Here is a 57,545-nt window from a genome sequence, read left to right on the forward strand (position 1 = left end):
AAGAGGAGTGGGTTAGCCCCTCTGTTGAGTTGTAACTCAGGTTGTACTCGAACTTGTGTTGAGTGAAAAAGGGCATTGTCATCTCTGTTGACAGTTGCCAGTTCAGGGGTGTGTTCTTGTGTGTTCTTGCTCGTTTGCGTGCGCGGTCCTGATTTAGGCATAGCCACCGTGTAAATTTGTGTGTGATTGATTGATCCTGGCCATCAGTCGTGGCCCCATGGCCGGCTTTGGCTATGACCTAGCGAGATGGCGGCTGGTGTGTGAGCAGCGTAGCCGCGTGGAGTGCTGGGCCGTGACATGCATGGGTGTGCAGGTGCACGTGTGCTGGATGTGTGTCTATGTAGCATGTGGTCGTGGTTGCCGACGAGCGCAAGGAGTGTATGTAGGAACTGTGGTGACGCTCCTGCAGGTTCTCGGCAAAAGGCCTAAGGGCTTGCCTTGTGCTCATGGTGTGAAGCTGTGATAGTGCGTGAATGGGCACAAAACACCCAACGACGCTCTAGGAGGTCAGGCCCATGAGGGGATAGAGGCACAGAGCCAGCGGCGATGGCCGGGACAGCCAGGCTAAGGCAATGTACAAAGGTGGGGGCTTGAGTCAGGGGTGCTCACCGGAGGGCTCGTTGGTGGCAGAACATGTGATGTAGGGAGAGTTCGAGGCCGACAGAACACGTTCACGCCGGTGTGCTGTCCTGACGAGTGAGGATCTAAACAATGCCTAGAAGGGGTGAATAGACGTATCAAAAAATTTCTACACAAAATTTAAAGTCACTTGTCAACTGTTCGAAGTCCCAACAGTTTGGGTTGGAACTCTCGACGTCCTAAAAAGTTCTGGCGCAAATTGTTCAGATCTACATCAGAAGTTCTGATGTAGATCTTGGGACTTCTGACCTATAAAGAAAACACTGTTCACAGCAAGGTCAAAGTCACTATGAGCAGGTCAACGTCAAAACTCCCAATGTATGTTGGGACTTTCGACGAGAGCGATAAGCGTTCCAGCCAAGGTCTAGATGTCAGGACTCTCGACCTGAGTTAGGACTTTCGACCATCGGGAGTTCTGATTCACGTCGAGACTTTCGACAGCCATAGACACCGCGCAGGCAAAGTGACTGGGCGTTGGGACTTTCGACCTGAGTCGGGACTTCCGACACCAAAAGTCTCAAAAAGATATTCTACGTGCTCATGAAGTGCTAGAGTGTCTCTCTTTTGATTTTATTTTTATGCTTGAGCACTCTATCTTCCTCAGACCAACTAAGTTTGTATCCCTCTTTATAGTGTGGCGGATCCTAAACTCAAAACAAAATACAAAATCTTTGGAGAGCGCTTTGAGTTCATCCGCATTTACAACTTCAAGAATTGAGGGATACCATTTCATGTTTATCAACTCTTTGAGTCTTTCATGAGACTAATAGTTGCGACATATTTTATTAAGATCACATTAGTCCCTAATTTGGATGTCATCAATACACCAAAACCCACATAGGGGGAAAATGCACTTTCAACCTCCCCCTTTTTGGTAATTGATGACAACCAACTTAGACTTTTATAAGAATGAAAGAATTTAAAGTTTTTGAACCCCAAAATTTATGAAGAGCTCCCCCTTGATGTATGCATGAAATTAAATTTCAATGAGAATCATCTATACACGATTTGCATACATCAAAACAAAAGCTCCCCCTAAATTTTGCAATCCGTGGGGTGCAACAAGTGTATGTGAACAAATATCTGTGAAAAAGAGATACAATATGACATGTTATATTCACACAAGTAAAAGAGAATGTGATGGCCAAGAATTCAAAGTAGAAACTTGAAGCAATACATGGCCATCCAAATAAAACATTCATCATCACAAGTAGAGACAAGCACAAGCTAATAGATAGATAAACAACCATTACTTGTCCTACAATCATCCATCACAAACACATATATAGTTGTCCATCACATACTAGCCACCACACGACATAGTTCATACAAGCTAAAAGTTTTAAAGTCTCGAAACTAAGTGACCAACTAACTTATTACATGATATATCAAAGCCTAACACTCCCCCTTTGTCAACAAGTGCCAAAAGGGTAGGCCGCGTGAAAGAAACAACTACTCGTCCTCATAGTCCTCATCATCATCATGGTCACCATCATCACCACCATCATCATCGTGGTCATCGTCATCATCTTCCTCGATGTAATCCTCGTCCTCTGTAGTGGCCTTGCTCTTGCCATGAGGGCGAGAAGCAGCATCGTCCTCATACGCCGCACACGCCTCATCATAAAGAGCCAAAGGATCATAGGGAGGCACAAATGGTGGTGGAGGAGAAGACTCGATACTAGCCTACTGCTCCAAACGATAGAGCCTCTCTTGCATGTCATGCTTACATTGAGCACTAACACAACACCATCCAAACATGTAGGTCATGAGGAACTTGAACTTGTTGGGCTTCATACCAGAGGAGGAAGAAGAGAGTGGCTCGGCACTAGAAGCACGAGAAGCAGCAGGTGGTGAAGCACCATGGTGAGAGCAAGAACCCAAAGGACCTTTGCCTTTGCCTTAGGCTACGTCAGCTTTCTTCTTGAGGACCCTTGTAGTTGTGATAGAAGTCTTGTTGGAGATCTTAAGTGGGGAACCGAAGGCCTGATACTTGCTCAATCACATGCATGATGTAGGGGGCATAGGGATGGTGCCTCATAGGATCCTCACTAGCATCATGTATCTTGTTCCAAATGTATCGGCTGATGGAGAACTGCTGAAAATCATCACTAGAGCGTTGAAGGACCTTCTGAGAGTCATCACGAAGGAAAGTGGAGTCACCACGCTTCGGATACAAAACCTATCGCAGGATGTTGTTCAGAACATAGTAGTAGGGCTTCAGATACATGGTCTGTCCATTAGCTGGATATCCATCAAGGTACATGTGCTAATACTCCTCCAAAGCCACATCTTCATACTCAGTAAGCTCGGGTGCAGTGCGGTCGGTGTGACCCAAACCAAGAAGGCGAGAGAAGGTAATGAAATCCACCTTGTAGTGCTTGCCTTCTGTGGTCCAATGGATAATGTCAATGGCACCGCTAGGGTCTTTTTCATGGTGATAGGAAGCATAAAACTGACAGATGATCTCATTGTTCCAATGCTTTCGAAATGCCATCAGGTAGGATAGCCCCATTGAGCGAATATCACGAACCATCTGCTCCATCTTAGGTTCCTTGATCAGACCAAGGGAGTAAGCATCAATAACCTTCGTCTGAAGGACCGGTGGCTCCCTCTTCTTCAAAAACTTGTTGTAGAGAATGGACTCATAGTAATCAAAGTGAAAAGGATGCCAGAAATGGTACTCAAGGCGAAGATCCTTCTCTTCTTCAGCATACAATTTCTACCTCTCATGGACCTGATGTCTCGGACCCTGTGATGGTAGTCAACTGGCAAAGGAGGTGTGAAACCATTAGCGGGATCAGGAGCGAGATGGGGCTCCTAAATGATCGGCAGAGGACCATCAAAAATAATAAGCTCACTGAAAAAAACAGGGCCTCGAGACGGTGTACTCATAACCTCAGCGATGATAGTGTGGCCTGCTCGCTCGAGAGCTTCTTCTTCAACATCCACTATTGGATCATCTCTAGTAAAGGCACGCGCTGGAGGAGGTGGAGGAACGGCAGCTGAGCCTTGAGCACCATGACCACGTGCACGCTTGGCTTGGGCACGGAACCACCAGCACCATCATGGGGATAAGCCGCCTTGGTGCGGCCAGACGGCTTCGGTGCAACGGCGCGGTCTTGATTGTGCTTACACTGCTTCTCCTTGCGGCGTGAGGGACTGCTGTCGTCCTTGGCTGCGAGAGATACGAAGTGGAACTAAGAAACAAGACAACAAGAGACAAACTAATATCAAGAAATGAAGAAACATGAATGGAGTGGTGACCATGGGGTCGGGAGTCCCGACCGGAGTCGTGAGTTCCGACAGCTAGGAGTTCCGACTGTCGGGCTTATATAAGCGACGGGTCCAAATATGTCCATGTGAAGCAACTCCAATGGCCTTTTGGTAGTTACAATATTCTTGATGGGATATTTAGCTCCAACTTGTTTTTCCACTTGGCATGCGCTACAAATCCTTTCTCAAAAGAAACATTTGTTAGTCCAATGATGTGTTCGCCTTTTTAAAGTTTGGACAAGTTCCTTATCCTAACATGGGCAAGTCGGCGATGCCATAATCAACACATGCTAGATTTTGCCATTAAACAAGTCTCGGGATTTACTCTATTTGATGTAAAATAAACTAGATAGAGTTTTCCTTTTAAATGACCCATAAATGCAATAGAGGAATCCTCCCTTTTATAGACTTCCACACCCTTATCTATAAAAAAACAATTGTAGCCCATCTCACAAAGTTGTGAAACAGACAACAAATTGTATCTCAATGAATTCACAAGTAAAATATTTGAAATGGAATTATCATTTGAGATGGCAATTTTACCCAAACCGATAACTTCTCCTTTTTCATTGTCACCAAACATAATGTTTCCACTTTGGTTATGACTAGGTTGAAATGATGTGAACATGTCCTTCTTTCCGGTCATATAATTGGTGCAACCACTATCCACCACCCAACTTGTTCCACCGGAAGAATATTCCTACAAAGACAAATCAAGTTTTTGTTTTAGGTACACAAATAGATTTGGGTCCTAGGGAGTTAGTCACATAAAACTTAGACACCCAAACACTCCTCGTAATCACCTTCCTCTTTTGGACACAACATACTTCACCACGATCTCACCATCCTTTCCCCAACAACACATGTAATCACTGGCGTACCGCGCGCGTGCGAGCGGGGAGGGCAGTGACGGTGTTTCCCAGCGCCCGTGGTGTGCACGCGAGGCAGAGAGGAAGAACGGCGGCGGCTCCTTGCGCGTGCAACACACGTGAGGGCAAGGAGGCGTGGTGTCCAGCTGCTCTCGGTGGGCCGATGTCCGGTCTGGCCAGCTGGTGCGTGAGGGTCCATCATGTGCTAGCGCTAGCTGCTTGTGGTCTCCATTTCCTACACAAGGATTTTTGAAGAAGGGCTACCTCCAAGCACACACAAAATAAGATCCAAATCACTCATGCATCTATACTATATGGTGTACAAGATCATTGTAAATTCAGTTTGAATAAGGGGAAGAGGGATTAGGTTTTCATTTGAAATCAGGGTTAGAAGAGGAAACAGTTGACTTAAGTTTGACCTAATATTACATGCAATACAATGACAAGCAATGTTTTAAGAAAAAATTTAAAAAGTTGGGTTTTTCGTTACATGCAAACCATGGGTTGTTACAGGAGCGGCCCCCCGGTGGGCTTGGGTGGCGGCCTAGGCGAGTGGTGCCCCTCCGGCGGGCGCAGGCGGCGGCCTGGGCGAGCGGCCCCCCTCCAGCGGCGCGGGCCAGCGGTGGCTCTACTCTCCCTCCCTCACCGGCGGCGCGAGGACGAGGCTAGGCCGCACCCAGATCTGCGGCCGATGACGACGAGCAAGCGGATCCGCCGCCGGACCACATCCACCACCGACGACGACGATGACTGAGCGGATTCGCGCCCGTGGTGGCCGAATCCGCGGCTGGAGGCCGGATCCGCACCCATGGTGGCCGGATCTGGCGAGCAACGGGTGGATCCGGCCAGCGGGCGGCCTCCTCCAGCGAGCGAACGCGACGGCGGTGCGGATCCGGCGAGCGGCGGTGCGGCACGTGGATGGGCTCCGCGAGCCCGTGGGTGGGCTCACCAGGCTTATCCACGGGTATCCTTTTTTTGTTTTTTTTTTTGTTTTATTTACCGAGGCGGGCATTGAACCGCCTCGGAAAAGATCCTATTTACCGTGACCTTTGACCGAGGCGGTTGCGATGTCTGGCTCGATTAATCATTTATGCCCGTCTTGGTAAAGTTTAGTATAGTAGTGAACTAGGAATAGTATGCAATACGAGTGGCGTAGAAACGTTCGGGTCCAGCGCTACGGCTATGCCTGGAAGGCCAGAGACCCATCTCCGTTCGGTGATAACGACAGCAAATGAAATAACAGCTTTACGATATTTAATGAAAAAACGCGCTACCGCATCCCTGTTCATTTGAACTTATCAGCTTGGTACAATGTTTTTTTCAAAAAAAAATCAACGAACAGTATTTTTCAGTCTGCCTTTTCAGCGAAGCGAACAGGGCCAGCTGAGAAACGGAACCAGCTAAGATCAGCTAACTAGCTGGCAAACGGAACCAGCAAGATCAGCTGTAAACAATTGTTCAGACAGTGCCAAAACGGAACCAGCCAGAATTTCCCTCTAACCTTGCATATTCAAGCGGCTGATTACTCCATTTCTGACTGGTGAGAATTTGTTGTAAAGACTGTGCCAAAACAGGAAAATCAAAAATTCAATGAGATATGCATCTACAGTGTAAAACTTGTGGAAAGAGAGAAACCAACGGATTTTTTTTTAATGGATGCTCCACACCTTTAGCCATTGCGATACGAGCAAAAGAAGACGTTCAACAGCGACATTTTTCTGTGTTTAGCATCATTCATTGCACTTCGTTGAGTGAGTTCTGTAGGCCGCTACGGCATCCCTGCCATGGCGGCTACAGGTGCCTCATTCTTTTTTCCAATCCTACTTGCAGTCTGCAAGGCAGAGCTCTTACCATCTCTTTAAAAAAACAATTGTTCAGACAGTTTACTCGTTACAGTAGTAGAAAAGAGAGACGAATAGTTTCTCATTGTAACCTCCTAACAGAAACATGTAAAAACTACTGGCCACTAATCTGCGTGGCTGATACATTGGTACAGCGCATCCTTGTGGCGGTGTGGGTTGCCCTTGTAAGGCCAAGCCCGTGAAAAAAAAAATTTGTCACCTATATCTACTTACAGGACCGCATTGCTTTCGCTGAACGGCACACTGGAACGCTCATTGCCCCTGGCAAAGGCGATTGGACTATGGAATATGGGTCCCACAATTCACTGAATGGCTCAAAATTGTGACTTGACTCCAAGCTGTCTGCACTAGTCCCCTCCCAAGTCATCTTGGGCATCCAAAACACTGAAGGGCAAACTAAAAGAACCTCTAGTCAAGGATTATTCCTCATCTCCATTCTCAAAAACTCCAATGCTCTGCTTTGTCTTGTCAAAAACTGCCCTGAAGGATTCACCTTCAACACGAAGTTGTTCACTGAACCGTCTTTTGGTCTCGTTGTTTGTCTTCCCTTTTGTCCCTGTGGAATCATCTTCAGCCAAAGGGTTGGAGACCTGCAAGATACAGTTCTATGCTTACAAGTTTGCTAGAGGTGCTGCTCACTGGAAGCAGTGAGAACAATCATAGCTTGTAACATTGGATCATGGCACACAAACGAAGAATATAAATCATTGGTTGAGACCAGAGCACCAAGTCCCAACAGAATCAAACATAGAATATAGTAAGCAAAGTAAAACATAAAGTCATTCCTTAGACTAGACTACACTGCTCCTTTATAATGTCCTATTTCACCATTCCATATTCCCATGATGGCAGAATTCACCTTTTCAAGATGAAATAAAATAGGATGGACAACATAGAAGTGGCTTTTACAATAACAGATGGTAGGCCAAATGATGTATAACAGCAGAAACTTGAGGTGTTACTGACTAAATGTCAAAAAGTTGGCAGAGTCGATACTTACCAAATTGTACCCAGATCCAGGCCCTATGACTAGTGACGAAGTAAGTTTTCTTTTAGTTGCAGAAATGGAAAACCCACCCTTTTCAAACTGCAAAAGTATATAAGATGAAGGATGAGCACTTGTCAACAGAAACAGTGTAGTTATGACATAAGCTTGGCCATTGAGTTCTATCTCTGAAGTGCCATATTATGCGAGAAATAACTGAACAAATATGTCCAACTAGTAAACTATATATATGTTTTAGCTCAGCAGTTAGAAGCACATTTCAATAAAGATGATAACTACACAACTATTTTGAGAAAATAGCACAAACAAAGTACAAGAGCGCCAACATATAAAGTTCACACTGAAACATAAGCATACCCGATCACCCCAACTGACTCTTTTGCGTCCAGTGCTATATGTCTGGGCCAGGCCAGAAAGAGCATGTGTGTTTTCCTCTGTATTTTTAGACTTTTCAGTGTCATCCTCAAAATCTGTTGACCATTTACTCTGTCCTAGCTCTTTTAAGCCATCCAGGTCATCTTCTACTTCTGAGTTCCACTTCTCCTCTGGCTTTGAGAAGCCTGCAGACAATTATTATTTAACTATTTGTAAAACCTCAATGTGATGTCAATCTTAACTGAGCACATGGAATATATATATATACTAGCTGTACACAAGAATGCACTAGATGACACTACAAAAGAAGGCCTGTTTCCGTGCAGATTCAAATTCTTGACAGCACATCCACACCCCTTTTTCCAATTAAAATTCCCATAGTATATATAGCTAAATTGACAAAGTGAATATGAGCGTATCAAGAAGTACAAACTTGGTCGATCCCCTAAATCATTATCCTAGTACATCACAAACTCTGCCTTGAAAAGGTGGTATACATCTAACCAATTAATAAAGTTTTGTGCATTACAGGCCTCCTCGTAATTGAGGTGAATATTAAGCAGACAAGCTACGTCCAGTGACATCCTAGGTCAAGAATGAAAGAAATGTATAAAGGCGTACCTTCATATGGTGGATCCTGTACAGCCTTCTGCGAGTTCTCAGCAATGATGCTAGTTGTGTCATTAGCATCATCAACATCCTCAGTGTCCATATCTACCTATTTGACAGAACAAAAATTGTTAACATGTCAATCTACCTAAAAGCAACTAAAGAATATCATTACCTCTTGTATAGAATGGCCACGAAGGTTATCATCATGGAACAATGACTGAGAAATAAGGATAGTCAATGATGAGAGACATGATAAGCATGCACATGATAGTTGTTCTTAACTGCAACTATAAATAATGGCAAGAAATATACATGTATATCTAGCTGCAGATACAGTGGTGGAGCCTCCTCCCAGTCTGCTGCCATCTTTTTTATCTCATCCAATGTAAATCCGTGCACATTCCTTGCAGCACAGCCCTGTTATTCATAAGGATATCAAACACCTGCTATGATATAGTTAACAATGAGGTAACTGCAATAACGAAAGCAATCTTAAGACTCTTAGTTAATCCAGTAAATAGAAAAGTAGAGATACAAAATAGAAGGAATGGCAATTCTGAAGATGCATGCATTAGCATTACTGTCATGTGAAGAATGATATACAAGATAATCCTTCATAACAGTATCCAATTAGTAAAAGGTTTCAAAACCCAATAGCAGAAAGCTTATTGTTGGTGCCTATATACAAACTTTTGTATGGTTGCTACTGTAAACCAGTAAAATATTTTATGGACTGCCCTAAGCAAAAGTATACAATTTACTGAAGTTGGAACACATAATCTACTTGATTTCACTGAAGAACAGTAACTGAAATTATGAAGATACAACATTCTGGCAAAATTTCTGCCCGCCTCCAATTAAATCTAATTTCCAGACTTGAATGTGCATGATTGATTAGGACCAGTACACACTAGAAGATTTGGTGGATAATATCATGTAGTTATGTCAAAAAAGGGAAATGAGACATGCTAGGTTCATCCAATGCTCCAAGCATGACAAAGTAGGTGGTTACCAAACATCTAAATACATATTTAACAGTGAGCGGACTTATGATTGGCAATACTGCAGCAATTACCGTTGGATCCTTGTATGGTGCCTCCAGCAAGTACACCTCATAGCCTGATTTCTGCAAAAGAGAAAATAGGAATCAGAACACTATCAGGATGATTTCACTATGAAATGAGATGAGACATTAATTAAAAAGAAATCAAATTCTAAATAGCATGCAAGAGTAGCTCCTGAAACGTCAATATCGTCTAACAAAAACAAGATTAATCCACTGAAATATACACTTTGAATAGCTTTCACAAAATAGCACTCAACAAGTTATACTCAAAAATGCAAAAATACACTTCAGACCAACAAAACCAGCAACATTGCTTTCTTCAGCAGTGCGGTAGTTGATTCTGGCCATGTAGAACTATGGTCTACTGCACCAATAAAAGAGAACACGAACGAAAGCCAAAGGCACCTCAATAGCAAAAACAAGTACTACTCGGCACGTAAGAAAAATGCTAATGGAATGGAAAACAAGCCAGCTACCATACAAAATGATACAGTAAGGGTAACAACCAACAAGTACATGGAGGGAGAAGGATAAAATTACACAAGCATGAGGACACTTAAAAAGAAAAATAACAATTGAAGGGTTGTTCCTTGTAATGAGATAAAAGTATTCCACATGATATAATACCTTTTAGGAAAAGAAAAATATATCATCTCCTTGGAGGTGAATTTTTATTTTCAAGCAAGTGGCGCCTCTTTAATGGGTCAAACCCCAAAAAAGAAGAAATCCATAAGCAAAGTAATCTTGTAGTCAACACATCAGAGACTGAGGATTTACCTTCGCAGTTGCCCAAAATTGAGCAAAATCAGCTACCCGCAGATTGCGGTCATCCACTAAAACGGCCAGGAATACCAGCAGTAAACAAAGTCAGTTACCAGAAACACAGCATCAGCCGTTGGAATTGAAGGCATCTCTTGGTGCACAACCGTTGAATTTTGCTAGGGCAGCTAAAGTGTTACTAAAATTGAAGTTTTAAACAATACAAAATATCATGAAGTACCAACAAAAGTGGGCACTGTCCAAATTTCAAGTTATCCATCCTGTCACTTTTGGAAACAAAGCAGCACATAACTGACGACCCAACCAAAAGAGAATAAAAAAATTTCTGATTGCTGAAAAGAAAAGGAATATCTTTCACTGGTACATGAAGGTGTTGACTGCTGATATGTAGCACTGATGGTGTGAAAGAGGGGAAAATAAGCCTGGTGAAGTTTTTCGTTAACCCATGAAATTTGAAGGCAACTATATGTGGCCTCCAGAATATTGGAGAGACAACCATGAGAAGAAAATACCACATATGGGAATTGGGAAGTATGATTGAGGTATAAGCTGCTCTAAATAACTTCATACCAATCACAAATGTAAAATTTCCTTCATCAAGGGTCTTTGAAAATGCCTTCAACATGCTTGACCTGTACGTCTATGAAATACACAGAAAAAATCAGCAATGACAATATGGGTTTAGATAATAGCTGATAAACAGGCAAAAAGAACAGAAACAAAAATTAAGTAGCAAGGACTGAGTTGAAACCAAAAAACAAGTTATTTGTAACTTTATATTCAAAGCCTGCCCAGAGAAGGCCTAAAAAATGGACCTAATTCTATATGTTGATGTTCTGGAGGGGCAGCATATGATTCATTTTTAATTTTTAAAATGTTATCATTGGGCATCGTATATTGAAAGATACCTTAAAATTCCTTTTCCTAGTATCAACAAAGAAGCGTCACCATGAAAAGTTGAATTACTAGGCAATTAGCTTTGCATATTTTTAAAAATGATAGCATTTGAGTGTAATAGCTTTGCTAATGTAGCGAGCTCGAGTTTGCAGGTGCATATGACAAGATAAAAAGAATTACAGAGTTGCTGAAAGTAATATCACCTCCTCCATTTCCGGCTCATAACAATACTCAATCACTTTCTTGGTCAACTGCCTCCTCCCTTTTGATGCACTAGAAGATTTAGAGCCTTCAGTGTCTTCCACTTTCTAAGAGAACATTGGCCAGATTACCCAGATTAAGACAATCATTAAAAAAAAGGGCGTACCCAGTGCAGAGAGCTCCCGCTCTGTGCGGGGTCTGGGGAAGGGTGTCAGTGGCAAGCCTTACCCTCGCCTGTGCAATGCGAGGAGACTGCGACTCAAACCTGGGACCTTCCAGTCACAGGCGGTAAGACTCTACCGCTTGCACCAGGCCCGCCCTTATAAAAGAGAACACGAACGAAAGCCAAAGGCACCTCAATAGCAAAAACAAGTACTACTCGGCACGTAAGAAAAATGCTAATGGAATGGAAAACAAGCCAGCTACCATACAAAATGATACAGTAAGGGTAACAACCAACAAGTACATGGAGGGAGAAGGATAAAATTACACAAGCATGAGGACACTTAAAAAGAAAAATAACAATTGAAGGGTTGTTCCTTGTAATGAGATAAAAGTATTCCACATGATATAATACCTTTTAGGAAAAGAAAAATATATCATCTCCTTGGAGGTGAATTTTTATTTTCAAGCAAGTGGCGCCTCTTTAATGGGTCAAACCCCAAAAAAGAAGAAATCCATAAGCAAAGTAATCTTGTAGTCAACACATCAGAGACTGAGGATTTACCTTCGCAGTTGCCCAAAATTGAGCAAAATCAGCTACCCGCAGATTGCGGTCATCCACTAAAACGGCCAGGAATACCAGCAGTAAACAAAGTCAGTTACCAGAAACACAGCATCAGCCGTTGGAATTGAAGGCATCTCTTGGTGCACAACCGCTGAATTTTGCTAGGGCAGCTAAAGTGTTACTAAAATTGAAGTTTTAAACAATACAAAATATCATGAAGTACCAACAAAAGTGGGCACTGTCCAAATTTCAAGTTATCCATCCTGTCACTTTTGGAAACAAAGCAGCACATAACTGACGACCCAACCAAAAGAGAATAAAAAAATTTCTGATTGCTGAAAAGAAAAGGAATATCTTTCACTGGTACATGAAGGTGTTGACTGCTGATATGTAGCACTGATGGTGTGAAAGAGGGGAAAATAAGCCTGGTAAAGTTTTTCGTTAACCCATGAAATTTGAAGGCAACTATATGTGGCCTCCAGAATATTGGAGAGACAACCATGAGAAGAAAATACCACATATGGGAATTGGGAAGTATGATTGAGGTATAAGCTGCTCTAAATAACTTCATACCAATCACAAATGTAAAATTTCCTTCATCAAGGGTCTTTGAAAATGCCTTCAACATGCTTGACCTGTACGTCTATGAAATACACAGAAAAAATCAGCAATGACAATACTGGGTTTAGATAATAGCTGATAAACAGGCAAAAAGAACAGAAACAAAAATTAAGTAGCAAGGACTGAGTTGAAACCAAAAAACAAGTTATTTGTAACTTTATATTCAAAGCCTGCCCAGAGAAGGCCTAAAAAATGGACCTAATTCTATATGTTGATGTTCTGGAGGGGCAGCATATGATTCATTTTTAATTTTTAAAATGTTATCATTGGGCATCGTATATTGAAAGATACCTTAAAATTCCTTTTCCTAGTATCAACAAAGAAGCGTCACCATGAAAAGTTGAATTACTAGGCAATTAGCTTTGCATATTTTTAAAAATGATAGCATTTGAGTGTAATAGCTTTGCTAATGTAGCGAGCTCGAGTTTGCAGGTGCATATGACAAGATAAAAAGAATTACAGAGTTGCTTGAAAGTAATATCACCTCCTCCATTTCCGGCTCATAACAATACTCAATCACTTTCTTGGTCAACTGCCTCCTCCCTTTTGATGCACTAGAAGATTTAGAGCCTTCAGTGTCTTCCACTTTCTAAGAGAACATTGGCCAGATTACCCAGATTAAGACAATCATTACACAAACTAAATCAATATTGGAAAGAACAGTAGTCTCCAATCCCTGCTGACCTTCTCAACTTCAATCATGAAATAATCATCCATGGAGTGGATCCTAGGCGCATTTGCACCATTCTCAACTTCAAGATCGCGCAATGCCTTTGCCAGATAACTCTTTCCACTACCTACATGTTACAGTTTTGTACGAATTATAGTTCACAACCATAGTGAAAGACAACCTAACTGAGGCTTTGTGAAATAACTTTATTGAATACAAAAATTGATAATTTGGGACACTATAAAGCCAAAATCATTCAGTTATGCAAACCACATATGCAATATGAACTTTACAAATTGCCAGTTTAAAACAACAGAACAAAGTGTGCTGATTTCATCCTCATCCATAATGTAAAAGGGCTAATGTATGACACTGTTTGGCCTATCACTTCATTCCATGCTATGAAGTAGGAACCGCTATCATAATCATTTAGGAAGTTGAAATTGATAAATATTATTTAATTTGCATGCAATTATTTTTGTCAATAATAAAATGATAAGAAAGTCAACAGTATTTCAAGTAAACCTGGAAGCCCTCTGAGGATGATAACAATATGGTCAGGGCGTGAAACACGAAGGGGCGGCTTGAACAAATCACAAGCATTGATGATCGTGACTTTGGAATTTTCCAGAGAATAATGTGCACTGGTCGGCCTTCCATCTATCAAGCTCTGCTCTGACTGCGGTCGATAAATGAAACCTGGCCCCTGTTAGTGAATAAGCAAACAGTGGTCAACGCTTTTGATGTAAGAATAAGCCATCTGCCATCCTAAACTTCTACAATACATAGGTGCTGAAAGCATAGAGGCACCTGATCGTTGATGTGTCCATCATAACGGTTTGTGTTTGGCATCGGATGAGCTTGAGGCAAGGTACGAGTGGTCGATGGAATAATTTCCGTTGTTGGAGAACCAGAAAGGACAGGAAACAATGACGAATTTGCAGTTGGCCGTAGCAGTGCAGCACGGTAATCCTGGTTAGAGGGGAATGGAGGCTCTGCTGGTGGTGGCACAGCACCTGCCTCAAGATGCCAAGCATGTGAACCATGGGGATTGGCTGCCTCAGGATAGAGAGGCAGTGGAGGGTGCAGCGGCACACCAGGCAATGCCTCTGGGTGGAACTGATGGAAATGGTGATTGGCAACGTCAAAATACTTCCGGTAAGGGGCTTCTTCGATCACAAAACCTTGACCGAAGCCATTATGCCTATCATCAATCGGCATGGGAGGTGGCAACTTTTGGTCAAAATCCGTAAAATCATCTCCTTGCCGGGGATAGAATCTACCTCCTCCGTAACCAAAGCCGCCGTCAGGTGGGCAACCAGGAAGTGGATTGCGGCCATGGTCCCGGATCAGGCCGAGCAGCCGATTGCCCTCCACAGAAGCCCTTCCCAGCGGCGGTGGAGGCACAAAGTCGTACGGATCGAACGGTGGTGCCTCGCCCACGCGCATCCGCTTGTGAGGCCCCTCCCTGCCGGGGAGCTCGTAGGGACGCGGGTCGTGCGGCCCGGGAGGTGGAGGGCCCCACATCGGCGGCGGTGGCGGCGGCGGGTGGAAGTCGTATGGGAAGGGGTTCGGCGGGGGAGGGGGTGGCGGCGGCTGGAGGTCGTAGGGGAAGGGACGCGGCGGGAGAGGCGGCGGCGGGCAGAAGGGGAAGTGGCGCGCGCAACAGACAGGGCAGAGGTCTGCGCCGGTGCCGGCGCCCGCGAGGAAGCGCCACGGATGGTCCATGCGGAGCGGTGCTGGTCTGGGGCTTCGGGATCTAGGGTTTGACCGAAGGAGGGGACGGAGCGATGTTTCGAGAAGCTTCTAGAACTTCTCTAGTACAAAAAGGGGCGCACGCCGCGCTTCGGCAGGGAAGGAAGAAAACGGGCAGCCTGGTTATTCTGCGTTTTGGGGAGGTTATGTTGCGGTTCTAAGGCTGTTAAGAACACAAGATCACGGAACTCAAATCTAAAATACTTCTCCAACACAGTACTCTTCGCTATATAAAAAACTTATTTTATGTGTAAAAAAAAAGACATAACCTAAATCTAAGTATCCTCTCTTCTGAAGATCCATTTACAGAAAAGGGTTATCTTTCGAGTTTTATTGTTGAAAAAGATAAAAAATAAATATTAAACCCTTTGCAATTAGCGCTACCCAAAGGACGAATGGGTCTTATTATGGGTCGCGGTTGTTGGAGACAGTCTAAGGCCGTTTAAATCCAGGTGTAAATTTTTTGTGTCACATCAGGTGTCACATGGGGTGGCGCATGGGGTGTTTGGATACTAATAAAAAAAACAAATTACAGAATTCATCAGTAATCCGCGAGACGAATTTATTAAGCCTAATTAATCCGTCATTAGCACATATGTTACTGTAGCACCACATGGTCAAATCATGGATTAATTAGGCTTAAAAGATTCGTCTCGCAAATTAGTCGCAAACTGTGCAGACTGTCCAAACATTCGATGAAATATGGAGTAAACTTTAGGGAAACTAAACAAGGCATAAAACTCTCGTGAAAATAGTAGAGATAAGTTTGGAATATTTATATATTTACCATCATTACGCTCTGAGTGGTATAAAAAATACCATGTCTGTGTCAATAACACAGTACGATAAGTTTTATCTCTATGAAATTTTTATCCATTTTTTCATCATCTCAGACTTTAAGAAGTCAAATAAACTTAAGTTGACTAATCTATAAAAAATACTAAGATTTATAATATCAAATAATCATTATTAGATTAATCACATTATATATTTCTATACTAATTCTATTTAGAGATACAAATGTTAATACCATTTTCTATAAATCTGGTCAAATTGTTTTTTAGAAGAAGTGTTTTTTACGAGATGTTTCTAAGTGTAGGTGTTCTCGCAGACTATCCGGATGATCGGTCGGACTGTCCGTGAGAACACATTGTGTGTTCTTAGGCTTTCGTAAATGAAATCCTCACCTAGAATTTTTGCATGTTTGTGCTAGCTCGTGGCTGTGGATGTGTTCCTAAGGTGCTTAGGAGTCCATCTAACAAGGTACATGTGCTCATTGTTCAAAAGCAAAAGGTTTATAGTGTTAGGTTCACATGTGAGGTTTAGAAAAGGTGAAAGCTCTAATTTGGTTTTGGTGAATTGATGAAACTCTAAATGCTAACCTAGTTTATCAAAGTGATTATAAAATAGGTAGCACTACTCCAAGTAGTGAAGCAAATGAAGATCATGACATGATAATGGTGATGCCATGGTGATGATTAAATGCTTAGACTTGAAAAAGGAGGAAGAAAAACAAAAGCTCAAGGCAAAGGTGAAATTGATAGGGGCTTTTCGGTTTAGTGATCGAGACACTTAGAGAGTATGATCACATTTAGGATTGATAGTCGTACTATAGAGAGGGGTGAAACTCGTATCGAAATATAGTTATCAAAGTGCCACTAGATGCTCTAACTCATTGCATATGCATTTAGGATCTAGTGAAGTGCTAACACCCTTGAAATTATTTGTGAAAAATATGCTAACACGTATGCACAAAGGTGATACACATTGTGTTTAGCACTTGGGAGCAAGGGTTTAAAACTTCACCGACGGAGTGTCCACGGCGTAGAGTGCGGACAGTCTGATGGTGCCACCGGCGCCCTGTACAGAAAAGATAGGGTTTCATAGAGTGCACCGGACGCTAGTCACGCAGTGACCGAATGCTGGGGTCATGCGTCCCGGTAAGTGACACGCAGTGAAGGCCACCCTCGGTCTCTTGACCGGACGCAGGCGATCGGACGCAAGCGACTGGACTCTGGCTGAACACTGTTCAGCGTCTGGTCATGATGATGTGGCAGCGCACAGAGAAGTGGACGAGTGATCAGACACTGGGCAAGTCCGGTCGGACATAACCGAACGCGTCCGGTCGTGAGTGGAACCTTACTGGAAACGACCGGGCGCTGGTGTTGGTGCGTCTGGTCACTTCAAGGAGTGCATCCGGTCACAACTTAAATGTACTGATGACCGTTGAGATTGGGCGATCAGCATTTGAAGCAGGGGACACGTGGCGTGTATCGCGCGACCGGACGCTAGGGTCTTGCGCCCGGTCGATCTGACCGGCGCGTCCAATCGTCCTGTTTTTTCAATGAACAGAGGAGACAACGGCTCTATTTGTAGGGGCTCTCTATTTAAGCCCTATGGCCAGCTCAAGCTCATTCTCTTAGCCATTTTGCATTGACATAGCAATCTTGTGAGCTTAGCCAAAGCCCTCTCACTCATCTTCATCATTGATTCATCATCTTTGTGAGATTAGGAGAGAACCCAAGTGTATTGCTTAAGTGATTGCATCTAGAGGCACTTGATGTTTGTGTTTCGCTGCGGGATTCACTTGTTACTCTTGGTGGTTGCCGCTACCTAGACAGCTTGGAGCAGCAAGGATCGTCGAGCGGATGTTGGTGATTGTCTCTTGCTCCGATCGCGTGATTGTGAGGGGTCTTGTGCCTTTCCTGGTGGAGCGCCGAAAGGTAACTCTAGTGGATTGCTCCTGTCATTGAGTTACCTCGCTTGTGGGTAAATTCTTACGGTGTCCAATTGTGTGGACGAGGTTCGTACAACACCTCTTAGCCACCGAACCACCAAGTGTTGGTCGACACAACGGGGACTAGCGTGTCGGCAAGCACGTGAACCTCGAAAGAAAAATTAGTTGTCTCTTGCCCTTTGGTATTCTCCCGGTGGTTGAGTTAGTATTTATCTTGTGATTGATTCACTTCTCTACGCAGCGGTATAATCACCTTACTTACTCATTTATATTCTCGCAAACTAGTTGTAGCAAGCTCTTTAGTGTAACTAGAATTGAGAGCTTGCTTTGTAGCTTAAGTTCATCTAGTGGAGCTCTTTAGTGTAGCAAGTGTGAGAGCTTTTAGTGAGTACTGACTTAGTAAATTGTGTGTCTAGTAATCATAGTATCTAGAATTATTGGATATGTGACTTGCAACCCTCATAGAGCTAAAGTAAATTTGCTTTTCGCTAGTTGTTATACTAATTAAATTGCTTTAGTTGGTTTATAGATTTTTAAATAGGCTATTCACCCCCCTCTAGCCATATTAGGACCTTTCGAAAGGTATGTCAAGTTCACACATAAATGAGATGATGCACAAAATATATTTTCTAGATAGCATCCTCAAAGAAAGCTAAAAATTTGGTCTCAAGATTTTTTAAGATTTAGAGAATGAGTTATTTATTTAATAAGAATAATGCATCCAAATTTTAGTCAAAATAAAAAAAAAATCTATTTTGGTTTTCAAACTCATGTTTAGATGATAGAGAATTTCATAAGGAAATCGGCAAAACTTACTTCATAATTTTTGAAATTAAAATAAATTTTCTATGAATTTTACACAAGATCATATATGCATATGGGGCTTCTACTATGTAGTGACCAACTGTTCAGGTGGGCGGACTGTCCCGGTGAGCACCGCATAGTTCAAGAGAACATGTGTTTTGGCGAACTGCTTGCAGAGCGCCGGACTGAAAAACACAGTTTAGCACATGTGAAAAACATTTCATAGATGATTCCGGGTGCATTTAGATATCGATTTGAATGCGGTTTGTTTCGATAGTCTCCTAGTGATGTGGGAAACTCATTCTAGGTATTAGATTCAACATGCATGGTGTTGTGGAGCTCGAGCTCATCCATGGTTGTGGCGACCATGGATGAACTTGAAGCTTGTGTGGAGGGTGATTGAGAGGAAGATGGAGAGGGAGAGGACTTGGGGCTTGCTGACCACGTCGTGGGGATCTCCGCCTGCAACAGCTCGTCTTGGAACGACCTAGAGAGGGAGATCGACCTTGGGAGCTCCTCCATGGCTTGAGAATAAAGATGAAGTCTTGAGGTCTTCTCCTTCAACTCCGGCGAGCTTGAAAGCGTGGTAGTGACCGGGAAGCTCGTCGGCGGCATCCTACAACGGTGCTCCGTGTGCGTCTCCTCCTTCCTCCTCTTCTTTCTTCTCTTCTTATCTCCTTTCTTTGTTCTTTTTCCTGGTGTGTGTGAGAGAATGAACGAGGGAGAGGCTTGTGTGTGTGACAAGTGGGGCTGGATGTGTGTGTGATATCTCACATACTACATGTTACATGTGTTATGATGTCCTACCGGACTATCCGAGCGAACATTGTAGAGCCTAGAAAGTACAGAAATTGACATGCAAGGTTTTTGAAAATAGAGATTTTTAAATGCAGATTATGCTTAGATGCTTAAGATAATGGATTGGCATGACCGGTTTCGTGACATCCTCCATTCGCAAGAACTTGTTGACCATCGTCCACCTAAGAGCTGCATGCAATTGAGTGAGGGGAAAGAGAGAGAACATTTTTTTTACTGTATTACAGGCTGATTACATGGATGATTTAGGTTTAAAGGATGGCAGATGGTGTTATGCGTGGAGGAAGTGGATCAGATAGAGGGTGATTAGAGGATAGGAAACGGAGAACCGCTTGAGCTAGTAACACAGCTGTGAGAAAGACGCTTGGGATGCATTTGCTTGATTTAGAGGTTAGTGACTTGTGGGTCTTTGAATGATGTGGCTTCGTGAGATGGTAGAGAATTTTTTATTAGAGATCTTCTGTTTAGACATAGGCTCTGTTTGAGGCAGCGTTTGCTTAGCTTCTGAGCACAATAAGCAGATAATCCCGCACAAACGCCCTACGATCTGGGCCTGATCGCGAACGCGCTTCCACGATCTCCGGTCGCCGGCAACGCTACTGAAATCGTGAGCTCGACCTCGCTTTTCCAAAATCGCGACCGCGTTTCTCTCCCGATGCTGTCGGTGTTTCGTACAAGCACCGGCGAGTGAATTTATAGTGATGCGCGTTAGGCTCGGATGGTGCGCTAAAGGATACAAGATCTATACTGGTTCGGGCTGAATGTCCCTACGCCCAGTTTGTTGCAGCTCGTGTTATTAGCACCGGAAATGGTTCATAGTAGGGGTACAAATGATCGAGAGAGGGACTGGTCCCAAGTCTCTGATGGAAGGGTCGAAAGGAGGCCAAGAGCTTGGTAGCAGCTTGACTGTGTGTCTTGTGTGTTGTCCGGTCCCCCCTCCTTGGAGGAAGCGCATCCCATTTTATAGATAAAGGGGACGACTTTACAAGCGCGAGGGCTAGGATGCGCACTCTACCTAGCCTTGTGGCTCACGTCTACCCAGCCTGGTTACCCATTCTGATGGGTGCGAAAGGATGATAAGAGCCTACAATACTGTCGATACCTCTGTAGAATGTCAGGATGGTCACAGATTACTGCCCTGCGCAGGGTATGGGCTGTAGTACAGTGGTTTTGACTTATGAGCCTCGCCCAGCCTTGCTCCGCACGCCTTCTGGTTCCTATGAGTCTCTGTCAGAGGGACGCGAGGTCGGGGTCTGGAGTAGCGCCATGGGCAAGATCTTCCGATTTGGTGGACCCGAGGGGTCGGGAAGCGGGCGCCGCTCCCTTGGGTCCATAATGTGGTGACGGTATATCCGTTATTCGTGGAGACCGCAAATCCTTTTTTGGAGCGTAGTGGTTGTCGTATATCTTCGTCGGGTTCCGTGTCCCAGAGCTGAAGGCGGCGCCTACAATTCTACAGGGCGAGGAGCACGCACCTGCAATACTTTTCAGGCTATGCTACGTCCGGAAGGGTCTAAAGCACCCGTCCCGTCGTCCCCTGGCAGTACCTTTCCTGCCGGAACGCAGGGTATGGTCCTTGAAGCCGTGGTTGACCCGAACGTCTTGTCTTGCCCCGTACCCATCATTATGAGGGAATGGGGAGAAGTTGTCAGGCAAGACGAAACCAGTCTTTAGACATCGAGCGGGCGTGAGGTTCGTCCTCGGTCGTCGGGCGAGGCGGAGATCAGTCCTTATCCCTTGGGCGAGACCGAGCCCGCCCCTCAGGGGTCGGGCGAGGCGGAGTCTATCCCTCAACCCTCGGGCAAGGTGGAGCTGGCCCAAAGGCGTCGGCGCGAGGCTGAGACCAGCCCTTAGCCCTCGGGCGAGGCGAGGCTGACCCAAAGGCGTCGGGCGAGGCAGAGACCAGCCCTTAGCCCTCGGGCGAGGCGAGACCAGTCCTTATCCCTTGGGTGAGACCGAGCCCGTCCCTCGGGGGTCGGGCGAGGCGGAGTCTATCCCTTAGCCCTCGGGCGAGGCGGAGCTGGCCCAAAGGCGTCGGGCGAGGCGGAACCAAACCCCCGTCATTCGGGCAAGGAACGTAGCGGCGCCCTTGTTCGTCCAGGAGTTTTTAACGTTCGATGGTTATTGGTTCCGCCTTCTGGAGTACCCCGGTATTAGGTCCCCGACAGATGCCAATCCTCCCGAGCGCGCTCTCTCTCTCTCTCTCGACGCTCGCTCTTCTCCACCACCGCTGCCTCCCTTCATCCCCGCTGCCGCCTCTCTCCAGCCCGGCCGCGGCCTCCCCATCTTGCATCTCGTCACCTCCCGGTCGCTGCCGCTCCTTCTCCCTCCTGGCTCCTCCACGCTAACGCTGCCGCTCATCCACGCTCACGACGATGGAGACGCTGCGGAGGACGACGACGTGAGCTCCGCCAGATCCCCGACGAGCGGAGGCCACCACGCGAGCTCCGCCAGATCCCCGGCGGCCACATCCGACCGAGCCCCCGTCGGCCACCACGCGAGCTCCTTCCGGAACTCCGGCGGCCACATCCGGACGAGCTCCTGTCGACCACCACTCGGCCCACATGCGGTGGTGGTGATGCGTGCTGTGTTGGCGTGTGGTGGTGGCATGCGTATGCGTGCGGTGGTGGTGGTGCGCGGCCACCACGGTTGAGTACATGCGGCCAGGGAGCTAAGCGCAGGGAGCACGCGAGCTCCGACGAGGTCAATCCCCTCCATGGATGACCTCACGGCGGTGCCTCCCGCAAAGGGTTCCTACTACAAAAGGTTCATCTCAAAATAATCAAGCCAGCCAAACGCTTACCTTAGATTTTACGTATCGCAACTTATCAGATAATCCTACTCAACTTATCAGGTCCATAGGAGATAGAAGATATCCGATCCTTATGCTTCTCATTTCTTAATAATAAGAACAAGAAAGGCGAAGTAAAAAAGATGTTTTCAGGAAGAGAAACCAGTAGTCGTATACCAATAGGGACCAATACCGATCGGTGAACCTAATCAAAACCCTCGTTTTGCAATTGCCGTCGCCTACTTCGCTTTCTAGTCCCTTCTTCCATTTTCTCCCGTTTGTATAAATTCTGCTCTGCGCTCCTCCCCTTCCATCGCCAGACCCCGCCCGTTTTCTTCTGAAAACAAAAGGCTCCGGCATCCGCCAAAAAGAGAGAAAAAAAAAACCACACAAACGCCAAATCCCCTGCGGCGGCGGCGGCGATGGACCCGTCATCGGCGGGCTCCGGCGGCAACTCCCTCCCGTCCGTTGGCCCCGACGGGCAGAAGCGGCGCGTGTGCTACTTCTACGACCCGGATGTGGGCAACTACTACTACGGGCAGGGCCATCCGATGAAGCCGCACCGCATCCGGATGACGCACTCGCTGCTGGCGCGCTACGGCCTCCTCAACCAGATGCAGGTGTACCGCCCCAACCCGGCCCGCGACCGCGACCTCTGCCGCTTCCACGCCGACGACTACATCAACTTCCTGCGCTCCGTCACGCCCGAGACGCAGCAGGACCAGATCCGCCTGCTCAAGCGCTTCAACGTCGGCGAGGACTGCCCCGTCTTTGACGGCCTCTACAGCTTCTGCCAGACCTACGCGGGCGCCTCCGTCGGCGGGGCCGTCAAGCTCAACCACGGCCACGACATCGCAATCAACTGGTCCGGTGGCCTCCACCATGCGAAGAAGTGCGAGGCGTCGGGCTTCTGCTACGTCAACGACATCGTGCTCGCCATACTCGAGCTGCTCAAGCATCACGAGGTGATGATCATGGTTCCTCAACGCTATTCCCTTGGTTTGTTTTGATTGGCTCGATTAATTAAGCGTTTTGGTTGGATACGTTTCCATGTAGTTACGCAATAGTGGATAATTTTTCGAAGTTGCTTGCTGGTGTGTCTAATTCTATATTTACTTGGTGATGGGTATGTGTACGATTTGGGGTAGATTAGGTCTAAAAGTAGATATAACAACTTTTTCTCCATTTCCATGGTCACTAGTTTTGATTGATAGCCTCCCTTCTCGTCTATGAATGTTCAATCAAATCACTCCTAGTCATTTTGCTGTGCTAACATGTGATGCTTCAATTAATATTTACAGAGAGTTCTGTATGTCGACATCGATATCCACCATGGGGACGGAGTGGAGGAGGCTTTCTACACAGCAGACAGGGTTATGACAGTTTCGTTCCACAAGTTTGGGGATTATTTCCCAGGGACAGGGGATATCCGTGACATTGGGCACTCAAAGGGGAAGTACTACTCCTTGAATGTCCCTCTGGATGATGGGATTGATGATGAAAGCTACCAGTCCCTTTTCAAGCCAATCATGGGCAAAGTTATGGAGGTTTTCCGCCCTGGCGCAGTTGTGCTTCAGTGTGGGGCTGATTCCTTGTCTGGGGATAGGTTGGGCTGCTTCAATCTTTCAATCAGAGGTCATGCGGAATGTGTTAGGTACATGAGGTCTTTCAATGTTCCATTGTTGCTCCTTGGTGGTGGTGGATATACCATAAGAAACGTTGCACGCTGCTGGTGTTATGAGGTATGATGATCTAAGTAAAAGTTGATTTTCTTGAATCCTTATGCCTGTGTACTGCAGTTGCCAACATGAGTTGGTTAAGCTAATATTATTTATTGATGATTCGAAATGCGAGCTAGAAAATGCTAGAACCTGATGTGATTGTATTTTTTAACTTCAGTGTGCACTTGCTGTTAGCAATTTCGTTCACAGAATACCCATGACCTTGGTTTTGACTTTTGAGCTATACATGTAACACATGATTTGGAATGTTAGTATATGTTCTCTTGCTGAAATGCATATGTTAAAGAGTATAGATGTGTATAAGCATATCGAATAACAGAACACCTTGTGTTCCTCAAATTATATTGGGGATTAGCAAAAGTGTTTTGTTAGTCAAGCTTAGAGTAGATTATCGGTAGATACAGAAAACAAATTAACTGACAGGCCACCTTCCTGTTGTACCAAGGATTTTTTCTTAAAAAACTTAGATTGCAGATGTTAGAATGGAATATATTTGCACTTCTGATTCATCCATTTCTTCCCTAAAAAAATATATTTTGTGCAGACGGGAGTTGCTCTTGGCCAAGAGCTTGAAGACAAGATGCCTGTCAACGAGTACTATGAATACTTCGGTCCAGATTACACTCTTCATGTTGCACCAAGTAACATGGAAAACAAAAATACACGACACAAACTGGATGATATAAGATCTAAACTTCTGGATAATCTTTCAAAACTTCGACATGCTCCTAGTGTCCAGTTTCAAGAGAGAGTTCCTGACACAGAAGTACCTGAGGTGAGCAACTGAGCATCCTGTTATAACTAGCAAGATAATTGTGTGTCCCCTCATGAGTGCTAGATGTGTGTTTTCAATTTATTTTAAAATTCGTGATAGCTTTATCTCTACCAGATGCAGATTCCTAAAAGCAAATTGGTAGTGATACCTATATCCAGTCATTATATTATTTCTTATATGCTTTAAATATTAGTTAGTAACTGAAATTAGATCCTAACTGCTCAGTACTGATTGGACAGCCTTCAGTAAATGGTAACGTGGTGGGTCCTGTTCCTTGTATAACGCCTAATAGATCTGCTTTTAGAACATTGTTCTTTTCTTGTCGACCAACGCTGGAAGGATGGTAGAAGCTTGGCACCCTTTTTCTACTACAGATACAAATGAACTAGTGTCTATTGTTGTTCTTTAACATTGTCTTGATCTATGTAGTGACTTGACCTGTTGATATAGTGGATGTGCTGTGTTTCAATGTTGTGATATACATGCATGTGCTATGCTTCTCAGCTGAGGTGGCATGACAAGATTGTGCACACATTCCAGTTTCCACATTTTTGTGGATTTCTTCTCATCCATATTTTGTTTGATATTCAGTTCATTTGAATTATTTGTGTACCAGCGACCGTGTTATAGTTAAAAAATAAGAGTGGCTTTTGCCACAGAATATTCTTTTTATTTGAAGCACACTTTGATGCTATTTTTCAAGCTTAGTGTTATGCTCCATGGCCCCAAACAGTCTGAATGTTAGGACTTATCATGCTGAATTGGACATATATCATTTATGCCAACATGAACAAAAACTGGATGATTGATAATTTATTTTAGTTAGTTTTATCGTTCAAGTCTTCAACCATCTACATAAAGTGATTGGCTACAAGTGTTAAGCTATCAGAAATCAGAAATGTAACTTCACAAATGATCTTTAGTGTTGGTTGAATTTGCCCTGGTATTCTATTGGAAGTGATAAGTCAAAACCTGATTGTTTTTGGACATGTTTGATGTACAGCCAGATGAAGATCAAGATGATCCAGATGAACGGTATGATCCCGACTCTGATATGGAAGTGGATGATCACAAGGCTGTGGAAGAGTCAGCGAGGTCTCTCTCTCCCTCCCTCCCTCCCTCTCTGAGTGACTACTCATTACGTTTTGGGTTTTATTTTTCATCCTGATGTGTGCCCCTTGTCAACTTTTGTAGGAGGAGCATTCTAGGTATAAAAGTTAAGAGAGAATTTGCTGAAAATGAGACCAAAGTGCAGGTATTTTCATTTCCTTTTGCACTTCTGTTTTCTCAACTAATATGATTATCTGCTGACATTCTTATTGATCTTGTATTGTGCAGGATGGTGGCAGAGTTGCATCTGACCATAGAGGACTGGAACCCATGGCAGAAGACATTGGTTCCTCGAAGCAAGCTCCTGTAAGTGCCTTCTTTTGTATTCACTGATATAATACCACATGGACGAACTCGAAGAGTGCATGCTATCAACACTCTGACTCTGTTCAACTAACCAAAGCTTGTCTTTTTCTCTTCATGGTGCTGTGAACTGCAGCAGGTGGATGCCAGTGCGATGGCCGTCGATGAGCCAAGCAATGTTAAGAATGAACCTGAGAGCTCAACTAAATTGCAAGATCAAGCAGCTGCATACCACAAGCCATAACTGCGACATCTGGAGTTGCCGGGTCTCTGCTGGGCAGCTTCCTGCATGCTTTTGACAGTCCAAAAACCGAAGTGAATCTGCAATACATCCCTGCCATTTCAAATTTGACTTGAGCTATACAGTACCTATGTTAATGTGATGGGATTCCATGGCGGTAGTGCAGTTTCCAGGAGTCCACCTGGGATTGCTTGAAGTTGACGAGGTAGACGATAGTCTGACCCATGTATACATGAAGCGTATGAGTTAAGTTGTACAGTCATTAGTTAATGCAAATATGCAGTAAACTTCTGGGTAAATCTTCGCGTGTGGTTAGTGGTTTTGCGTACTGATCGGAAGCAAGGTAGGCGGTTGCTGTGCCACAAATTTAACGAGTTTGGAGAATGCTGACGCAAATACTGTGCCATCCGCCTGTTTGTGGAGAGTCTGCTGGGGGTCGGGAGAAAGGTAGGCAGTTGCCTTGCGTGCTGTTTGATCACGGTGCTGCACTGCTGATATTGTGCGGGCACTTCGTTTTCATTTGTTTTCCTACGTAGCTTCTCATGTAGTGCAACTTTAGTCTACAACTATTCTCTCTGTCCCTAAACAATTGTCAATTTCGTTTTTCAAGAAACAACTTTGACTAAATATATATAAAAAATATTAATATTTATGGTACAAAATTAATATCATAAGATAGATGTTGAATCTATTTTATAATGAATTTTTTTAGAGATATAAATGTTACACATATTTTCTATAAATCTAGTTAAAACGTATAGCACGAAAAAAAACCCAGTTATTTAGAGACGAGCGAGTACATCGCTTTTCCGTCGCCTACACTGGTTAGGTTCTTTCAGTTGAATTTACTGGCGGCTGGCATCCTTTTTTTTTAAGAAAAGAAAAACAAACCAACCAGCTGCTGATTATATTAAAAAATATTTTTTAAAAGAAAAACAAACCAACCAAGAAAGCTGCTGATTATATTAAAAAAAGATTATCCCAAACTAGATAAAACAACAAAAAATAACAGAGCAACATTACTTCAAACAACCATGAGCTAACAATTTAAAACAATAGAGACTAGACGCGGTTGGATTAAGAACAGCCCGCACAACAATAGAACATCACCGAACCACACCATTGCCCCTTCAGTGAAAGAAAGGCATAAGCGACGTCTCTTTACAGAGTAAAAAACCAGTCCTTGTGGCTTTCCTAGAAATTTCCTAGTGACTTTTCGAGAAATTAAAGGGAAGACTAGAGTGGGCTGACTTAGGGCAGTTCCAATGGTGCACTGATGATGGTTTCTATCCTCATTAAATGACTTGTCATGTAGGCAAAATGCTGACATGGCAACGTAATTAATGAAGAAAGAGAGCAAAAATCATAGAAATGGTTTCTTCATGAAGAAACCAGGTCTACTCTTGACCCAATGCACCAAGAAACCATGAAATCGCCATTGGGGAGAAACCACCAATTTCTAGGGAGCTCGTGTCGCACTCCCATTGAAGGAAAAGATAGAGTTGGGAGAGAGAAAGAGAAAATAGTTATTACTCATAGAAACCATGGGTTGGAAATGAGTACTTTTTTGGTGCGATATCCTATATTATAGAAACTACTAGTTTCTTTCATTAGGACTGCCCTTAGGCCTCTCGCGGTGTATGGCGTAAGTGGTGTTTAGAAAGGAGAGAAGTTTTAAGCACCGCTCCTGCCGTTGGAGCGAGGAAAAGTTGGGAGCAACACATGTACTCCCTCCATCCCAATTTATCTGTTGTTTTCGGTATCCGTGCCACAACTTTAACTTAATTTGTATAAAATATGTGCAACATTTGTGTCTCCAAATGAATTTGTTAAAAAACTAGATTCAAAAATCTTTCCAATAATACTAATTATGTATCATAAATAATAATATTTTTTAATATATATTTTATTAAAGTTGTTTTTTGAGAGGTGAGAACGACAGATATTCTAGGACGGAGGAAGTAGAGGAGAGTTGCTCAGCCACCCATATCTCTCCCCATGCTGGTACCTGTCCTTGCCTGCGCAAGCTGTCCTTTTTTTTCCTGGTTCAGTGGGTCCATGCAATTCCGATGCCTACCATTGCAGTATTACTTTTTACAAACCCCTTGACTCACTGTACAGAACTTGACTCATTGACTTTTTTTGGCTCACTAACAAGGATTATACTAACACCAAGATGATGCCCCGTTGCTCCTCTTTTTTTTAACTGTCCCGTCCGCTGCTCTGAATCTTGACTGAAAACACTGTTCCGGCTGAGTTGTTGTGAGAGAAAAACACTACTCCAACTGAAAAAATAAGTTGAATAAACCAAATATGGGGTAAGCCGAACGGGGCCAGGTGACACCCCCACTGTAGAGATTATATTAAACAAAAACAAAGACTAAAAGAGCCCAAGCCGCCAGGCAGTTGCAACTTGCAACCAGCCTGTTGCTCGCAACTAGCAGCCACTAGCAAATTGGAATCTTTCACGTGCAGCTATGCAGCGCAATTAACAGACAAATTAACAATACTGACCTTGACTGAGTCAGCTCTGGTGACATAATGATTACTGGTTTCATGATCCAAAACCAGACGAACCTGCAGCCTTTTGCTAAAACAAACACAAAAGACCACCTCCCCAGCAGCCAAGCTCTCCATTACCAGCAAATCAGCAATGGCTCTATCTTGTAGGTCATTCTTGCTCGCCTTCGTCTTCCTTGCATCTTCTGCTAGTTCCATGGCGCTTGCTTTAGAGTCCATTCCAGCTGGTACATCCACAAGCAACATTACTGACCATCTTGCGCTCATGTCATTCAAGTCGCTTGTGAGGAGCGATCCGTCACGGGCCCTGGCTTCATGGGGCAACCAGTCTGTTCCGATGTGCCAGTGGAATGGCGTGGCATGCGGACTGAGGGGAAGCCACCGTGGCCGTGTGGTAGCGTTGGACCTCGGTGGGCTCAACCTTCTCGGCACCATTACCGCGTTGGGCAACCTCACGTACTTGAGGCAGCTCAACCTTTCATGGAATCGCTTTCATGGCATCCTTCCACCAGAACTTGGTAATCTCTATAACCTTGAGACTCTGCACCTTGGCTACAATTCCATCCAAGGACATATTCCGCCTTCACTCTCGAATTGTAGCCACCTTGTCAACATCTCACTCATCAATAATAACTTGCAAGGGGAGATCCCAAGCGAGTTCAGCTTGCTGTATAATCTCGAATTACTCAGTCTTGACCAAAATAGGCTTACAGGGAGAATCCCTACCAGCATTGGAAGCCTTGTGAATCTGAAAGTGCTGTCTCTAGATTTTAACAGCATGATAGGAGAAATCCCAACAGGTATAGGCAGCCTCGCCAACCTCGTAAGACTTAGCCTAGATTCCAACAAGTTCTCAGGAATCATCCCCAGCTCAGTTGGTAACCTCTCAGCATTGACCTTTCTTAATGTTTACAACAATAGCTTAGAACGAAGCATACCGCCACTTCAAGGCCTCTCGTCTCTTTCTTATCTTGAGTTGGGGAACAACAAGCTTGAAGGGCGTATCCCTTAATGGTTAGGAAACCTCACTTCATTACAAGTCATAGATTTTCAAGACAATGGTCTTGTGGGCCGAATCCCAGAATCATTAGGAAGTCTTGAGCAGCTTACAATCCCCTCTCTCTCAACCAACAACCTTTCAGGTTCCATACCCCATGCTCTTGGAAACCTCCATGCCCTCACTCAACTTTACATAGATACTAAGGGCACATTCAACAGTTTAGACGGCTGCCGTCTGCAAGCACGGGTCATGTCACATAGAGACAGCAATACAGACAAATTATACAATGGGTTGTCTTTTAGGCTATCTGTAAGATAATTAATTCTTGTACAGACTCATAAATTAAGGTGATAAAAAATGGCTTGTGAGCACGAGCCCCCGTCGTACAACGGTGCTGGAGCGGGCGATATAGCTTGGGAGCATGTAACACCCTAAAATTTGCCTCTTTTGGAAAATAGGTTTAAAATGATTTAATTCTTTATTTTGTGCTCATGAAATGTAGAAATAAATAAATTTCTCATGAATTTAAAATTTATCATAAAGTAGTAACATGTATGTACGTTCATGCCGCTGCATATTATTTTGTGAATGTTTGGTATTGATCAAAAATTTCAAAGAGAATTGAAATTTGAATTGGAATTGGTTTCGAAAATATATTTTAGGAAATAGAAAATGAGTTTTATTATTTCTCTTCCCCTTCTCTGTTTTCGGCCCGCAGGCCTTTTCTCCCCGCTAGCCCAGCTCTCCTTTTTCTCCTCCCTTGCGCACCGCGCCAGCCCAGCAAGGCACCGGCCCACTCGGGCGGGCTGGCAACTGCCTCGGCCGCTCGGCCCAGCAAGCCCCGCCAGCCCAACTCGGGCGCAACCGCCGCGCCTTCCCCGCGTTTCAGTCGATGACCGTCTGGCCCCACGTGCCAACGCCGTCCTCCTCCTCCCGCTCGCCCGCTCCGTTTTCGCACTCACCGAGCACCACAAAAGCCACAACTGCCGCGCCGAGGACGCCGTGGTCCGCCGTCCGCCCCTCCGCGCGAACCGCCGTCCCCGAGCCGCGTTTGTCCCCGATTGAAGTCGTGGTGAGCTTCGCCTTGTTTCCCTATACCTCCCCATGCCGTTTATTTTGAGTTTCGTGGCTTCTAGAGCCCTATTCGCGGGCGCCCGTGAGCTCTTGCTCGCCGGCCATGGCGACCGTCGCCTCGGACCTCTCCTCTGGCCGCCTTCTCGGCATGGACGAGATCGCATGAACCTCCGCAACTCCCCGGTGCCCTCGGTTCTTCTAACCGTGGCCCCTAGCCCCTGTACCGAGCTCGGCGGTGTGCTCTCGCTGCCATCCATGGCTGAGCCGCCGCGGCTGCTACTGTTCTGGCGCCGGCGTCACCTTCTCCCTCCCCAGATCTATCTGTGCCGCCCGATCATGATCCAACGGCTCTCAGAGGCCGATACCCATTCGCGGGTAAAATTGCTTAACAGACCCCCTGTTTTCACCAAATTGAACCCGCTGTCCCTAGCGTAGTTTCTAGAGTACGCTTTCTCGTTTTGAAAACATAAAGTTCACTGTTTTAGTTCAAAACACGTTTTCAGTATTTACAGAAATGCCACTAGATTTGTTTTGCTCATAAAAACTTCGTTTTAGCTCCGAATTGATCCGTTCAAATTGCGTTAGCTTCATAATTGCATAATCTACGTGTTAGTACCACTGTTAATCAAGTTTGTAACTTTTAAATTTCATGATTAGGTTTAATTAAATAAAGAGCTATAGAAAACCCCGTTTAATTCATAACTTTTGCGTTTTAGCTCTGATTTTCGTGAACTTCGCGTTGACGTGATCGTAGCGAGACATAGATTATTTTCATAAACATTTTATCTTGTTTTCTATACTGTTGGTGTATTGTTCTAATTATAGGATTGTTTGCTTTGCATGAATGTTCCTGGAATGTTGTGTGTTGCCGTGTTGGTCGTGTTCAGACGGTGAGGAGAACGTTGGAGATCAAGAGTTCTTCGACGACCAGCAGGACCAGCAAGAGTTTGTGAACCAAGGCAAGTATAGCATGGGCCTACCTTGATGTCCTATTCACTTTAATCATTTACTCATGTGCATGTGTCTAACTTTGATAACCATAAAGACATTCTAGTCATTTGATGACTTGTTCCCTTGACTCCTATGGGTTAATTGCATATGGGTAGATTGCTAGTGCTCTAACTGAACATGATCTACATGATTCTATGGAACTAAAAGTATAACGTGATTTGTGACAACTGATCCATAGGGCGAAGGTGCAAAATGAATTTTGATCATGTTGCTCCTGGCCCTTCATAAGGACTTATCTGTCGGCAAAAGCTAGGACTGACAGTGTGAAAGGTCCTAATGGCTAGAGGGGGGGTGAATAGCCTAATAAAAATTTCTACAACAACACTTAACCAAATGGTTAGACAATTATGAGGCGAAGCGAGGGTTGCGCTAGCCTACTCAATAATGCAAGCCACCTACCACAATTCTAGTTTAGATAGTGCCAATTCACACAAGAGCAATGACACTACCCTATGTTAGTGTGCTCTCAAAGGCTAACTAAAGAGCCACACCAACCAAGCATGCAAGCTCTCACAACTAGCTACACTAAAGAGCTTGTCAACTAGTTTGCGGTAAAGTAAAGAGAGTGATCAAGAGGGTTATACCGCCGTGTAGATGAATGAACCAATCAATCACGAAGATGAATAACAATGATGACCAATCACCTCGGAATCAAATGATGAACACAATGATTTTTACCGAGGTTCACTTGCTTGCCGGCAAGCTAGTCCTCGTTGTGGCGATTCACTTACTTGGAGGTTCACGCGCTGATTGGCATCACTCGCCAAACCCTCAATAGGGTGCCGCACAACCAACACAAGATGAGGATCACACAAGCCACAAGCAATTTACTAGAGTACCTTTTGGCGCTCCGCCGGGGAAAGGTCAAGAACCCCTCACAATCACCACGATCGGAGTCGGAGACAATCACCTCCTCCACTCAACGATCCTTGCTGCTCCAAGCCGTCTAGGTGGCGGCAACCACCAAGAGTAACAAGAGAAATCCGCAGCGAAACACAATCACCAAGTGCCTCTAGATGCAATCACTCAAGCAATGCACTTGGATTCACTCCCAATCTCACTATGATGATGAATCAATGATCTAGATGAGTGGGAGGGCTTTGGCTAAGCTCACAAGTATGCTATGTCAATAGAAATGGCCAAGAGTATGAGCTTGAGCCGGCCATGGGGCTATAAATAGAGCCCCAATCAAATAGAGCCGTTATACCCCTTCACTGGGCAAAACGCGTTCTGACCGGACGCTCCGGTCAGACTGACCGGACGCTGGCCCTCAGCGTCCGGTCGCTCAATGTCAGCCACGTGTCCAGACTCAACGGTCATCAGCCTCGACCGGACGCTGCTCCTTCGAACTGACCGGACGCGGAAGCCCCTGCGTCCGGTCGATTACAGTAAGCTCCCGAGCATGACCGGACACGTCCGATAAAACTGACCGAACGCTGAAGCCCCAGCGTCCGGTCGTTTCCAGTAAGCTCCTCGAGGCATGTTTTTTTGACCGGACGCGTCCGGTCCACCTTGACCGGACGCAGCCAGCGTCCGGTGCTCAACCCTAGCCACGGTGCCATCTGACAGCTCGACCGGACGCTGCCTTTCAGCGTCCGGTCGCTGAGTGACCCAGCGTCCGATCAGTAGACCGACGCCAGCATCATTTTGATCAACTCCATTTCAACTCTTACTTCTTCACCCTTGCTCAAGTGTGCCAACCACCAAGAATTTTGCATCCGGCGCAATAGAAAATAGACATTTCATTTTCCAAAAAGCGCCGAATCCCGCCGAGCAAGCTCGGCGGGAGGGAGAGAGGGACCCAAACCCATCTCAACCCTACAAGCACCTTGTGCACATGTGTTAGCATATTTTCACAAATATTATCAAGGGTGTTAGCACTCCACTAGATCCTAAATGCATATGCAATGAGTTAGAGCATCTAGTGGCACTTTGATAACCGCATTCCGATACGAGTTTCACCCCTCTTAATAGTACGGCTATCAAACCTAAATGTGATCACACTCTCTAAGTGTCTTGATCACCAAAACAAAATAGCTCCTACAAGTTATACCTTTGCCTTGAGCTTTTTGTTTTTCTCTTTCTTCTCTTCAAGTTTAAGCCCTTGATCATCTCCATGATATCACCATTGTCATGTTATGATCTTCATTTGCTTCTCTACTTGAAGTGTGCTACCTATCTCATGATCACTTGATGAACTAGGTTAGCAACTTAGGGTTTCATCAATTTAACAAACCAAACTAGAGCTTTCACAGTGCAACCGTGAGAGTCATATGGCTCTGGCTTTAGCTCAGTAATAGGACCTTTTATAGCTTGTTAGAGGTTACCTTTATGGCGCAAGAGGGGCTTGCCACGTTGGGTACAGGGCTGCCTCTGTTCCTATGTGTATAGCCACGATGGATATGTGCCATATGAAAGGGGGGTTCCTACATCTGCCTGCTGAGGAAACCTAGCGGCCCTAACTTGTTAGAAAAACCTATGAAATGACTTCATAGTGTACCCTGCCCGCTCACCTTGGCAGTGACATGGAAGTAATTAACCCAGGCATATGGGAATCACGACTCGTGGTGAATGTGCACCACCTCTTCAGAGGGTAACAAACTGTTATAACAGCCGTGCTCACAGTCACGAGCAGCCCGGAAAAGGGAGCTTAAGCATAACTTGATGTTTCATGACTCAATTGGTTCTGATATATGATTATGTGGGTTGAAAAGGGAGCTTAAGCATAACTTGATAATACTTGATAATAAAATCTTGACTTACTAAAAGTGCTAACAGCAGTAAACCAATGTCATTCTTTTTGAGCCTCATGAACCCCATGTTATCTTGTTGAGTACGGGATATACTTACGCTTGTTTACTTTCTATATTTGGATAAAAATCCCGGATGGGTAATAGATGACAACGTGTATGAGGAGTTTCCTGAGGATTATTAGGCTTGTGGTCAACCAGTTGACCTTCCCTGTGATGGAGTTCCACGAGAGAGAGAGAGAGTATCTTTTATTTTCCGCTGTGATGTGTAAGACTAAGTTATGTTATTATCGTGATGTAAGTTACACTGTGATGATACTCTTTTATAATTTGTCAGCTTGTGTGTGACTGATCCCTGGGCACACATGAGTTAGTGCATTCAATTTTATCCTTAAAATTGGGTGTGACAAATTGGTATCAGAGCTGTGTTGACTGTAGGACGCAAGCCTAGTAGAAACTGGTCGTTTTAAGGTTTAGATATTGCTACAAAAACCCTTGTTCTATGCACCTTGATATTTTCTTCTCTACTATATTTCTACCCTTGTTATTCATCTCTACCTTGGTGCTTATTTTGAAGACTTTGTTCTTATCTTTACCCCTTGATTTGATATGCTTTTAGAACTATCCCTCATCACCTTCTTGCGTGATCTGAAGAAAAGTCTTAGGATTGTTACCCTAGTACAATAAGGACGATAGTATCGCAAGTTGAGTCTATGATTGAGTTGTGCATCTTTATTGCTTGTTGATTTGTCATTATGCTTATGAATATTTTGAATCTTTGTAATGATTGCAATGATCTTGTTGGGTGTTCCCATAATTTTATTTAGCTTATAGGCCTAAGGTATAAGGATTAATAAAATAAATAGTCGGGCTTTGGTTATCCCCTGTTTCCTGTATCCTATCTTTTCGGAGCAGCCTTCACTCTTTGGCTTATATCTCTGACTTTGGATGACCAAAAATCATGAGAAAATTATGGACAATAGTAGACTTCAATATCTTTCTCTGAGCGAAAGAATCACCTTTATAGCTATTTTGCTTATGGAGATACGAAAATCACAAGGTGATGCATTTGTGCTGTTTGGAACCTAGAACGGTTTCTGTTGTGTACCGTTTTCAACCAAATTATCTTCGGAATTTGGAAAAGTGTTCTATAAAGAAGTTGTGGATAATTTTATAAGATTTCTAACGGTATAAGCTACAACTTCATTAGATTAACAGAATGGGAGTTACAGCTATTTTACTGCACTGCTATTTTTCATCTCGCGAGGAATTTCAGGTTTCTTGCCCATACACAAGAGTATCGTTGGGATGTCAGAACATCTAGATACTAGTTAGCTCATCTAAAAGAAGTAGATGTAAGCTATACTTTGGTGTCCCCTAGTCTATCTTTTCTAAGGGGGTAGCCAAGTTGAAGAATGTGCAAGCTGAATTGTCCTATGTTCTTGTTTGCGCAGCGGAAGCGTGGTGGTACCTAAAGATGTGAGAGAAACTCAGAGTCTCAATGAGGTTTGGTTAAAGGTTCAACGAAGGTTTATCCAAGATCATTAATATTTTGATAGAGCTACTAGAGAAGCTTTCAAGTTAGTTTAGATCAAGAGACCTCAACTAAGTGCTGAAGGAATCCAAGAAGAGGTTGGAGTGGAACCTATGTATTAGCTTTGCCAAATCAGGACAAGGGCTTTATGTCCACTAGGATGCACTTTATCAAGGTGTGGAATGTGTCCTTATGCAAGAAGAAAAATGTAGTACCTTGTTCATTAAGTCAATTAAGGAAGCGTGAGTTGAACTACCTAACAAGTTATCTGAAGTTACCCATTGTGGAGCATGAAAGTACTATCTTCTTAGAAGTACAAGTGACATCTAGGAGGATCACAAGAATCTACAGGACATCTCCACCAAGTTGGTCTTGAGCTTGTGATATCTTTGTGGGGATGAAATTTGAATATGACTTGGAAAAGTGATATCACCTGGAGAAGCAAAAGTCGTTGTCGATGTCCTTAGCAAGAGAGAGAGAGAGAGAGAGAGAGAGAGAGTTATGCTAAGAAGATTCGAACAACACCAAGGACTAAGAATTGTACTCCAAGTTCGAGCAACTTAACCGGAATCATTCATGTTTTGAAGATTGGTGGAAGAATTTCCTTCTGACCAATAAAGTAGGGAATTTTCTTTGGAAGGTGGTTATTTTAGAAAAAGAATTGGTATTGTGGACTCAAAAGGAAAGGTGGCCTAGTGATTGGAGTTACCGGAGTATCGTTTGGAGTATCAATCAGAACCTTAGAATTAGTTGGACAAGATACTTGGAGTAAGATCAACAGATATGCAAGGTAAAGTGGGATCCTTATCAAGACGATTGGACTACATGAGGAAATAAAGGAGAATCTAAAGATGGAGTATTCCTATCTCTCAGTCGACGTCGTCCGAATCTCGAGGATGAGATTCATCTTAAGGGGGGGTAGAATTGTAACACCCTAAAATTTGCCTCTTTTGGAAAATAGGTTTAAAATGATTTAATTTTGTATTTTGTGCTCATGAAATGTAGAAATAAATAAATTTCTCATGAATTTAAAATTTATCATAAAGCAGTAACATGTATGTGCATTCATGCCGCTGCATATTATTTTGTGAATGTTTGGTATTGATCAAAAATTTCAAAGAGAATTGAAATTTGAATTGGAATTGGTTTTGAAAATATGTTTTAGGAAATAGAAAAGAAGTTTTATTATTTCTCTTCCCCCTTCTCTGTTTTTGGCCCGCAGGCCTTTTCTCCCCGCTAGCCCAGCTCTCCTTTTTCTCCTCCCTTGCGCACCGCGCCAGCCTAGCAAGGTGCCGGCCCACTCGGGCGGGCTGGCAACTGCCTCGGCCGCTCGGCCCAGCATGCCCCGCCAGCCCAACTCGGGCGCAACCGCCGCGCCTTCCCCGCGCCCGCGTTTCAGTCGATGACCGCCTGGCCCCACGTGCCAGCGCTGTCCTCCTCCTCCCGCTCGCCCACTCCCGGTCCAACGGGTCACGCTGCAACCGCCGCTCCACTCCGCGTCATGGGGGCGCCCTCCCGAGCGTCCGGCCTCTACAAAAAGGAGCCGAGACCCCCCGCGCATTCCTCTGTTGCTCCCCGCTCCGTTTTCGCACTCGCCAAGCACCACAGAAGCTGCAACTGCCGTGCCAAGGACGCCGTGGTCCGCCGTCCGCCCCTCCGCGCGAACCGCTGTCCCCGAGCCGCGTTCGTCCCCGATTGAAGTCGCGGTGAGCTTCGCCTTCTTTCCCTATACCTCCCCATGCCGTTTATTTTGAGTTTCGTGGCTTCTAGAGCCCTATTCGTGGGCGCCCGTGAGCTCTTGCTCGCCGGCCATGGCGACCGTCGCCTCAGACCTCTCCTCTGGCCGCCTTCTCGGCATGGACGAGATCGCATGAACCTCCGCAACTCCCCGGTGCCCTCGGTTCTTCTAACCGTGGCCCCTAGCCCTTGTACCGAGCTCGGCGGTGTGCTCTCGCTGCCATCCATGGCTAAGCCGCCGTGGCTGCTACTGTTCCGGCGCCGGCGTCACCTTCTCCCTCCCCAGATCTATCTGTGCCGCCCGATCTTGATCCAACGGCTCTTAGAGGCCGATACCCCTTCGCGGGTAAAATTGCTTAAGAGACCCCCTATTTTCACCAAATTGAACCCGCCGTCCCTAGCGTTATTTCCAGAGTTCGCTTTCTCGTTTTGAAAACGTAAAGTTCACTGTTTTAGTTCAAAATACGTTTTCAGTATTTACAGAAATGTCACTAGATTTGTTTTGCTCATAAAAACTTCGTTTTAGCTCCGAATTGATCCGTTCAAATTGCGTTAGCTTCATAATTGCATAATCTATGTGTTAGTACCACTGTTAATCAAGTTTGCAACTTTTAAATTTCATGATTAGGTTTAATTAAATAAAGAGCTATAGAAAACCTCGTTTAATTCATAACTTTTGCGTTTTAGCTCCGATTTTCGTGAACTTCGCGTTGATGTGATCGTAGCGAGACGTAGATTATTTTCATAAACATTTTATCTTGTTTTCTATACTGTTGGTGTATTGTTCTAATTATAGGATTATTTGCTTTGCATGAATGTTCCTGAAATGTTGTGTGTTGCCGTGTTGGTCGTGTTCAGACGGTGAGGAGAACGTTGGAGATCAAGAGTTCTTCGATGACCAGCAGGACCAGCAAGAGTTTGTGAACCAAGACAAGTATAGCATGGGCCTACCTTGATGTCCTATTCACTTTAATCATTTACTCATGTGCACGTGTCTAACTTTGATGACCATAAAGACATTCTAGTCATTTGATGACTTGTTCTCTTGACTCCTATGTGTTAATTGCATATGGGTAGATTGCTAGTGCTCTAACTGAACATGATCTACACGATGGTTAATGGTTCTATGGAACTAAAAGTATAACGTGATTTGTGACAACTGATCCATAGGGCGAATGTGCAAAATGAATTTTGATCATGTTGCTCCCGGCCCTCCATAAGGACTTATCTATCGGCAAAAGCTAGGACTGACAGTGCAACCGTGAGAGTCATATGGCTCTGGCTTTAGCTCAGTAATATGACATTTTCTAGCTTGTTAGAGGTTACCTTTATGGCGCAAGAGGGGCTAGCCACGTTGGGTATAGGGCTCCCTCTGTTCCTATGTGTATAGCCGCGATGGATATGTGCCATAGGAAAGGGGGGTTCCTACATCTGCTTGTCGAGGAAACCTAGCGGCCCTAACTTGTTAGAGAAACCTATGAAATGGCTTCATAGTGTACGCTGCCCGCTCACCTTGGCAGTGACATGAGAGTAATTAACCCGAGCATATGGGAATCACGACTCGTGGTGAATGTGCACCACCTCTGCAGAGGGTAACAAACTGTTATAACAGCCGTGCTCACGGTCACGAGCGGCCTGGAAAACTCACAGAATAAATGGCTACTTATAATGTTGTTTATATATGATGACTATGATGATATTATGATGATGTTTCATGACTCAATTGGTTCTGATATATGATTATGTGGGTTGAAAAGGGAGCTTAAGCATAACTTGATAATACTTGATAATAAAATCTTGACTTAGTAAAAGTGCTAACAGCAGTAAACCAGTGTCATCCTTTTTGAGCCTCATGAACCCCATGTTATCTTGTTGAGTACGGGATGTACTTACGCTTGTTTACTTTCTATATTTGGATAAAAATCCCGGATGGGTAACAGATGACAACGTGTATGAGGAGTTTCCTGAGGATTATTAGGCTTATGGTCAACCAGTTGACCTTCCCTGTGATGGAGTTCCACGAGAGAGAGTATTTTTTATTTTCCGCTGTGATGTGTAAGACTAAGTTATGTTATTATCGTGATGTAAGTTACACTGTGATGATACTATTTTATAATTTGTCAGCTTGTGTGTGTGACTGATCCCTAGGCACACATGAGTTAGTGCATTCAATTTTATCCTTAAAATTGGGTGTGACAGAGCACGAGCCCTCGCCGTCTCTTCGTGAAAAGACGGCACACCCATCTGTTGGCTGAGTCGAGGGTTTTTTTTTTATAAAAATAACATCTCCCAGACGACAAAAAGACGACCGTTGTACGTGCCCTAATGAACTATAAGGCCCTTTGCCTCCGATGTTAAATCTCTCTTCTCTTGAAATTTTGAACATACAATTCAATAATCTGGTCGGGGTTCTTCCACCTAATTTAGGCAATACACTTCCAAACTTACAACAGTGTCTTGTAGCATTTAATCAATTTCACGGCGTGCTGCCGTCATCCTTGTGCAATACTTCCATGCTTCAAATCATTCAAATAGAAGAAAACTTTCTATCCGGAACAATTCCACAGTGCTTGGGAAGTCACCAACAGAACCTTGCCTCTGTGAGCCTAGGAGGAAATCAGCTTGAAGCATCCAATCTTACTGATTGGGGCTTTATGACTAGTTTGACCAACTGTAGCAATATGAGATGGTTGGAACATGGTGCTAATAAACTACGTGGTGTGCTGCCCAATTCAATTGGTAATCTATCAACTCAACTGGAGTATCTTGGCATAAGAGACAACCTTATAACAGGAACACTACCGGAAACAATAGGGAACCTCATCGGCTTAGGTGAATTGTACATGCAACATAATGTTCTCGAAGACACTATTCCTGCATCTCTTAGCAAACTGAACAAATTGAGCAAATTATATTTATCAAATAATAATTTGTCAGGACCCATCCCTGTAACTCTTGGCAATCTAACACAACTTTTTATCCTTGACCTCAGTACCAATGCAATCTCTGGAGCTATACCTTCTAGCCTCAGCAGTTGTCCTTTACAGTCACTGGATCTTTCTCACAACAATCTTTCTGGCCCTACACCTAAAGAGCTATTTTTCATATCAACCTTGACGAGTTTCATGCGTCTTGCCCATAATTCCTTATCAGGGACATTGTCACCAGAAGTAGGAAATCTAAAAAACCTTGATGAACTTGATTTCTCTAATAATATGATTTCTGGCGAGATTCCAACCTCCATTGGTGAATGTCAAAGCTTGGAACATCTCAATACATCTGGAAACCTTCTTCAAGGGTCAATTCCTTTGTCCCTAGGAAATCTGAAGGGTCTCTTGGTGCTCGACCTTTCCTACAACAATTTATCTGGGACCATCCCAGAAATCCTTGGTAGCTTGACAGGCCTTTCTTCCTTGAATCTCTCATTCAACAGATTCCAAGGTCAAGTCCCAACACATGGGGTATTTCTCAATGCATCTGCAATCTTGGTCAGGGGAAATGATGGCCTATGTGGCGGTATCCCTCAATTGAAATTGCTACCCTGCTCAAGCCACACCACCAAGAAGACACATCAGAAATTCGCCATAATAATCTCAGTATGCAGTGGATTTGTTCTTTGCACATTAGTATTTGCACTATACGCAATCAACCAAATGAGACGGAAGACAAAGGCAAATCTACAAAGGCCAGTTTTGAGTGAGCAGTATATAAGGGTCTCTTATGCTGAATTGGTCAATGCAACAAATGGATTTGCACTTGAGAATCTCATTGGAGAAGGGAGCTTTGGCTCGGTTTACAAAGGAAGGATGAGAGACAGTGACGAAGATAAAGCCATCGCTGTTAAGGTTCTAAACCTCATGCAACGTGGTGCATCTCAAAGTTTTGTCGCAGAATGTGAGACATTAAGATGCACTCGACATCGGAACCTTGTTAAGATATCGACGGTCTGCTCAAGTATTGATTTTCAGGGCCGTGACTTCAAGGCCCTAGTGTATGAGTTTTTACCAATTGGAAATTTAGACCAATGGCTGCACCAACATATCATGCAAGATGGTGAAGAAAAGGCACTAGATATAATTGAGAGGCTATGTATTGCTATTGACGTGGCATCATCACTTGATTATCTTCATCAACATAAGCCGATGCCAATTATTCATTGTGATCTTAAGCCAAGCAATGTCCTCCTTGACAGTGACATGGTTGCTCATGTTGGTGATTTTGGGCTTGCGAGGTTTCTACATGAAGACTCAGAGAAATCAAGTGGCTGGGCATCAATGAGAGGATCAATTGGTTATGCTGCTCCAGGTGTGCTTCTGTATTTTTGTTAGCTGTCTACTAATATATTCCGCGATGTTGGTTTCAATCAAAATTTAAGGATTTGTTGCTGTTTCGCTTGCTTAGATATGAGATAAGTATGGCTCCATATAAATATTTTTTTTTCAAGAATGTGAAAGAACTGAAATCTGTGAAATTTGAACAAACTACAATACATACCTAAACGTAGTGCAAATTAACTTTATACAAAAATATTTCATGAACACAAAATTCTTCAGAAACAACTTTCTGAAACAAGAACTCCTGTTGGTTGGTTTCAGAGTATGGACTCCAGTACATTTGTGGGAACAGTACTCCACAACCGCCCTGACGCAAACAATATTGTAGGCGCCGACATTTGTGTCTACAGTATTGTAGGCGCCGTTGGACTCCCGTACGGCAAAAAGCCCCCCACATGCCTCAGGGCATCAATAGTGGGCGCCAGGATTCACCATACCTGGTACACATGGTAGGGCTCCTCACATACCAAATAGTATTTTGCAGGTACCGACATCTACCCTTCCTGAAGAAGACAACGCAAACTCCCCTGTGCACCTGACATTCTACAGTGACATCAATAGTATTGTAGGCGCCCACCATCATCACTGTCCTCATCGGCGTGGGCAACAAGACTTAGTAACATCCGTACTCTCTCCCTCTCACCTGTAAAGCCATCCCCTTCATCTATAAAAGGGGATGCGCTCCCTCCAACGAAGGAGGTCGACTTCTTCAAGTTGAGATTCACTAGATCGATAGCTCACAACCCCTCAAGCACACGCTTGAACACCTAGCTCATAGCGGAGTTCTGGTCGCCCTCGGCCCTTCTGGTCGGACCCGACCGGGCCTCTCGTACACCCCACCTTTCTCCTTCTCGTTTGTAACCCCACTACAGACTTCGAGCACCTGGGCTCAGGAATAAAGTCACCGACCGACCCAAACTAGAAGCGGGGCACGTTGCCTGAACCAATATAAATCCTGTGTCATTGAGTGCTAGGCCACCTCCGATCACAACGTACAGCAAAACTATAAATATTTACTAGTTGGTCACTTTCTGTACCGACAGTTGGCGCCGTCCGTGGGGAAGACGTTGTACGTTCAACACTTTTTGGTCATCGGATGGCCCATTTTTCCGCCACCCCCACCGTGGCGGGCTCGGGCGATACGATTCGCTTTGGCTCGCTGGAGTATCCCGCACTCTCACCTGCGGGGATGCGGGTTCCACTCGTTTTCGAGCCATCCCAAGCCTTTCTCTTTGGAAGCCTAGACTTCATCGCCGACCGGCTCGGCGTACTCCACCTCCATGAGGAAACTCGTGATCCGGCACCCGTCAGAGAAACGTCCTCCATCGACTTCGGGACGCGTGACCTCAACGGTGCGGCATCTACGCTTCTTTCCGAGTAAACTCTCTGCTGAAACCCCACTGTGAGTAATATACATGACGTTCTTTGCTTACTACATTCTATCTTCCGCCAAATACCCGGAGGGCTGCCGTTGTCCCCGTCGCGGCCACCGTATGACCGGTTCCCCTACGGCCTCGTGTCTCCCATGGACGCGTACGCCCGGGGGCTCCAAAAGATTATGGCGCCACCTCCTCTCACGTCTGAGTTCGTGGGGATGGCGAGCTACGCTCCCACCTGTTTCCTCGACATCATGGACGACGACGTTGGGAGCGATGGCTCTAGCATCGGCGATGTGGCACCCAGCCACCGTCCATCCCGGGAGTGCGCTATGACGGACACTCTAGAATGGCCGCTAGGGGCAACGGAGTCCTCACGGACTCACGCCCCTCTAGGCCCTCATGTGGAGACCCCCAAGCTCACACGTGAGCATGGGGAGGAACTACGACGACAGTGGCCGCATCAGCCACCGACTGCACCAGCGCGCTCGGCGCACTACATTGCGCCCCGTGCGCATGGACCGGCGAACGGCGCTCGGGGGCGCGCCCGTCAAGTCCAGCGCAACACCCCAGATAGGGGAACCGATCCCCCGTAGTTTGCTCGGGCTAGTCAGAACATTGCCACCGCAGCAATGCTCCTGTGTGGCCTGTCTGAGCCAAACGACCCTCGTGAACGGGCGATCCACCGGAACCTCCGGGCACTGGTGGAGACCACCGCCGTTCAGCAAGCAGAGTGCTCCGTATCGCGACGCCGACTCACGACCTCGCTCCCCGTCCAGGGAACAAGGACACCGCAAATGGGGCGCTACCCCCTGTCACCGCAACAACCGCTGAGCGCGGCACACGAGGCCGCAACGGCACCCCGTCTTAACCTGACAACCGCTCCGCACCAACCGCCTATCTACGCACGGCTCGGACCTCACCAAGGCACATGCAGCGGCGACTGGAGTCCTAGCACTGACGGCCCGGGACCACCAACCTTTGCCTAACACCCCTAGCAAGCGCCGTTCTCACCACGCTTCAACGGAGGCCACGGCAAAGGTAAGGCCAAGCGCCAGGATCAAGACGAGGGCCCCTCCACGTAGAAGGGAAAAAAGAACAGAAAGGATCGCCGCCGACCGGCCAACTCCGTGTTGGTCGCCGTGGCGGACTACGCGGGGACTCAGCCCCAGCAAGACCCTTCGGGCCACTTTTATGAGCTCATGGAGAGCCCATGCACCAACCACGACTATCCCGTCAACCATCTCTACAAAGACTGCCAGCTCCTCAAGCGCCTGCTGAGGTAGACTGGCAGGCCAAGGAAAGAAAAAGGCGAAGAGGCAGCAAACAAAGAAAGGGGCGTAGCGGGCAAGGATCTAGACGACTGAAGGATGAAGTGATCCGACCGGACGCCTACCGACTGAAAGACAACGACGACGACGTTCTCTCCAAACGCTCGGAATAGCTATGTCGTTTTTTTCCTTTCCCTAAGTTTTAGTTTTACCATTGTTTACTTAGCGAACGCTCCTATAAGAACACCCGACCCGAACACTTTTCAGCTCGGGGCGCTCTGGGGCTCCACTAGGGGGCTCTACTACCCCTCTGTTTTGTTTTTACTTTGAGTACTCTTTTTCACATGGAGAAAACTCCTTCCTACCCGAACAGAAGGGCAGTTCGTTCTTTTGATTTGCCTTACATAGCTTTGCTTTAAAACATTCGGACTGATCGCACCCCGCCTTTTCCTACGGTTACGAGCGGCCAAGCCTCATGAGCCACGCCCTGGGCTCACAACGTTGCAGCCTACGGGACAAATGGGCAGGTACGAGAAAGAAAGAAATAAAAAACAAAATTATGCTAAGGGAAAACTAAGGAACGGAAGGGAACAAGCTTCCCCGAACGGAGCAACTCCATCACAAAGACAAAAACCGATTGTAGTCATTAAAACACACACGAACGTTTTTACACAGGGGCTCCCCCATGAACTTAAACTTTTTATGTTTACTAACTAATTATATTCTGCAAGCTATTTAACCGGCCCGGCAGCATCTGCTGGCGGCGCGACCAACGAAGGCACAGGCTGCTCACTCCCTGGCGGCATGACGTTTGGCTCGATCGGAGCCGAGGCAACATTCCCCCCCGAACTAGGCTCCATGCTATCCACAGGCTCGGAAGCGTCCTCCCCATGCATGCTTCGGGCCATGTCCTCACGGCGAACATCCATCACCCACTCAGCGGAGACTTGCTCTGACACCGACCGTGCGTACGGCAGCAAGCTCTCCCCGATCGATTGGATGTCCCCCATGCTCAGGCCTTCAGCATACCCACTGCAGATAGTGGAGAAGTCCAGATTCGGGTGGTACATCACCACCGAGGTCAGCACCCCCGACGCTCCATAAAACAGCCCACTCCTGACAAGGTTCTTGACTGCGTTCGGGACCTCCGCTAGCTGGACCGCGGGCGCGCTGGTACTTGGCGCCAACCCAAAGACTTCCGAGACAATGAGACAGGCAATGCTGCGGATCTGGTCAAGATCCCCTTCGAGAGCACGTTGCTCTTCACGGGACTTGGCCAGCTCCTCGGCATTCCAGCTGAAGTTCGCCTTGGTCATCTTCAGGTCTCGCTCTAGCGCCTTCACCTTTTCACCCAGCTCTAGAGGAAGGGCGACAAGCTCAGAAACAGACAAAGGGAAAAATCAACACCACGAGAAAACAAAAAGGTACGCACCGATGCGAGAGGCCTCAAGGGTGGAGAGATCCTCTACCTGCCGAGCCACCTGCTCGTGCAACCGGGCACTCGCGTCCTCTGTCCCCATCACCCGACCTCGGAGCGCGAGCACCTCCTGATCCGTCTCCGACCGAGCCCTCCGCTCCGCCTCCAGGGCTTTCTATGATGACTCTAGGGCAGCCCACTCCGGCTCAAGGGCTGCCAAGGCCTCTTCAAGCGCCGCCTCGGTGTTCACCAGGGACGCCCACAGCCCCACCTCGGTCTCCTCCTGGCGGACCTTCGCTGCCTCGAGCCCTTGCTCGACAGCAGTCACCCGCTCTGCCGCGCGCTGCCCCTCCGCTCGCGCCGTGGCCGCCTCGGCCACCTGGACCTGGGACTCGCGGCAAGCAGACTCCACCCGACGCTCAAGCTTGGCCATCCGGGCGTGTTTTGCCCAGAGGAAATAAGACTTGCGGGACGACACCTTCCTTATTTCCTACAAAAAACAAGCATGCTAAAAACAACCGATGAAAGATTCAAAGGGCAAGGACAAGTACCAGAAAGTCACCTCCGTGGCGAGCTGCAGGTCGACCTCAACCAGCTGCCAAGCGAACTGGGCCTACTTCTGGGCGTTTTCGAGCTTCGCAGACAGCTTGGTGAGTTCGGACACCACGACATGCCCTTGCCCTCCAAAAATGTCCCAGAGTTGACGCTCCCGGGAATCCCGGAGGACGAACTGCGCCTTCGATGGGTCCTCAGGGTAGGTCCACTCTAGGTCACCCACCAGCAAATCATCGAAGGGCCCAGCCTCCGAGTGGACCATCGCCAGCTCCCACGGCGACACTGCCAGCTCCTACGGCGACACCGGCGGCCCCGCCGCGATATCTGCCTCGTCGTCAGACGGGATCTCCACCACCTCATTCGCACGGGACGCCGCCGTGTGTCCCAACTCTGTCCCAACCGCACCTCCCTCCTGCGCCTTCAGCTCCGACGGCAAGGATAGGCCGTGCATCCCTCCACCCGGTGAGGTAGGGAGCTCGCCCTCCCTCGTCTCTTCCACCGTGATCGGCGGAGGGGGGGCCTGTGGCAGAACCGCCTAATCTAATGCCTCACAGGAGTGCTTGTCTTCCATTAGACACTAAGCACTCAAGGGAGAACACAAAATTACTCGGTTCCGTCGGGCACACCCCAGGGGAGAACCCGAAAATCCATATTTTCGCCATCAGGATCACAAATGAGATAATAAAGCTTACATCATTCTAAACCATTTCTTACATCACTTTTAATACAACATCAGAGTATAATATTTATTAATATAACAGCGGAATGAAATCATATTATCAGAGTTATGAACAATTTAAAATTGATAGCGGAATATAAACAAGTGATCAAAATTACAGCGGAAATAGACATCTATTCATAGCATGATGAAGTATTGATATATACACTACGACAATAGATTATGATACTTTCATTTATAAAAACCTTTGGTGAGAGTTGTAAATAAAAACTACGATCGTAGCGTAAAGGAATCCTCGCTGAGCCCACCAGGAGGAATCCACACACAAGAGTCAGCTTTAGCATCCACCTGCCACCTGCAACAGGGGAAATAAAACCCTGAGTACTCAATTGTACTCAGCAAGACTTACCCGACAGGAGGAAAGAAAAGACTCCAAGGATATGCAAAGCTATCTGGCTTGTGGGTTTATTGCATTTGCAGAAAGCATTACTAAGCGTGTGTCCTTATGTTCGATTTTTATTAATAGCCGCATTGGTTTATTAACTAACCATTCTATGTAAGCACCTGTGCTACTTTCAAGTAGGTGGTAAGCAATCAAATTTCCTTTGTTCATCTTTCATCTTTCAGTTCTTACTACGATGCTAAACCGTAGACAAGCCGTACCGGGTCGCCCGACGATTTGTGAATCAATGCCCCCAGCTGGGTACCCCGAAAACACACGCTCCGCTTGTACCCCAGGCACAAACAGGACCAACCCATCACTCTCCTGTCCCGGGTGTCCAGGTCCCCGTCCAAACTAGGACTCCAAGCCCCCGCCCCTGAGTCCTAGACTCAGTGCGGTGCAAGGACCTCCTCCACCAAAAAGAAACCCTAACAGTCGGTCTAGAAAGAGCCGGATCCACGACAAGAGAGCAACAAGTCTTCCAAGCGCCCATACACAAGTATGTGCTTGGGATAATAAGTCTGTGACTTGCCTAGAATCTTATGCAACGATCGGTCCTTAACCGACCAGACAGGGAAAGCAGTGTAACCAAGCTATGCCCCGTGTCCACGGCGACACAACTTCTTACACCCACCAATACCCAAACCATATCCCTGCCTGGTCACCATTTTTCCTTTCCACCATTTTATATATTCCAAGTGATACTCATATAGTAACATATTTCCTATATCTCGCGAGTGACAGGCAATCACTCGACTTCTACCGAAGTCCTATAGCATAGCATTCTACATGATCCTGTCATACTAGTAAGACTCATAGGATAAAGATATATTTTTATAAGTGGGTTTCATTCAACTTCTTAAAACTTAATGCACAAATATAATTTAAATTGCAGAAAAGTAGGGGTTATGCACCGGGGCTTGCCTGGGTAAGATATATTTAAAAGTTAGTATCAGCATCCTCAGATCATCCACATCATCTGAATAGAAAGCCCATTGCATCATCTCCTGAAGAGAATACTATTACACCATCTTCGGATTCCCAATCATCCTTCGAGCGATCCATTGATCCATCATCGTAGCTATATGATATGCATGCGATGCAATGCAAAGATGTAATTAATCAACTGCAATCGTGACTCGTATAAATACGCTTTACGCCTCTCGAGTTAACGGGCTAGTTCTAACAACGACCGTACTTAGGCTACATATACACGTTGTCCGATAAGGCATTATTTCCCAACAATTATTTTAGTTATATAAACCAACGGTGTTTCTTTATTCCATTCCATCAATTTAATCTTTATTCGCAATCGGATATCATTATCTATTTAGCAAACTAATTATTTCGGAGCTACAAAATTTACAGTGAGTACCTAATATTGCTAAGAGCCTTCTGTATAAATTTCAGATTCCACAACATTACCATTTTATCATGGAAATTCTTATAAGTTTATATTTTACAATATCAAGTGCCTTAAATTAATTATATAGCTTCCAAGAATATTATCCAACTATATGAACAAATTATACTAACAGGTAGATCATGATTTAAGGAGACTAACAAAACCGGTTTCACCATTTTTGGATAGCTACATAAATTTATTTTGATTTTACAGATTTATTCCTGAACTAATTTAGCTAATGGTTTGAGAAATTAAAGGCCAGTGGCCATCAACCGGCCCAGCGACCAGCTCGGTCCAGTCCAGCGCAAAGGTAGCCCAGGCGGGACACAGCTGTGGCCCAAGCGCAACACGCACACACGGCCCAGACCGGCCCAAGCAGACGGGCGCGCGGCGGCCTAAAGCACAGTGCACACTCACGGCCCAGCGCAGGCTCATCGGACCGGCCCAAGCGGGCGCGCGGCCGACTGCCTAGGTCGTGGCCCAAAGGCGCGGCCAGAACTGCCTATCTAGTAGGCCCATGCGCGGCGCAGGTGTGGCCCAGGTGCGGCGGCATGCGGCCCAGCGCGGCGTGGTCCTGACATGGCGCGCGTTTTTGTAGAAAGGCCCCCGGTTTTTAGCTAATCAACCTACGATCTAGTTCACTATTTAAATGAGTTAGGTACTTCGCAATAAGGACCCTGTATAAAACTATGTCTTGGATTTATACCCCTTTTCTTCATCCTTGACAGCAGAACACGACACAGGAGCACCGGCCAGCGGCCAATCCCGGCCGGAAAGGACACGACGACGTCTGAAGCCTGACGGAGAGCTACACGGGCGCCCGCGCGGGAAGGTACGCGACTCCGACCGACTTGCCTGCCATGGCACAGACCGAAGTGGTCCAGCCACGAGCGCTGGTGGCCGGCCGGGGCGCTCGGCGGCAGCGGACGTCGGTGGGGCGCTGCGGGTCGCAGATGTCGTGACGGCATTCCCGAGCGGCGCGCGGGTCACGGCGAGGTGGTGGTGCAGAGCACGTAGGGCTCGGGCGCACTGGTGCACGCGGTAGCCGGGCAGCGGGAGCGGCTACGGAGGATGGGTGCCCTGCTCACCACGGCAGCGAGGAAGGCGTTGCGATTCGGCGCATGTAGATGGAGGCAAAGGAGCGGCGCTGGAGGGGAGCGTTGTGGAGCAGTAAACCCAGCGTGGGCCGGTGGCTCACAAGGGGCAGCGCCATGGCGCTGTGGGTCCAGCGCAGCCATGGAGCTCACACACGCGCTCGTGAGGGCCGGCGATGGACGGCAGCGAGGCGGGGTGCTGCGTCCGTCCTAGAAGAGAAACGGCGCGGGGCACATGGGCCCAGGCGCGCGCTCGTACGAGAAAGAGGGGAGGTGCTGGCGACGGGCAAGCAGAGGGAGAAAACGGCGCTGCTGAGCAGCAGGCTCAGCGCGGGGAGTGCCGACGAGGCGCTGGGGCTGCTGCGGGTGAGAAGCACGTGCGCAGCTACGGGCAGCAAAGAGAAAATGGAGGAGGCAGTGCTAGAAGAGCGAGGAAGGAAGAGCGGAGCTGAGGCGTCGATGATTTCTGTGGGCAGTGGCCCGAGAGAGACAGCGGAGTGGAGAAAACAAGGAGGCGCGGTGAGTAAGCCAAAGCGACTAGGACGCTATCAATCGGGTGCTTGGCTCGGTACCGAGGCAGTCCAGACAAGCGAGGACTGATTTGGACAAGCCACAGCGAGGCAGAGAACCATGTACACTACAAGTACAGGCAAGGCCATATTAATGTGAGGAGAAGACGTGGCAAGCAGTGAGAGCGAAAACAAACAAAACCGTAGCAGCGAGGACGAGAACGAGTCAACGAGGAAGCAAACATCTAGTACTCTCCTAGCACGGAGCAAACCTCAGTGCACGGCTCAGCCCAGAGGTAGGGACAAGCTGAGCCAGGCAAGGAGACGAGTGCGGGTTTGGCCAACTCCATCGACGTAGGGACAGCGTGGCGAAATTGACACGAGTTGACTTAGAAACAGGACCACATGCTTCTGACTCCGTCACTTTTATATATATATCATCGTCGGACATTCATAAATATTCCTACGTATGGTGTAGTTTAACTTGAGCGCTTAATTTGAGTCCACAAACTAAGTCACACAAGATTCGTTTATCGTTTCACGTATGTTTTAAATTAAAACCCGAGAAAACTCGATTCGAAATTTTTTTGTAGGCCTAAATCGTAGTGATAAACGAACTCGTAACACCAGAGGTGTTACAGGGCCGCGAGAGTTACCTCCGACGCAACCCCCGCCATCGGCACCGGGATCGCCGTGAACACCGCCACCGCCGCTGTCGCCTTATCAGCAGCCGGCCCGGGGGGGCACCACCCTTAGGAGGGAAGGCCTTGCCGCCGCCACCCTGCTACCCCCCTCGCTCGCTGCAACACACTGCAGGATGGGCTTCCAAGTCTCCTGCACTAGAGTTGGGGCAATGCTTAGCCCCGGCATCCCCAGGCCACTGGTAGAAGGTACGGGTAAGTCACACTCCAACAAAAACTTAGCCAGCAAAAGACCGAAAGGAAACGGAGAAAGACGTATCGGGAGGCGAGCGGCATAACTCTGAAGGCAGACCCCGATGTCGATGGGCCTGTATGGAGAGGACCGCTCCCAGACTGCGACCCGCGCTCCCTTACTTCAGCCAGGGGCAGAGTCATTCCTACCGGCTCCTGCTCGACCTATGGGTCGCCATGACCCCCGGCTCAGGACTCCCCGACCGAAGCAACAGGCGGAATGTTCACCGACTGCAAGTCACGCGGCGCATGGACACCAGTCTACCCCTCGGACCGACCAGCATGCTCAACTACGTCCATGGTAGGCAGGTCCATCCCTGGCTACAAGTCACGCGCCGTCACCGACCCCGGCGATGAACGGGTGCGAGTCCGCTCCTCGGACCGCCCGCCTTGTTTCGCCACGTCCACAACAAGCAGGGATGGCACCAGCGACACCACCGAGGGGCGTGGTGACCGCATCCGCTTCGCTGCTCGCTCGCCAACAACGTCCGCGCTCGCTGCGCGCTTCCTCGACGCGGGAATCGCCGCACGCCGCGTGGCCTCCTGGTCGTCACCAGCGGACATCGTTGCAGGGCCACAACGCACCACCAAGGTCACGATGACCTCCTGACTCTCCTCCTCATCGGAGAAGACCATGTCATCCACATCTGTAGGATCGTCCGACGTGAGTTCCGACTCGACGTCGCTCCTACGTTCCCCGGCCCTCACGCGCCGGGCGACCTCTTTCTTCTTCTCTTCCTTCCGCTAAACCTCCTTGGTTCTTTTCTTCTTCCGGGCGTCTGCCGCCTCCTTCTAGGCGGCCTGCCAGGCCTGGCCCTCTGGTCCCTTAGGAAGGTACAGCCGGGACTTGTACCTCCCAAGCCCCTATGGAACGAATGAACCGAAATAAAAAAGGGGCACAGAAAAAGCACGAACAAAATAAGGGAGCATACCAGTGTGGGCACGATCGAGGCATTGAGCAGTATGGGTTTTCCCACCACCGTCTCTCCAGGCCTCAGCTGCAGCACTCGGCCGATGCGACTCCAAATCTCATCGTCCGGCAGCTCCTCCGGGGACGCGCGGTCTGGGTCCGACCGGCCGCCATGCATCCACATCGGGTGTGTCCTCTCTGCCAACGGCGCAACCCGGCGGTGGTAAAGGGTGTGGAACACCCGCACCCCGTCGAGGCCGCCCCTTACGAGCTTCTGGAGCTCCTCCTCAATGGCCTTTGCCTTGTGCCTCTCCGTGCGGGCACAACCCCACGACCAACTCTTTTGCTTCACCAGCCTCCCGTCGGTGAACGCTGGAAACAGCGCCTCCACCGGATTCCTGATATAGAACCACTCCCCATGCCATCCTTGATTGGAGTCACATGGGATGTACACGAGATACGAGCCTCCCACACTCGGCTTCCTCTACAGGGCGAAGCCTCCCATCGGTGCAATCTCGGCTGAACTCCAGTCCACCATAGCTCTCCCGAAGAAGAAAAGCCGGAAGAGATCCGCGTGCGGCTCCATCCCGAGGAAAGCATCGTAGACAGTGATGAAACCAGCAATGTGCAGCACCCCCATCGGATTGAGATGTTGCAGCTCCAGACTCCACTCGTTGAGGAGCCCACACAGGAACCAGTGCACGGGGTATCCTAATCCGCACTCATGGAAGATAAGGAAAGAAACCACCTCATCGGGATGAGGTTGCGGGAACTCCTCCCCTCCAGGGACCCTCTAGTGCGCCACCTCCTGCGGCGGCAGAAACCCCTTCTTGACGAAGGCCTCCAGCACCGACTTCCTCATGTTGGACGACCTCCCGTCCGACATCTTCGCTCTAGATCACAAAAGGATCAGTGAGTTCCTCTCTTCTCCCTCGCTCTCTCCCCCTTCTTTCCTAGAAACCTCCACGACTCTCAGGAATGCTCACGGCAAAAAGGAAGAGAGAAGGCGGCGACAAATGAAGAACAGGCAAAAGAACGGAACAAGAACCCTCTCCCTGCTCCTACTTAAAGAAAAGGGAACAACGGTTAAGGAAGGACGCACCGATCGGGGAAGGCAGAACGGCGGAGCGAGAATTTCTCTCTTTTCCATTTAATGCAGATGAGACGTGCCCTGAACCGACGAGACGCGCCCTGCTCGATGGAACGACTCCTGATCAGATGGGACGTAGCCTGGCCGTGGCCCACCACTATCACACGATCACCCACTACCACACGACGGGCATAGGAACCGAAGCGCCACCGCACGCGAGCGGCTTCCCGCTTCCCCAGGACAGACCAGGGGAGGCCAAAAATGAAATCTCCGCCGGGAGACCAACCGACCCCCTGAGTCGATCGAGTCGCTCAGTATCCACATCGAGACACAAGTAGGAAGTGAAGGGACGCCCCCATGTAGGCCATGCCGACTCAGTCACGAACGACGAGCATGGGTCCCGGTCGGACGTTTCCGACTGAAGCTCTCCGAACCCCATCACTCCAGACGTCAAGGTAAACACTACCAAAACCCCCTTTATTTCTTTATATCATTCATACATCCATACGCGCATTTACTCCATACGCCTGCGCCTCCCGGACGATTCGGGCCCTGAACTACCCGGGGGCTCGAGAACTAAGCATCGCACGTGCAGCGAGATGCACCAGAACGCTCCGTGTTGCGTCACGCAGCGGCGGTTGCCTCATTCGACATGGGCAACCAACAGAGCTAGGGGAGAAAAACCGTAGATGAGCACCATGTGGCCCTCGCCCGGTTCGGCAGACCGAGTCATCTCAACCTTCTCGTTCGATCCTGAACCTCTCACCAGGTCCACAGAATCTCCATCGAGGGGAGGCCGTTAGGCCACCCGGGTCGGTCTCCGGAATGACCTAGGCATCTGTGGGGTTGCAGGTAAAGGAGTAGTAGAATGTCACAAGAGAGCTATGCTGACCCCATCACGAATGACGGACCTGGATTCCACTCGATCACACCCGTTAGCGAACTCGCCGAGCTAGTCTTCGAGCCCGAGCGATCGGGACAGGTGACGAAACTCAGCCCCTCTGGTTGTGAGGAACCGAGGATGGGGTAACGCACAATACTCACATCGACCCCCATGAAGGCTAGACAAACACCAAGGACAGCGACCTTGAAGTCGCCAGATCCATGACTTCGACTCGCCTGGTCCCGCGGCGTGCACCGACACTAGGATCCACGAGCATCGCCTCGTCCGATCTTTAACCAAACTAACTATGCTTCAGCTTCAAATGGCTTCACTTCCGACTGCGCTCCAATAATCCTGGGACCGCGACTCCTAAACTCGCGTAACGACTTCACTTCCGACTGCGCTCCAATAACCCTGGGACCGCGACTCCGAACTCGCGTAACGGCTTCACTTTCGACTGCGCTCCAATAACCCTGGGACCGCGACTACGAACTCACGTAACGGCTTCACTTCCGACTGCGCTCCAATAACCTTTTGACCGCGACTCCGAACTCGCGTAACGGCTTCACTTCATATGGCTACAGAGCTCCGTCTAGACCGATCCCTAAACTAACTAAACTAATCTCCGATCCACGGTGCGCACCGACGCCTGGGTCCGCTTGCGACTCCGCCTCGACCAATCCCATGGCACGCATCGGCGCTAAAGATCAGTGAGCTGTGTCGCATCCGAACCGAGCTATCTCCATCCACGGCACGCACCGACGCCGGGATCAGTAAGTTCTGTCTCATCCCCGTGCCTAAAAACTGCCTCGGCTACGCAACGACGCCGTGGTTAACTAAATTCTGTCTCAAACTAAAAACACGCACGCCCGCTGAAACAACACCCCCAGACGGTTCTACCCGAACCGGCCGGGGGCTCGGGGGCTACACCCATGGGTGCGCTCGCGCGCACCCGCCGACACAATAGGAAAACCTCCCCCGCTGACAACACATAAAACCCCCCAGCCGGTTCTACCCAAACCACCCGGGGGCTACACCCGCGGGTGCGCTCGCGCGCACCCGTCGGCAAGACGAAAAATCCCCCGGATGATTCCGCTCAAAATCACCCGGGGGCTCGGGGGCTCCTGTTGGGTTCATAAACCCGGGGTCCCTCAGGGACCAGCTTCAAGCCAGGGTTCAGCCCAGGAAAACAGCATGTAGTTCATGGGCCGGCCCAAGAGTCTAAAACACAATAGGCCGGAAGGACAGTCCGGTCGTCGACCGGAAGGTCTACCCAAAAGAACAAGCACCCGCTCGTCAACTTCTTCGGCCCACCTCTCCGATCAGAGCACTCGCTTCAGACATCAGCCGCCTCTGGGCGGTCTCTCCGATCGGAAAGGCCTGGCCCAAAACGCTGCTTCCTACTCCGACCCCGTGTCTCCGACCGGGGACCCCGTAGGAAGCCTGCTTACCGCTCTTCTCCGACTGGCGTGGCCAGGGCCGACTAGGGACATCCGACCGGGGACGCCCGCTCGGAAGGGACCAAGGGCGAATGGAGAAGGCAGTGCATAAAGTCAAACCACGATACCAAAACCATACCCAGTACGCCTACGGGAACAGTACTCTACAACCGCCCTGATGCAAATAGTATTGTAGGCGCCGACATTTGTGTCTACAGTATTGTAGGCGCCGTTGGACTTCCGTACGGTAAAAAGCCCCCCACATGCCTCTGGGCATCAATAGTGGGCGCCAGGATTCACCATACTTGGTACACATGGTAGGGCTCCTCACATACCAATAGTATTTTGCAGGTACCGACATCTACTCTTCCTGAAGAAGACAACGCAAATTCCCCTGTGCACCTGACATTATACAGTGACATCAACAGTATTGTAGGCGTCCACCATCATCACTGTCCTCATCGGCGTGGACAACAAGACTTAGTAACATTCGTACTCTCTCTCACTTGTAAAGCCATCTCCTTCATCTATAAAAGGAGATGCGCTTCCTCCAACGAAGGAGGTCGACTTCTTCAAGTTGAGATTCACTAGATCGATAGCTCACAACCCCTCAAACATACGCTTGAACACCTAGCTCATAGCGGAGTTCCGGTCGCCCTCGGCCCTTCTGGTCAGACCCGACCGGGCATCTCGTACACCCCACCTTTCTCCTTCTCGTTTGTAACCCTACTACAGACTTCGAGCACCTGGGCTCAGGAATAAAGTCACCGATCGACCCAAACTGGACGTAGGGCACGTTGCCTGAACCAATATAAATCTTGTGTCATTGAATGTTAGGCCGCCTCGGATCACAACATACAGCAAAACTACAAATATTCACTAGTTGGTCACTTTCTGTACCGACACAA

At 47.0% G+C, this 57,545-nt stretch overlaps 2 protein-coding genes and 1 pseudogene across 2 annotated transcripts; 2 read left to right on the top strand and 1 right to left on the bottom strand.

Moving 5' to 3' along the window:
- Nucleotides 1–6,616: 6,616 nt before the first annotated feature.
- Nucleotides 6,617–15,504, bottom strand: LOC136466864 (uncharacterized). The gene is made up of 13 exons (XM_066465385.1): nucleotides 14,412–15,504; nucleotides 14,127–14,307; nucleotides 13,616–13,728; nucleotides 13,416–13,520; nucleotides 12,884–12,953; nucleotides 12,311–12,366; nucleotides 9,715–9,765; nucleotides 8,952–9,056; nucleotides 8,812–8,856; nucleotides 8,649–8,745; nucleotides 8,010–8,212; nucleotides 7,647–7,733; nucleotides 6,617–7,236 (listed from the first exon to the last, which is right to left on the bottom strand). The coding sequence occupies exons 1-13, from the start codon at nucleotides 15,327–15,329 to the stop codon at nucleotides 7,066–7,068; spliced, it is 2,202 nt and encodes a 733-aa protein (XP_066321482.1). The 5' UTR covers nucleotides 15,330–15,504; the 3' UTR covers nucleotides 6,617–7,065.
- Nucleotides 15,505–22,729: 7,225 nt separating this feature from the next.
- On the top strand, nucleotides 22,730–27,003 carry LOC136466867 (probable histone deacetylase 19). The gene is made up of 7 exons (XM_066465387.1): nucleotides 22,730–23,469; nucleotides 23,806–24,246; nucleotides 24,791–25,021; nucleotides 26,025–26,116; nucleotides 26,216–26,276; nucleotides 26,360–26,437; nucleotides 26,571–27,003. Exons 1-7 carry the CDS (start codon nucleotides 22,927–22,929, stop codon nucleotides 26,676–26,678), a joined length of 1,554 nt encoding a protein of 517 aa, XP_066321484.1. The 5' UTR covers nucleotides 22,730–22,926; the 3' UTR covers nucleotides 26,679–27,003.
- Nucleotides 27,004–29,240: 2,237 nt separating this feature from the next.
- LOC136465329 (receptor kinase-like protein Xa21) lies at nucleotides 29,241–42,629 on the top strand (annotated as a pseudogene).
- The last annotated feature ends 14,916 nt before the right edge of the window (nucleotides 42,630–57,545 follow it).

The sequence above is a fragment of the Miscanthus floridulus genome, chromosome 7 (assembly GCF_019320115.1).
Source record: "Miscanthus floridulus cultivar M001 chromosome 7, ASM1932011v1, whole genome shotgun sequence".
Taxonomy (NCBI): domain Eukaryota; kingdom Viridiplantae; phylum Streptophyta; class Magnoliopsida; order Poales; family Poaceae; genus Miscanthus; species Miscanthus floridulus.

Coding starts and splice junctions, on each gene's coding strand:
- LOC136466864 (XM_066465385.1), bottom strand. CDS start 15,329: ATGGACCATCCGTGGCGCTTCCTCGCGGGCGCCGGCACCGGCGCAGAC. Junction 7,734..8,009: donor GAGTCAGTTGGGGTGATCGG/GTATGCTTATGT, acceptor ATACTTTTGCAG/TTTGAAAAGGGTGGGTTTTC. Junction 7,237..7,646: donor CTGGATCTGGGTACAATTTG/GTAAGTATCGAC, acceptor TGTATCTTGCAG/GTCTCCAACCCTTTGGCTGA.
- LOC136466867 (XM_066465387.1), top strand. CDS start 22,927: ATGGACCCGTCATCGGCGGGCTCCGGCGGCAACTCCCTCCCGTCCGTT. Junction 25,022..26,024: donor CTGACACAGAAGTACCTGAG/GTGAGCAACTGA, acceptor TTTGATGTACAG/CCAGATGAAGATCAAGATGA. Junction 26,277..26,359: donor AAAATGAGACCAAAGTGCAG/GTATTTTCATTT, acceptor TGTATTGTGCAG/GATGGTGGCAGAGTTGCATC.